This window comes from Carica papaya, chromosome 4 (assembly GCF_054855325.1).
Source record: "Carica papaya isolate Zhongbai chromosome 4, ASM5485532v1, whole genome shotgun sequence".
NCBI lineage: Eukaryota > Viridiplantae > Streptophyta > Magnoliopsida > Brassicales > Caricaceae > Carica > Carica papaya.
The window spans coordinates 15464169-15536257 of NC_142312.1; the positions used below are offsets into that span (position 1 = coordinate 15464169).

General features: G+C 35.1%; 3 protein-coding genes across 4 annotated transcripts in view; 1 reads left to right on the plus strand and 2 right to left on the minus strand.

Annotated features, from left to right (window-relative positions):
- The first annotated feature begins 24203 nt into the window (after positions 1-24203).
- LOC110820084 (Prolyl oligopeptidase family protein) lies at positions 24204-41404 on the plus strand. Of its 2 annotated transcripts, XM_088217949.1 has the most exons (11): positions 24204-24621; positions 24718-24896; positions 25057-25279; positions 25387-25528; positions 25612-25812; positions 26108-26239; positions 26368-26496; positions 31812-32230; positions 32408-32624; positions 32752-32942; positions 40890-41404. In XM_088217949.1, exons 1-11 carry the CDS (start codon positions 24248-24250, stop codon positions 41065-41067), a joined length of 2385 nt encoding a protein of 794 aa, XP_088074075.1. In that variant the 5' UTR covers positions 24204-24247; the 3' UTR covers positions 41068-41404. The 2 variants fall into 2 exon arrangements, with proteins under 2 accessions (XP_088074075.1, XP_088074076.1); XM_088217950.1 differs by lacking the exons at positions 26108-26239; positions 26368-26496 and having other exon boundaries at positions 24207-24621.
- A 1559-nt stretch (positions 41405-42963) lies between these two features.
- Positions 42964-47030, minus strand: LOC110820031 (uncharacterized). The gene is made up of 2 exons (XM_022049399.2): positions 44417-47030; positions 42964-44335 (listed from the first exon to the last, which is right to left on the minus strand). The coding sequence occupies exons 1-2, from the start codon at positions 46299-46301 to the stop codon at positions 43470-43472; spliced, it is 2751 nt and encodes a 916-aa protein (XP_021905091.2). The 5' UTR covers positions 46302-47030; the 3' UTR covers positions 42964-43469.
- Positions 47031-62041: 15011 nt separating this feature from the next.
- LOC110820058 (uncharacterized) overlaps positions 62042-72089 on the minus strand; it is a 12225-nt gene continuing 2177 nt past the window's right edge. Inside the window, exons 3-5 of the mRNA XM_088217951.1 lie at positions 64303-64386; positions 63579-63708; positions 62042-63469 (exon numbers count right to left, since the gene is read on the minus strand). Coding sequence (XP_088074077.1) covers positions 62783-63469; positions 63579-63708; positions 64303-64386 — 901 coding nt within the window. The 3' untranslated portion in view covers positions 62042-62782. The remainder of the gene's footprint in view (positions 63470-63578; positions 63709-64302; positions 64387-72089) is intronic.

The window sequence follows — 72089 nt, forward strand, 5'->3', positions numbered from 1 at the left end:
TTTTCAAGCATATTATATGATTTATAGACACTTGATAATTTGGATGTAATAAAAATAATATGAAGTCGGTATTGTTAGTTAGAAAAATAAAAAAATATATAAAAAAAGTAGAATGAAGCATAATGGTCCAAAGTATGTATCTGTATTGACATGCATAATGCATCAAGTGGCTCGTTAGGTGTTTTATCTTTGATGGATATTTGTTCCCCTAACCCCATTCGGGATATCTATTTTCTCCCCCCATCTGGTCTGGAAAGACGTAAAAGGACCGCTCCCTATAGATGACAGTGTACTCTCTACGAGAGTGGTGATGCGAATATCTTTTAGGGGTCACTTTTGGCTAAGTACTATTTTGACTATAGATATTTGATAGGACCACTATGGTTGGTACAGTCATGGTCATAGATATGCTTTGGCCAGCCAGAATTGTGCCTAAGCAAATTGTTGTCATCTGTATCTGATCTAGTCATTCCACATTGGTAGTTAGAAATCTATATCTGCCTTCAAAGATGGAAGTCGTAATGACTTTGCGAAGCATGATACAAAAACTAGAGCATTTCATGATTTATTTGATTTTTTCTATTATCTGACATGATATATGTTTGTTTGATTATATTAGCATATTGTTTTCCTGATAAATAAATTGTTTTCATAATGTAAGATATGCCTACGAAGTAGCCAAATGGTAAGTACTTATGTTAGCATAATGCACCTTTAGAACCTGAAGATGTTATTTAAATATTGTTTTCCTTACTGAGTATATAGAACTCACTTTTTTCATGCCCCCCCTCCCAAATGAGGAAGAAAATGAGGAATCGTAAACAACCCATTGAAATCTATTAGGATCCTGTAGCTCCACAAAACTTGAGTGCATAATTTTTCCCACACTCTGATGAGTCCAATAGCATAGTGAAAGAAGTGGCCTCTTTTGTATTTTGACCTTGTAATTTGTAGCCATTTCTGGCCTCAATTTTATGTATGTAATTGGAACTCATATATATTTGTAAAGGATTTGTATTAATTTGTTCTGCTGTATAAAATTTTATCATGCACTCGTTATTCTGTTTATGTATCTAACAACCATTTGCCTTAATTAGAATTTAGGATGTCACAGTAAGTATTCCCATTATTCTTATACTCTCTCCAGACAACATGCAGACACACATACATGTAATAAATGCAATAATAAAAATTTTGATTTTATAATTCTTTATAAAATTTTATGATGTTTCTGTCTAAACATCTTTACATTTAATGGTTTGTGTAATTCTCTTAATTCTTATCTTATAACATCACATTGATTTTTATATTCATAAATCATAAACATATACATTCGTACACAATTTTTCACAGATAAGTTTCATCTCGAATGTGACACCCCAAAATTTATGTACTTTCCATCACTGCACTTAAACTCACTCGAATTTTCTATTTTTATTCAACTTAAAATTAATGCATGTGTGTATTTACAAAATCTATTTTATTTGCATTTGAAAATAATTTAAAATTTATAAAATGTAAAAAAATAAAGAAAGAAAAAGCTCACGAGATTCAAAATCCCATAGGGCAAGTGTGCGGACAAGCTGTGGGAATGCCTCGCGGGCACGCATGCCTCGCAGGCAAAAGTCCCACTCATGCGCCCACATGACTCTTGTGGAGAAAAGGCTTACCTCAACTATTTCACTTGACCTTTCCTACCACTTGGCGCGTATGCGGCTCCTCCACCAGCGCTGGGCGGCCACTCAAGTCAATCAACGACTCTCCCTCATTGCATGTGATCTGATGGATCACATTTCCTCTTGTTTTGGTATTTCAATCCTCATTTCTTCATTTCCTTCATTTTTCTCTAATGCAACTCACAAATAAGAAAAAAGTTGAAGTGAAATAGTGAGCCTGAGAGTGAGGGAGAACCACAACAAACCACCACCTCCTCCTCCGCTATTGAAAGTTTGCCACCGAGCCTTTTTTTCTTTCCTTGAGTGGTAAGCATCATCGTTTCCCAATTTTTTTTCCTTACAGTACTAATTTAGCTCACATGCAAGCTTTTCCTTTCTTCCATGATTGCAGAATAGGTTCTGTAACTCCTCGGATGACCACTGCGGCTGTCTTCTTCCCTCGAACCTGTGAAGCTTCTCCATTTCTTTTTGGAACCCGAAAATTAAACAGTGATAGGTAAGGAAAGGGGTAATTACACTCACATTTTTACTGAGTCTTTTACTACTTTGAAATGTTAAACATCTGGACCTGAAATGCATGCATAAAAGTTGATCAGTGTGTGGGTGTGTCGAATGTTTGATTTTTTGATATTTATGGTCAATTCTTACTTTTTTTTAGGTCGTTTGGATGCTTGAAAAATTGCTCATATGCATGTATGAAACTATAATTTAAATTATAATAGCAACTGGGAAAGAAAAGGGAAAGGAATATGGATTTTCGAGCTAATGCAGTGAGAACACCAAGGTGTAGCATCAATCTGTAGCACGCAACTGTACAGTGTCTACGTGCTCAAGGGACATTATCCCAGCACACCTAAGTGTCAGAGCAGTGCATTCGACTTTGCTATATATGTAAAGTAGTTGTGCGCGGGTACATAGGCCCTGTGAGGCATGCCATCATGCTGAGAAGACCTGTTATACAAGCGATGTGTGTGTGTGTACATGTGTGCGCGCATGCACATGCGGCCTACAAGGCATGTCTGCATACCAAGAGGGCCACATTTCGAGGGCACATCGTGGAGTGGGCATGTGCAGTACGCCCATGTCGTGCTACCTTACCAAGTGAGTGCGCGCGAATTACGAGCATGAGGGCTTGTCTCAACACACCTTAATGTTGAGTCAACTTGCCTAGGGTACGCCACTTGTGCAGTATATCGTGCTTGAGGCTTCACGAGGCAATGTCGTGTGCTGAGTAGGCCTTGCGAATGGGCCTCTACCCTACCCCATGAGCGAAGACAGAGAGGGCTTACCCACTTGGGCCTCAGCCTTGAACGGGCCCTAATGGCCCAAGTTTGGCTAATGGGCTCCTATTGGGCCCGAGTTTGTTAATGGGCACTATTGGGCCTAGGTTTTGTTAGTGGGCCCTTATTAGGCATTTTGTTAATTGGCCTTTATTGGGTCATGTTGTTAAATGGGCCTAATGGGCCGAGGAACTTTAAAAAGGATTCGATGGACCCGATGGATCGAACTGAAATCTGTAGATTGAAATTTTACATTTTTATATTTTGTTTAAATAACAAAAAAGATTTGAAATCTGTTTAACCATTATCACTAGTGGGTAACTGAATGTGGTTGTTATTAACTGTTGGTGAACCACTCATTGTGAATAGAACTAGCTTTCCCACTGACGAGAGTGGATCATAACTGATTGTAGGGATCGTAGTGGCGAAGTAATGTCGTGATCATAATATCTTATCAAACTATTGTATACTGAATTAAATTGTTTCCCATTCACAGTTATAGTCAAGAATCCTTTCTGCCTTCTATGATATAGGTCTAAACAGCATTACTCAAAGGTCTATAAATAGTGAAACTAAACTGAGTTAGATAAATGGTAGAAGTTAAGACTGTCTGTTTGCTATACTTATAGTTTTTAGATAGATTTTTATGCTAACTGTGTTCTTTCTGTGGTTGTTCTGTTACTTATGAACTGAGATGTGTATTTCAAAAAGATAAATTTCATATAAATAAAAATATAAAATTTTCAGTATTTTTTAAAAATAAAAGCATATTTACAATAAAATTTCAGCAGTTTTTGACAGTAAGTGTCCCTAATGGGAAAGGTAACAACACTTCTTTATAAATTTAATGTAACATTTGAAACTTCATTAGTATAATTTAAATATTTTTTTCCTTACTGAGTTTCATGAAATCCATCATAAATCCTTCCCCCCAAATCACGTGGGAAATGAAGACTTTGCCCCTCGATCTACCTCTTGATGCTTGCTTGGATCCATTCTTGGACCCGTAGTTGAGGAGTGTATTGTTGTGTTTATTTTGTATTTTATAGGATTAGCTTAACAATTATTTTGTAAATTTGTAGCTAATTCTTTTGCCTCAGTGATACACACTCATTGTATTTTCTAAGAGAGAAACTTATCTTTCGTAGTATTTAATATTTTAAATGCACTCGTATATGTTCGTTATCGGACATAGTTATCCTCCGGGTACCGGGACCTCACATTGAAATTCACATATACAAATTTTCACTTAAATATCAATCAAAATTCACATATACACTTTTTTAGTCGAATATCATCTAGAATTTCATCATGTGATGCTATTTATATCGTCATTAAGGAGAGTCGATAAAAATTCCCTCACTACATGGATAACACTCACACATATCACATATTGGTCACAGCATTATATTCGCTAGGTGACTAGGAACATATCACACATACCCATCCACGTTTGGATTAGGTTCCATATGTTTATCCATGAGTTGGTTCACCATACTTCCTATTGAATTTCAGCTACACAAATATCCTCCCCTCCTCGATATACGACTAAACAAGTTTGGCTTCAGGGGCTTATACTTTGCACTCTTACAAAATTTCCTTTATTTTTAATTCACTCATCCAATTATTTTATCCAACTCTCATTTTAATTGATTTATATCTTCTTAATTCTTTTCTTTTTTTTAATTCTATTTATTATAATTCAATTCACTCTTTTAATCTCTTTTCTTATTTACTAAATTTTTACTATAAATTTTATTTTCATTTCTCTTACTTGATTCCTTAATTAATACTCTTCCTTTTCCTCTCACCAATTCCATTTGGTTATTCCTTTAATTTTATTAAGTTTGTTATTTAACGAGTTTAATTATTCTTTTTTATCAATACCCTTAATTCTCATTACCTTTTATTTCATGTTTTACGTCTTGCTCAAACTGTTTTCATGCCAAGAAAAGTAATTACACAATTATATAATTACATAAATTTAATAGAAGCTAGAAAATCTAAAGCAATGCAACGAAATGCCAAAAATTCAAGTGTCACGAACTCTGTTCCTGGCAGTCCACACTACTCAGAAAGTGTCCAAATTCTATTCTTCATCAGTACATAACGACAGTAAGTGTTCTATTCTCAAGCAAACTAAATCAGCAACTATCATATGTAACACCTCGCTCACCACTGTGCTTAATTTGTATTTGAAAAATCCTATTTATTCAGGCCTCATGGCCGCACTAAACTTATTCTATTTCATAATTTATTTTCGTGATTCGTAAATTTTATTGATTTTTATTTTATTTTATTTTATCTAAATTTAATTTGATTTAATTATTTAATTTTCATTTAAAAAATAAACGATTTTCAGAAAAACAAAAAAGGGGAGAAAAATCCTGCGAGAACGTGTGCATAGAGTGTACGTCCCATCTGCACATGCAGTGTGAAGTTAATTCTGCATGCGTCTTGTCACGCGTTGGCGGGCCATCCGCTCCTCACTTCGCGCGCAGACAGATACTACACACTATACATGCATCGTCTGCGCTGCAAGCCTGCATAGATAGATCCCTGTGCGTGCGGTGTCCAGAGCTCCTAGGCCCTACGCACGCGGCGCCTAACACGCCTAGGCACTGCGCACGCGACACCCAGTGCGTGTTCTATTCTCAAACAAACCAAATCAGCAACTATCATATATAACACCTAGCTCACCACTGTGCTTAATTTGTATTTGAAAAATTCTATTTATTCAGGTCTCATGGCCGCACTGAACTTATTCTATTTCATAATTTATTTTCATGATTTGTAAATTTTATTGATTTTTATTTCATTTTATTTTATTTTATCTAAATTTATTTTGATTTAATTATTTAATTGTCATTTAAAAAAATAAAAAATTTTCAGAAAAACAAAAAAGGGGAGAAAAATCCCGCGAGAACATGCGCACAGAGTGCACGTCCCATTTACGCACACGGTGTGAGGTCAATCCTGCGTGTGTCTTGTCACGCGCTGGCGGGCCATCCGTTCCTCACTTCGCGCGCAGATAGATACTGCACACTATACATGCACCGTCTACGCTGCAAGCCAGCGCAGATAGATCCCTGCGCGTGCAGCATCCAGAGCTCCTAGGCCCTGCGCACGTGGCGCCCAGAGCGACACCCAGTGTGCGTAGGCCCTACGCGTGCGATAGAGTAGCCCTGCGCTTGCAAGCTAACCCTACAGCACACTGGGCGGGTGAGGCCATTGCACCTTTTCGTACTGAGTATATGAAACTAACTCCTTTCCATGCTCCCCCATATCAGGAAAATAATGAGGAACCGATCGCTGACCTACCACTTGAAGCCCTTAAGAATCCTGTGGATCCTTGAACTTTTATGAGTGCAAAATTGTCTCGCACTCTGATAAGTCCATCTTTTATAGAAGCTTGTAATTACTTTTATATCTGCCTCTATTGTGTATGGAACTCTATTATTATTTTATACGGGATTTTAATTATTTGTTCCACTGCATACAATTATCTATTATGCACTTGTAATATGTTTGTGTATCTAGCACCCTTATGCTTTAATTTGTATTTGGGATGTCACAAAAACTATATATCAAATGATCATGATTTAAGGAGACTAAATCAAATGGCCCAGATTTATTCAAGTATTTGAAAGGACCAAAATACCATAAAATGATCTAACAACCCAGATTTGTGAGAGGAGATCAGATGACTAGTAAAGGGTAGATATGAGGAAACCTTGATTAGGGTTTCCTCTCATTGGATAGGGAGCTAAATTCAAATAGAGATGAGGAGGGCATCGATCTAGAGAGAAATAGAGAAAAAAGAAAGAGTAGCAGTCCGAGGGAGAACGAGAGAAAGAGAGAGAGAGAAAAGAACAACGATCTGAGGGAGAGTGAGAGAGAAAAGAAAGAGCAACAATTTGATGAGAGCAAGAGAGAAGGAAGAAAGGGAGCAAGAAAGAGAGAGAGAAAAGGAGAAAGAGCATCGGGAGGGGAATGCCACTATGGGAAGACCGTAGATTAGAGGAGAAGAGAAAGGGAAGAGAAAAAGTTGTCATGGTGAAACCCATTGGGTCACAAAGGTACTAGACTTCATGATATTCAACTTTCAAAACTCATATACAAGCGTGAGAAAAACCCATTTCCAGTGGTGAGTTTCTAAAAGCCATGATTCCAAACATTCTTTTTTAGTTTTAGTTACGTTCTTAAATTCACATATAATGCATTAACATGTGTATGATGATCGTTAGGGCATTTAGGTGAACTCTAGTGAAGGAGATACGCAGAGAAACTCTGTAAGTATCCTGATATTTTAAGCCTAAGTTGGATTTTAAATTCCATGTATGAATTTCATGTGTGATGTGACATCCCAAATGCTAATTAAGGCATATGGATGTTAGATACAGAAACAGAATTACGAGTGCATAATAAAATTATATACAGCGGAGCAAATTAATACAAATCCCTTACAAATATATGAGTTCCATTACACATATATATAGCTGAGGCCAGAAGTAACTGCAAAATATAAAAGATGGTAACTTCTTTCACTATGTTAATGGACTCATCAGAGTGTGGGAATGATCATGCACTCAAGTTTTGTGGATCCACAGAATCCTCATAAACATCAATGAGTAGGTCAGCTGGCGGTTCCTCATTTTCTTCCTCATATGGGGGAGGTATGGAAAGAGTGAGTTTCATATGTTCAGTAAGGAAAAAAATATTTAAATAACATCGTAAGGTTTTAAAAGTAAATTATTTTAACATAAACACTTACCATTTGATTACTCTGTAGACCTATCTTACCTTATGAAAATAATTTATTTATTAGAAAAAATATCACGTTAATATAATCAAGACAAACACACAACATACCAGATAATAGAGAAAATCAAATAAATCATGAAATGTTCATATTTTTAACTACCCACGTGGAATGACCAGATCAGATAGAGATAAGGGCAATTTGCTGAGGCACATTTTTGGTTTGCCAAATAATGGTACGATCTATAACCACAATCGTACCAACCATAGTGGTTCTATCAAATATTCTATAGTCATGACAGTACTTAGGCAAAGGTGATCCCTAACAGATATTCGCATCACTACTCTCGTCAGATGGTACGTCGTCCTCCACAGGGAGCGGTCCTCTTATGTCTTTCCAGACCAGATGGGGGAGGGAAAAAACAGATAACCCAGATGGCAATAGGGGAACAAATACCCCTCAGAGATAAAAATTTTAACGAGACACTTGATGCATTATGCATGTCAATACAGATACATACTTCAGACCATTCATGCTTTATTCCATTTTTCTTTTTTCAAATACCCTTACCGGTTTCATATTATTATAATTACATGTAAATCATCAAGTGTCTATCACTCACATAGCATGCTTGAAATCAAGAACAATTCAACTTATGAAGCTTACAAACATTTTTTGTTCTTTTTATTTTTCAAATACCCTTATCGGTTTCATATTATTATAATTACATGTAAATCATCAAGTGTCTATCACTCACATAGCATGCTTGAAATCAAGAACAATTCAACTTATGAAGCTTACAAACACAAAGCATGTCAGAACAGACAAAATCACAAAATTATCAATTTAATATTTTCTTTTTCTCTAAAAATAACCCTTAAGACATTTAAAGAAATACTAAATTTCCTATTGAAACCTTGATAATTTCTTCTATACAGTCCTTTTCTAATTCTTGAAAGGTGGAAAAATGGAAGTGTGAAGAAAATGGGAAGAAATGGCCCCTATTTATAGAAAATAGGAGTCGATGGATTTGCACAAATTGGCAAAATCTGGTGAAAAGAGAGAAAAAGATGCTTAGTACGAAAATTAGAGGAGGAAGACCTCCTCTACCGGTGGCGGTGCCAGGAGTGACAGCACACCGCTTGAGGTTGGCAGCAACGCACTGCTCAAGGCGGCAATGCCCTCACCCACCTAGCGCACTACAGGGCTAGTTTGTAAGCGCAAGGCTACTCTGCCGCACACTCAAGGCCTATACGCGCAAAGCACCGCACATACAGGAGCTACCCTGCACGCGCGTAGGTCCTTGGCATGCTGGACCCTACGCGCGCAAGCCTACTATGCGTGGGCCCCAGGCGCACAAATCTATTACGTGGACAGCGAGCGTACAGTGTGCGATGCTTATCCACGTGCGAGATAATGCGTGAATGGCCCCTCTGTGCACGACAAGACGCGTGTAGGATTAACCCCATGTTGCGCACGTGAATGGGACCTGTGCACTCTGTGCATATCCTGCCTCTATTACGCGCACGTGTGCGCGCACAATCCACGAGCGCCTGCACGGGCAACGCATTCTCCCAAGATTTTCCTACGAGATTTTTCTCCCATTTTTCATTTTTCTAAAAATTGTTTATTTTTTAAAAAAAAATGACGATTAAATAATTAAATCAAAATAAATTTAGATAAAATAAAATAAAATAAAAATTGGTAAAACTTACAAATCATGAAAATAAATTATGAAATAGAATAAGTTCAGTGTGGCCGTAGGGCCTGAGTAAATAGGATTTTTCAAATATAAAGTAAGCGCAGTGGTTAGTGTGGTGTTACATTGCCCCACTTTAAAAAAATTTAGTCCCCAAATTTATCTCGAACAAGTCTAGAAACGTTTTTCTCATCTTGCTTTCTAACTCCCACGTCTCATCTTCTAGCGTATGATGCTGCTACTATACTTTCATAATGGGAATTGTCTTGTTGCGAAAGACTTTATTGGTCCACCCAAGAATCTCCACGAGGATTTCTTCATACATGATATCAGCTTATATCAGTGTTTCATCATGAGGAATGATATGAGAAGGGTCAAAGTGGTACCTTTTGAGCATCAAGATGAGAAAAATAGCATGTAAACTCTTGGGATAGAGTAAGATGATACGCCACAGGTCTAATATGTTCAATAATCCCAAAAGGTCCTACATAACGTGGGCTCAACTTCCCTCTTTTCTAAAATTGCATCTTTCCCTTGTATGGAAAAATTTTAAGGAAAATCTGGTCTCCAACAGCGAATTCCAAGGGTCACCTACGTTTGGCGTAACTCTTTTGCTGGCTCTGGTCAGTAACTAAGTTCTTACGAATGATCGCGACCTTCTCAAAAGTCAAGAACGCAAGCATGTAACATGTCTTCTAATGTTTGGATCGTACATTCTGATTGACCATCTATTTAGGTATGATAAGTGGTGCTGAAGCATAATCCAGACCCCAAAGCTTCCTGAAAGCTGTCTCAAAAATAGGAGGTAAACTGAGGATCTCGATCAGACACAATGGGTGAGGGAACACCATAAAGTTGAACAATCTCATTAATATAAAGATGGGTCAATCTACTAGTGGAGTCAGCGATTTGGATGGGCAAGAAATGAGTGGTCTTGGTTAGTCTGTCAATGATGACCCAAATAGCATTTCATCCAGAACATGTCCTGGGCAGTTTAGTGGTAAAATCTATGGCTACATGCTCCCACTTTCATTCAAGAATCAGAAGACCTTGCAATAAATCGTCGGGTCTCTGATGTTCTGCCTTAATCCTTTGGCATGTAAGGCATCAGGAGACGTAGTCAACTATATTCTTCTTCATTCCTAGCTACTAGTATTGATGCTTTAAATCTCGATACATCTTGGTACTTTTGAGGTGGATAGATAGCTTAGAAGCATTGGCAATTTTGAGTACATCTGCCCTTACAGCGACGGGAACCCAAATTAGGTTCCAAAATCTAAACAACCCATCATCTAAAATCCTGAAATCAAGAAATTTTTCAAAAGAGAACTAACCCAGATTCTTGATGAGTTCCTGGTCCGTAGACTGAGCTTCCCAAATTTTCGTGTAGAGATCTGGTAGGGCTCGGATCTGAGCGAGATAAGTACCTTTGTCATAGTAGTTGAGGTGGAGCGACTATATAGTATCCATTAATTTCCAACTAAAGGCCATGGTTTGGGCCAACACTGTGAACTCCTTCCGGCTTAGTGCATCAGCGACTACATTTCCTCTACTGAAGTAATAGATAATCTTGTAGTCATAGTCCTTTAAGAGATCCATCTAGCATCTCTGTCTCATATTTAACTCCCTCTACGAGAACATGTACTTCAAACTCTTATGATCAATATAAATATTAAAAGTCTGACCAAACAGGTAATGGTGCCATATTTTCAGGGCAAAAATAATGGCCATCAATTCCAGGTCGTGGGTCAGGTAGTTTCTCTCATGAAGTTTCAACTGTCGAGATCTATAAGCGATTACTCTACCATACTGTATCAAAACATATCCCAAGCCAATATGAGATGCATCGTAGTAGACCTGAAATCTTCCAGTGTTGTTAGGGAGGATCAACACCGAAGCAAAAGTAAGAAGATGTTTTAATTCTGTGAAACTTTCATTGTGTTCGTAATTCCAGATAAATGGTAAGCCATTTCAGGTGAGTCGAGTCAATGGAGTAACAATTCTAGAAAATCCATCAATGAATCCCCTATAGTAACCTGTCAAGCCAAGTAAACTACGTACCTCGGCCATATTGGTGGGCGAATTCCAGTTGATTACTGTTTCAACCTTAGGCGAATCTGTAGAAACTCCTTCACTTGAAATTATATGACCGAAGAAGGAGTTTGATCAAACCAGAAGGAGCATTTGCTAAGTTTAGAATACAGTTGGTTCTGGTGAGGGGCCTCCAACACTTCAGACAAGTGATAACATATTCTTCTAGGCTCTTTGAGTACACTAAAATGTCATCAATAAATACGATGACGTACTAATCTAGTGCGTGCTAGAAAACTCTGTTCATGAGATCCATGAAAGCTGCAGGGGCATTAGTTAACCCGAAAAACATTACCTGAACTCGTATAAACTGTACCTGTACGTGGGTGTTAGGGATATCTTCTTTTTTAACTCTCAACTAGTGATATCCTGTCCTAAGGTCAATCTTAGAGAAGACCGTGCCTCCTTACAATTGGTCAAAGAGGTCGTAAATCCGAGGTAAACGATACTTGCTTTTAACCGTTACTCAATTAAGTTCCCAGTAATCCACGCAGAGTCTGAGGGAACCATCCTTCTTTTTCATGAACAATACTGGAGCGCCCTAAGAAGAATGACTAGGGTTGATAAACTTTCGAGTTATCAATTCAAAAAGCTGATTTCCTAGATCTGTTAACTAAGCACGGCTCATACGATAGGTGGGCTTCGAGATTGGTTGGGTTTCAGGTAGCAATTTAATTAAAAATCTACCTCTCACGAGAAAGACAGACTAGGAAGTTCGATGGGAAAGACATCCAAAAAGTTACAAATAATCGGTGTTGAACACATAGCAGGATTAGCACCCATATTCTTGTTTATTCAGTTGTTAGAAAAATAATGATAATAGATTTTATTTCTTTTCTGGGGTTCACAAGGTTACAATTTTACTTTCACAATTAACTATTACTTTATATTTTTCTAATCAGTCCATTTCTTATATCACATTAAATCTTGAAAAATCTAACAATATTATATTCACAAATACTTTTATTCCTAAAATCTTTATCTTAAAATCTTTATGTATACAGCGAGCTTTTAATAATCCCCTAGTGGGAGTTTCTACCTTTAATATTTCTACTAAAGATTATGGCCTAATATCAAGCTTACAATCAAATGCACAGGAAATAAAAGAGTGATTACCACCTATATAAATCAAAGCCTTGATAGAAATATCATGAATAGAAAGCATACCTTGAATAAGAATAGGAGTAGGGAGAGCATCGGATTCATCTAGGTGGACACACGACCCTGTGCTACAAGCTTAGCCCATCCTTCGGTCGCTGAGGGTAGTCCTTTATAAGATGTTGGGTGTTTTTGCACCAGTAGCAAGCATGATTGAAATACTGATAAGGTAGTTTACTATGTGAGCGACCACAATGCTGACAGGGTTGGGTAGGTTACGCAGGCTGACCCGTAAGTGGAGGCAAGGCAGGGGGAAGGGCAACTCTCATTCATTTATCGAGGTGGCTACTTACTGGGTCAGGCAATCTCTTTTTAAACTATTGGGGTTATTGTTATTGGGCACGGACTTGGACAATGCATTAGTGTCTGGCCGAGATGAAGTCTTCAGCCAACTGGCAAGTTTTAGCACCTCTGCATATGAGCTAGGTCTCAATATTATAACCTGATCATAGATGTCGACACGAAGCCTTTTAGAAAGTTCCTACCTTTACGACTTTCAGGGGTGAACCTAAACAGTTGGACAAAACGAGCTGCATAGTGGGCAACTATCAGATTACCTTGGCAGAGATCCTGAATTTCTCCTCCTTCTTTTCTCGAACATAGCCAAAGAAAAAGTTTTCAAAGAATGCATCCATGAATACTTCTAAGGTGGTGGGGTAGCTAAGACTTCCTTCTTAAGTCGCCACCAGTGTTCTGCTTCACCGTTCAGCATAAAGGCTACTAGGAGAACCTTCTGTTCCTCAATTAGGTCTAGGACAACGAAAAGCCTCTCTATCTGTACGATCCAAGCTTCGACTCCTAAGGGATCAGGGCCACCTTCAAAATGTGGTAGGTGAAGCTTCCTAAACTCTACTATGTTATGAGAAATGGACCTCTCAACTGTTCGGTATTCTGGGGCAGGAAGTGGATAAGAGTTAGCTTAATTTTGTCCTACGACGGCAGTCAATCATTAGATGGCTCAGAAGAGTTTGGCAAATTTAGCCTTTATTGGATGATCCGAGGCTTTGGATTGTTAGGTACGTTCTATAGATGGTCTTCCTTGCGTCATTCCTACAAAAAAAAAAGAGGACATAAGTTGGAGGTCTAATTTGGAAAAGATGACTTATTCTTAAGTACTCTAAGGGTCTTTCTACCTAAGGCTTCAGTTGTAAGAGATTTGATCCACGTAATCTGCTTTGATACCATCTGTGACATCTCAAATGCTAATTAAGGCATGTGGGTGTCAGATACAGAAACAAAATTACAAGTGCATGATAAAATTATATGCAAGGAAGCAAATTAATACAAATCTCTTACAAATATATGAGTTCAAATTATATATATATGTATATAACTGAGGCCATATGTTGCTACAAAATATAATGTCAAAATACAAAAAAGGAAAACTTCTTTTACTATATTATTGGACTCATCAGAGTGCGAGAATGATCATGCACTCAAGTTTTACGGATCCATGGGATCCTTAGAAACTTCAATGGGTAGGTTAGCTGGCGGTTCCTCATTCTTTTCCTCATATGGGGGGGCGTCATGGAAAGAGTGAGTTTCATATGCTCAGTAAAGAAAATAATATTTAAACAACATCATAAGGTTTTGAAGGTGAATTATTTTAATATAAACACTTACCATTTGGTTACTTCGTAAACCTATCTTACCTTATAAAAATAATTTATTTATTAGAGAAAACATCACGTTAATATAATCAAGACAAACACACAGTATACTAGATAATAGAAAAAATCAAATAAATCATAAAATGCTTAGATTTTCATGTCATGCTTCACAAAGTCGTTACAACTTCTATCTCGAAATGTAGATACAGATTTTCGACCACCCATGTGGAATGACCAGATCAGATACAGATAACGACAATTTGCTCAGGCACATTTCAGGCTTGTCAAACTACGGTACGATCTATGATCACGATCATACCAACCATAGTGGTCCTATTAGATATTCTATAGTCATGAAAGTATTTAGTTAAATGTGACCCCTAACAGATATTCATGTCACCACTCTTATCAGAGGGTACACCGTCATCCACAAGGAGCGGTCCTCTTATATTTTTCTAGACTAGATGGGAGAGGGGGAAATAGATACCCTGGATGGGGATAGGGGAAAAGATTAAGGCAATTGGCATGTTGTTTGCTTCTTGCATTACAAAAGTAGAGTAACCCCTATTAGATTATCAAAAAACCATGAGGAATAGTAAGTCATCTACTAGGTGCGAGTGAAAAATATTGTTTTCATTCTGTTTGCATCATTCATATTACATTGCACAATCCACTTGTGTTTGCACAATCCACTTGTGCTTGCACAATGTGGGAATCTAGAGTCTGTTAGGAACTTTTCCTTGTAACATTTTTTAACTTGCAGGGACTCGACTAAGGGGATCCCAACTCCGATGTTCAACTTAATCAAGAAAGTGAGTGTGGTAGTAGACACAAGTGTACTAGGACAACATGAATTTTGGCACCGAGACTTTAGCACAATTTCACACACACATGAATTCCACATAACCTCGATACCATCCTAACACATTCTATTACTTTTTACCTTTTTTCTTGTATTTAGGATCGCTATATAACAATGAGATGGATTTGAGGATGAACTTTTTTGAAGAAGTGAGGATGACATGACCGTAGGGAGGCATTCCGATTACCCAGTAAGCAACAATTAGAATTCACGCCAACCCAGAGATAAAACCCGAAAGAAGCCTGTGTCAAGGAAATGAACTCAAGATTCGATGATAAGGCCGAATCCCATAAAGCCTAAGAATCTAGTTTGTGTAAGCTTAAATTAGGTAAGGTGGATCATCGATGCTATCAAGACTGGAAAATCTTATGGGCTGTCAAGACAACTGGCCCAAGGAAGCATCAAAGACAATGAGTTATGGGCTTTCGGATTGATCCAGAAAGAAGAGGAAATCGAGTCGCGCATGGAGGGGAAGCACCCACGGGTGGGCAACCCAAGTCACCCAACCCTTCCCATAACCCGCTAGGCACAACCTGTGGACTAGCAGGCTGCGCGCCCAAGAAGAACGAGTGACCCACGACGCACATCCCTGCAGGTAGGCCAACAAGGGCACATCGAAAAGACCCGAGGGACGACCCTCATCCTAAGACCTAACCCAGCGGGTCCGCACCTAAAGAAAAAGAAGACTTCGGGTCAATCACACAACCCAACAAGCCGACTGTGACAACTAGCCTAGCAGCTGCCACGGGCCCAGTCGAGGAGAAAGTCAGGCAGACCGCAGAGCCATAAGGCCTAGAGGCCGCGTGCTTTGGGCCCAACCCAAACTGCACACATGCGTGCGGGCTTCCCTAGCCCGAATGGGTGGAGTGTGTGATGTGTGTGGGAAAGGGAAGAGGTGGAAAGCTTTTTGGACTTCTTTTCAACACATTCTACATGTGACCTTTAATCCCAAATTCAGCAAATTCACATGGTAATTATCCTTTATTATTTAATTATTATTATTAATATATTTATATTTCAAGTATATCCAATGATTAAATTATATAATATTTTAATCTTAGGGATATCCTAGGCTATTATTTTATTATATAAATTTAATTCCAACACTTTATCTTATCATTATTTTATTGTAAATTATATCCCTAGGATTATTCAATTAATTATTTTGTATTTAGATGGGATCGAATAAATATTTTATTATATAATTATTCTAGATTTAGATAGAATTTTATTAAGGACATTTTTTTATTTATTTCTTCAATAGATTGTAATCATCTAGAAGTACCCCAGGGAAGGATATAAATAGATTTTTGCCTAGAGGTTGTAGGCACACTAATTACAAATATTTGAGAGAAATTGTTGAAAGGTTAGGCTTTTCAATTCTTGAAAGGTTAAGATTTTCTTCTATTAATATTTTTGCTAATTTTTAGTTTTTTCAAGTTCTTCAAGAAGTAGGAATCTTCAGAAATCTTATTAAGCCAAGGAGTGGGGGATTAACTTATTGGTAAGTCCTTGACGTTTTTTCTTTTCTTATTTTATTTTTTTTAATCTTTATTTTTGCATTTCTTTTAAGATTGTAGGTTCAATTATAGGGAGGAGTTTTCTAAGCGGTTAAGTTTCAGTATTACATAACGTTGAGTAAGCTATAAGAGTTGATTCGATCCTCTTCATACCCTCCCACGTCACATTCTTTCACTCAATGTAATTAAGCAGGTACCTCGATATGTCAAGTTTTTAAAGGAGCTGTGCACCAACAAAAAAAGTTGAGATGCAATTAAAGGGTAAGTGTGGAATAAAATGTTTCAGCTATAATTTAGATGAAACTATGTGACATCCCAAATGTTAATTAATGCAAATGAGTGTCCGATACAAATACAGGATTATAAGTGCATGATAAAATTTTATGCAGCGGAACAAATTAATACAAATCCCTTACAAATGTATATGAGTTCTAATTACATATAAATAACTGAGGCCAGAAGTGATTACAAAATACAAAGTCAAACTACAAAAGATGACCACTTTTTTCACTATGTTATTAGACTCATCAGAGTGCAGTAACGATCATGCACTTAAGTTTTGTGGATCCATGGATCCCCATAAACCTCAATAGGTAGGTCAGCTTGCGATTCCTCATTTTCTTCCTCATTTAGAGGGAGCATGGAAAGAGTGAGTTCCATATACTCAGTAAGAAAAATAGTATTTAAATAACATCGCAAGGTATTAAAAGTGAATTATTCTAACATAAATGCTTACCATTTGGCTACTTTGTTGACTTATCTTATATTATGAAAATAATATATTTATTAGATAAAGGATCACGTTAATAGAAGCAAAACAAATACACATCATACCAAATAATAGAGAAAATTAAATAAATCATGAAATGCTCATATTTTCTTATCATGTTTCGCGAAGTCGTTACAACTTCCATCTCTAAAGGTAGTTACAGATTTTTAACTACCCATGTAGAATGACCATATCAGATACAGATAACAGTAATTTGCTCAGATACATTTTTTGCTTGTAAACCATGGTACGATCTATGACCACCGTCGTACTGACCATAGTGGTCCTATCAGATATTTTATAGTTACAATAGTACTTAGCCAGAGGTGACCCCTAATAGATATTTGTATCACTACTCTTGTCAAAGAGTACGCCATCATCCACAAGGAGCAGTTCTTTTACGTCTTTCAAGACCAGATGGGATTAGAAGAAAAGATACCCTAGATGGGGTTAGAAGAAAAGATACCCCGGATGGGGTTAGGAAAAAATATACTCCTCATAGATAAAAAGTCTAACGAGATACTTGGCGCATTATGTATATCAATGCAGATACATACTTCATACCATTCATGCTTCATTCCACATTTCTATTTTTTTTTTTTGTTTCTTTTATTTTTCAGGTAACAACACTGACTTCATACTATTTTTATTGTATGCAAATCATCAAGTGTTTATAAATCGCATAGCATGCTTGAAATTAAGAACAGTTCAACTTATTAGATTTACAAACACTAAAAGCATGCAAAATAGGCGAAATCACAATTATCGTATTTAATAATTTTTTTTAGCTCAAAATACCCCTTAAGACGTTTAAAGAAATATTAAATTCCTTACTTAAACCTTGATAATTTCTTCTACACCATTCTTTTTTTCTTTCTCTCCTTCTCTCTCTAGATCACTCTTCTATCTAATTCTTAAGAAATGGAAGAACGAAAGTGTATGGAAGAATGGGAAGGGAAGGCCCTATTTATAGAAATTATGAACTGTAAGATTTGTACCAAGTGGTAAAATATGGTGAAGAGAGAGAAAAAAAAGATATTCAGCATGAAAAACGAGGGAGGAGAGTCTCCTCTGTTGGTGGCAGCGGCGTGTCGTCTAAGGTGTCGACAAGCACTACCCGAGGCAACACTGGCTCACCTGGCACGTTGCAGGCTAGCCTGCAGGTGTACGATCCTTTTGTCGCATGCACAGACATACTGCGCACAGGCCCCAAACACATAGGGGCCTATCCATGCAGGCCTGTTGTGCGGACAACATGCGCACAGTGTGTGATTCCTGTCCGTGCATGAGGTGAAGCGCGAACAGCCACCTACGCGCGACAGGACGCATGCACGTTGTGCGCAGTCCTGCACCTGCTGTGTGCATGTCCTGCACCTGCTGTGTGCATGTCCTGCGCCTGCTGTGCACGTATGTGCGCTATGCACACGTCTTGTGCTTGTTGTACGCGTGTGCGCATGCATAGGGCACAGGCGCCCACGAGGGCAGCTACTTTCCCCAGGGGATTTTTCCACGAGATCTTTTCCATTTCACTATTTTTATGAAATTTCATTTTTTTTGTACGGAATTAAAATAAAATAAATTCAATTAAATTAAAATAGAATTAACTAAAATCAAATTAAATAAAATCAAATTAAAATCAGCAAAATTCACGAATTATGATAATAATTTGCAAAGTAAATTAAATGAGTTCAATGCAGCCTAAAGGTTCGATAAATTGTGTTTTTCAAATTAATTAAGCACAGCGATGGGTAGGGTATTACAAACTACCCCCAAATACAGGGATTAAGGTATGTTTGTTATTTCTTATAAAATAGTCACTTTAGGCATAAAAGAACATGTGTGATTTAAGAGCATCAATGAACGTTATGCCACTGTCTATCTACTCAAAATTGAATGCTGGTCCACTAAAAGAAATGAGTGTTATAATTCAGTTAGCCGATAGATCAATTGTTTATCCTAAAGGAGGTCTAGAGGATGTGCTTGTCAAAGCTGATAATCTCATTTTTTTCTACTGATTTTTATGTGTTGGGTATGGAAGATAATAAATTATTTAATACTTTTGATATTTTGCTAGGAAGACCTTTCCGTAGTACGATCAAAACGAAGATAGATGTACAGGATGGTACACTCACTACGGAATTTGATGGATAAATTGTAAAATTTCATATTTATGATGACATGAAGTATCCTAGTGATGTGTCTTGTGTGTATGGTGTTGATATTGTAGAAATCTAAGTCAAATTATTCTGATTCAAGCCATGATGATAAGCTGAACATTGTGCTCTCTGATGATTTTGGTGTGGACAACTTAAAAATTTCAAAAGAGGATCATGTTGTTGAAGAGAATCCATAAGATATGGTGTTCAAATTTGAGGAACTTAAACCTCAAAGGAGCAACGCATCATGTGTTGACCTTCATATTTCTGACACAAAACTTCTACCTTTTATTTTGCATGCACCAAAACTAGAGTCTAACCTGTCGCCTGAACATTTGGAATATGTGTTTTTATAAGGATCGGAAACCCTTCCGATGATAAGTTCTAATGAACTAAGTAGACTAGAAGAAAACAAATTGATTAGAGTGCTTAAGAATTAACAATGTCTAGCCTATGACGCTAAATAAGGGCGCTCAATGGGAGGCAACCCATTTATTTTTCTCTTTTCTTCTTTTCTTTTGAATTTATTAGCATTAGTGATTTCAATTTATTTACAACATTTTTCTATGAGTTAACATGAGTTCTGTGTGATTAGAATACAGGAACAGGGAATTCAGGTGATGGAACCTAAAAAGAAGGCAACTCTGAAATGGCCAAATAAGCCTTGCCCAAGGCTAGTGTTAAGCTCATAAAGCATAACCGTGTGCTATCAATCGACCGCTTCTGTGCAGGAGATAAGGTCGTGTGCTCTCCCGACACGGTCGCGTGATGCCAATACACATACCTTACCAATAAGGCACTGTTATGCAGTATCATTATAATGTTTTTGCAAGGGAAGCACAGTCATGTGCATGGGAGGCATGGTCGTGTGTCATTCTCCACATAAGCCTTGCCCAAGGCTTATATGACATAGCGCCCATTTTAACCTTCTAAAACCAAAATCCAAAACCCAAAACCTTAACACCCCCACTCATCACTTTTAGCGGCGCCACCCTTCTTTCCTTGACGTAGCTGCTCACCCAAATCGGGTGCACATAAGCACGCCCACACAACCAATGACCACCAAAAGAGTCTTCTTTCCCTTCTCTTTTTACTTTTATTTTCCTTTTTTTTATTGTTGTTTTTTTTTTTTTATAGACTACATATTATTTATCTTGCATCACATTGAGGACAATGTCTAGTTTAAGTGTGGGGGAGAGGCATTCTGCATTTTAGGTTGCTAGTTTTTCTTTTTAGCATTTCATCCTTGTAATTTTTACCACACCACACTTGCACTTCCAAATAGTTTTTGACTCCAAGTTTCATAACTCTCCCTATTATTTTTAAACCACTCAAATGGGGCATTTCAAAAATCAATTTGTACTTATAACCATTGTCGAGGAACTGTAATTTATTTTTTATTTTTTTTACACCTATATTAGTTATCTTTGGTTATGTATTTTAAGCATGACATGTTTGAGGATTGCTTATTCAAAATTGAATTGTTCTTATCTTTGAGTAAATACCAATGTCTATAAAAGAACTATATTGTAACTTATCTAGATTTGCATGTTTAGAATTCTATGGTTCATGCCTAGTACTTGAAAAAAAAAAGGAAGAGAAAAATAAAAGAAAAAAAAACATGCATAATAATTTACTCCTCTAGTCACTTGAAATGGACACTAACTGAGTAACCGGGGTCATTCATCACAAATATTTGTACTCACATCAAAAGGTTAGTGACATCTCAAAGTACTATGAGTAGCGTTAGTAGTCACTTGAAATTGTGACCAACTGAGTAACCATGGCCATTCATCACAAATATTTGTACTCGTGTCAAAGGTTGGTGATATTTCAAGTAAGCAATAAGTACTCAAGTTAGTTACAAATAGGCTTTATATTTTCCACATGAACTAATTCTATGAAACCTCTATATTTAGACATGTTTGATAGTTGTTCTACTATGTATTGGTTATTCTTTTTGACTTATTTTTATAATAAAAAATTACAAAACTCTCTCAAGTTGTGGTTGGGTATTAGTCAAATTAACTGTTCATTGGTGTGGGTCCGTGAAGCTCAAACCTATAAATTACTAGTGATGGTTATTTTTGCAATTTGAAGGTTGAGATATAACATACAAGTTGTGGCAAAATGATTGGGATTGATTAGAGGTAAGGAGATGAGAATTGGTGGTGTGTATTGTGTGGTGCTTGAGGCAAGCACAAGATAAGTGTGAGAGAGTTTGATAATGCCTTAAAACGACATCATTATTACCCACCTTGGGTTGTTAAACTTGATGGTATGTTATCTAATACGAGCTATTTTATATGTTTTATTATAGGACATGATATAAAGACGAAATAAAAAAAAATAACATGAAAAGAGGAAAAGTTCATGAAAAGAGTCATCAACCAAAAAACAAGCCTTGGGCAAGCTTGGGTCCAGCAGACAAACAACTTAGACTTGAGTGAGGCTAAGAGTCGCGCACAGCAACATATTTAATTTGAAATATGCATTTTTCAAATATGAAAAATGATATCATTTCAGCCAAGATCTGAGACTGAAAATCAAGAAGAAAATATTTTGGAAAGCTTGGAATAAACAAAAAAAAATCAAGGAAAAGGATCTTAATCAACAAAAGAAAAAAACTTTAACCCTTTTTCTATAAAGAGGGTGGCTACCAAGCAGGTTGATATCTCTCTTCTTCCCGATGCCGCACACAGTAGCTTCTGTTGTTTCTGTAATTTTTTCTTCTTCATATTTTTTCTTCTCTTTACTCTCCAAGAACTCATTTATGTTAAAAAGTCCACCATGAGTGGTTGATTTATTTTCTTTTTCTAGTTGAGATTTGGTAAACTCTAGTGATGTATTAGTGAGATCGAATTGATTTAATTCATGTTTTATTTAAACTTTAGTATTTATTTACTTCATATACGTATATATATTTGTTGTTTTAAATCCGTTTGAATAGGGCCCGTTGAACACGTGTAGAAGCTACAAGCAGCTATTCGAACCTCTCAAATCCGTAATTATTTGAGCAATTCTAGCACCTAGCAGCGATCAGTGTCGCATTTAGGGGGTAAGTAATCTGGTTAACTGGTTCACGCTGATGAATTCGATAACTTGAATCAGGTTCTTCTTGTTTCTAAGGGCCTTGGCAATTAAAATCATGTGGACGTTCTCAGGATTGTTGGGCAGCAAAGAACCAACTAATAAACGTTTCTTAGATGGTTTAAAAATAGGAAAAAATTGGTTGTCGGAATGTTTCTGACAACTACAACTACTTTAATATAATTTAAATAAAATAAATCTTTGCATCTATAATCAATTATGTTACTAGAGTTTGTTATTTCATCAACTAGAAAACTTTTTTATAATTGCTTTAGATTTTAATTTGTAGCCAAGAGTTTGTTTAAAATTTTTCTACTATTTGTTTATTTTATATTTTGTGTATTGAGTTCTACAAAACTCCTTTTTTTTTTTTACTTTTCATTCATCAGGTAAGGAAAAAAATTAGTTTCTAATTCCCTGTGGATTCGACCTTACTTACCACTACTATAATTTTGTTTTATTGGTCAAATAGTAATTTATTTTTAGTAGATTTGACACTCACCAATGTTTAATTTGAAATAGAAATATGCAAATGTAAAATAATTAAGTTGGAATTGAAGGAAAAATTAAGTAAGAATTATAAAAGAAATTATAATATAAATAAAAGATTGAATTTTAATAAAATAAATTAAAATATTTAAATTAAAAAGATAAAAAAATAATAAAACCCAAGTAACTAAAACATTAAAATAACCTTAATAAAAATTATGAGAAAATTATGCCTAAGAGTATAATTATTTAATATATAATTATTATTTAGAGGAATTATTAATTACACTTGAGGTATATTTTTAGCTTGATTTGAGATTTATTTTAGGTTTTGCACATTTGTGAAATTTTTCTACAAATTTGACATAAAAAGATACTCAATTTTAGGTTTAGATCATTGAGTATGAATGATATAATTAAATACATGAGAAAATTAAGAAAAATAATATTGTTTATTGTGTGAATATAATTTTTTATAGGTCTTAAAAAGGTGTGGAACATATAAAAATTGTTGAATGGAGATGAAAAATATATGTAACTTCATTTCCTTCGAAAATGAGAAGATTTTTTTTTTGCACAAGAAGGAGTTGATCCATACAATCTTGACTTGATTATTATTTTTTAATTTTTTTTTAAAAGAATACGACTTTCCTTACTCGTATCAAATAGATAATGTTGAACTAAATTTTATTTATATAAACTCGACTTGATTTAGATAAAAAAAATCACACAGTTTTATGAAACCATGTACTATGTCTCGAATTCAATAGTTAATTCTATTTTAGTTAGAGAAATTAATAAATTGAATCCAACTTTTTCCATTGGATTCATTTCACCATAACATTGTTTTATGTATGATATGACTTGTTTGCTAATATATATGCTTTATATTATTTGCATGATTTCTAGTTTCAATTTTATGTTTATCCAACCTAATATAAAATGTAAAAGGTACTATAGTCATAGTACGGTAGTTATTTGAATTCCGGGAAACGTGATTAACTAGTTAGTAGTATTTTATAACCAAACATCTTAGGCAAGCCTCCACTTAAAAGTACTCCCTCAGTTAAAGAGGTACGTCTAAAATGCTGCTCGCGAACTCCTTGAGGTTCTTCCGCCATAGCCCACATGCCACGCTCATCCGCCGCTTCTTTCAAAATCGCCAGTACAAGCCGCCTAGAACCCCAACATCATCGGTCCCACCCACGCCGCCAAAGCCCCCAAAGAAGCCACAGACCTTCTCAGTCCACGATACGACATGGGAAGATCCCTACAGTTGGATGTCAAGCCTCAATGATAAGGTGGCCATGCGACACATGGATATCTATATGGAGCAAGAGGAGAAGTACACTGAGGCTGTTTTCTCTGATACCGTTCGCCTCCAGAGCAAGCTTCAATCGGAGATGGCTTGCCGTCTTTCCTTCGACCTTTCTACTCCTCCCCTCCGTTGGGGCCCTTGGTCGGTTCCTTTCTATCCACCTGAACATTATTGTTACCTTTTCTTTTTTCTCTTCTTTTTTTTTTCTCCTTAAATTGTTGAAGGTGCTGGTTGCAGGTTGTATTATAGGAGGGTAGAGGAGGGGAAGCAGTACTCCGTTCTGTGCAGAAGATTAGCCAGTTTGAATGAGGAGTTCGTTTCACATAAATCTCCTGGTGCTGGATTTGATTTCACCTCTGGGAAGAAAATTGAGCAAAAGCTGCTTGATTACAATCAAGAAGCTGAAAGATTTGGTGGTAATTCTTTTGTTTGGTTATAAAGGATTGAGCTTCTTTCTCTTTTTCTTCTGTTTGATTATTAGACAAATGAAAATTACGTACAAGAGAAAATTTTAGTTTAGTAAGCTCAAGAGATGTTAAAGAATGGTTGATTATGGTTAGTTTTGACTTATTGTAGGTTATGCATGTGAAGAATTCTCAGAGATATCACCAGATCATAAGTTTCTTGCTTACACTATGTATGATAAAGACAATGATTACTTTAAGTTGTCTGTCAGAAATTTGAATTCGGGTGCATTATGTAGTAAGCCTCAAGCAGATCGTGTTTCGAACATAGCTTGGGCCAAGGACGGGCAGGCACTGCTTTATGTTGTAACTGATCAAAATAAGAGGCCGTGTAGGTGGGTATTTATGTGGTATTCACTAAACTTCCGTGTGCTTTTTAATTTTCAGTTGCCGATTATATATGATAAAATTGGTTTGGAAACTTTTTTCTCTTTGGTATTAGGATATACTGTAGCATGATTGGATCCACGGATGAGGATGCTTTACTTCTGGGAGAATTAGATGACAATATTCATGTTAGCATAAGACACACAAAGGATTTCCATTTTGTCACTGTAAATACATTTTCTCCTACATCTTCAAAGGTATTGTGAAGAAACAAAGCCATTTACAGTTGATTTAAGTTTAGTTAACTGCAGTTAGAGTGATATTCTTGACCATTTCTTAGGTCTTTCTGATAAATGCAGCTGACCCATTATCTGGCTTGACATTAGTTTGGGAATGTGAAGGTCAAGCACACTGCATCCTCGAGCACCATCAAGGGTACCTCTATGCATTTACTGATGCTGCCAAGGACGGCCAAATGGCTGACTATCATTATCTTCTTCGAAGTCCTGTTGGCACTTCTTTTGGTCCCCATACCTGGGAGGTTGGTGGTTGATAATTTCTTTGTCTTTACAAAATCACTTCTTTTTGTTGCACATCAAATATGATCTGTACTCAAGTGTTTTTGACTATTGTCTTTATGTTCTATAGTTTTCCTCTCTCTTTGTGGTTTTTAGATGTATGTTTATCCTTGTAAGCTTATAATCTGCTTTTAGCTATTTTTGGTAACCATTTGGTTGATAAATTCCTCATTCCAGCTCCAGTTTCTTGCTCTGTTTTTAGTACCTTCAGAATATAAGCTGTAGATAATCCATTGTCTTGACTCTTGTTCACCGCAGAGTGTTTTCTTTGATGATCAAGAGCTGATTATAGAGGACGTTGATTTCTGTAATACACACTTGGTAATGGTTTTGAGAGAAGGTCGGAAATATAGAATTTGTTCAGTTGCTCTACCGTTGTCCACTGGAGTGGTAAGCAGATGAAGATTGGTTGTCTTTCTGTATACGATAGGTTGTCCTCAACAGTTACACTGCAATGAAAATCATCTAATACATTTGACTTAGCTTATTCTCATCTTTTTGCCCTTTTGTTGTGGTAGGGACCAATTGACCTGAAAGAGCTGCAGCCTTGTTTTCTTCCTCTTCCAAATTATGTTTCTCAAATTGCACCTGGTCCAAATTATGACTTCTACTCATCAACCATGCGATTTACAATATTGTCTCCTGTGGTATGTTTGTTCGTCATTATCACTAACTTGATTTGGAGTATATGCACAAGAAACAATTCAGGTTATATTTTGGAAGTAATGACTTTTCCACCAAAATCTTAATTTGGCAATCTAATTCTTAAATGACTGAGCAGAGGTTGTGATCCTTTTGTGTGTTTCATCCTGTTGATTGAATTTGCAACTTACTAATGATTGATTTTTGAAATTAGATTCAGTAAGAATCACCTGAATGCTTCTGCTCTGTAACAACAAAATTTGGTCTACTTTAGTCGCTCAAATGGGGGCATTAAAATTTATATTATCATAAGGACATTAATGAATTGAAATTGTTATGGTTGTTCAAATTTGCTTGAATTGTAGAAAATAAGGGAATAAATTCCAAATTAGTTAGGTTTATTTTTGCAGCTATTTTCATTTTGTTTAAAATAAGTACATTAGCTATATATTTTCTATTTTCTGCTGTAAACGGAAATAGTTACAAAGTTGGTGGAGAATAACTAATTTTATTATTTCCTCCTCCCCATAATTCTGTTAGGAGTTTGTTAGAATTTAGACTGTATATATACACACCTTTGGTGAATGGAAATGATAAGCAGAAGCATTATTTCCTCCATTAAATTTTTAATGGTATCAAAGCTTACCTGATCTAAAAGAAAAGAGATCCCTGCAGAGCCAACGTCTCCAATGGCCACAGGTAAGCTTTCGTCTTCTCCACCAGAGGTTTCTTCTGGTTCCTATCACCACACAGCAACCACCAGAGCTGTGAGTGAGATGTCATCGTCCTGTATCACAGGACACAAACTCGACAGCAGCAACTACTTTCAATGTTCGTCGTCTGTTCGCTTATTCATCTGCAGAAAAGGGCATTATGGGCACCTCACTGGCGAGCTCATGCCTCCTCTAGCGTCCGACTTAAATGCGCAAGTCTGGGAGATTGAAGACAGCATGGTTATGTCTTGGCTTATCACCTCAATGACTCCTGAAATCGGAGAGAATTTCCTTCTCCACGAAACTACCCACGAAATCTGAAAGGCAGCTCAGGGATTCTACTCTAGCAAGGAGAACACCTTGGCTATTTTCGAAATCGAATCGACACTCCATGACCTTCGGCAACGTGAGTTAAGCGTCACTCAGTATTACAATCTCCTAACCCGTAATTAGCAGCAGATGGATGCCTTTGAGGAGCGTCGTTGGAGCTGTCCCGAGTATGCGAAAAACTTCAAAGCTTTCGTTGAAGAGAAACGAGTCTTCAAATTTTTGCTCGGGCTGAACAAGAATCTCGATGAGATTCGGGGACGCGTACTGAGCACCAAGCCATTACCAAGCCTTCGGGAAGTTTTTTCTGAGGTTCGACGCGAGAAGAGCCGTTGGTTGGTCATGATAGGAGAGATTGACCAAGCTCACTTAACTGAAAATGTTTCAGCACTCATGATCCGAGCTGTTGATAGTCGAACGAAGAAGACTAATCCCTGGTGCGATCACTGTCGGAAGCTAGGGCACATTCTGGATCGTTGCTGGAAACTTCACGGCAAACCAAGCAACTGGAAACCATCTTCGGGTGATTGGAAGACGTCGAAGGCAGAGAGCTCTAGCAAGCATCAAGGGAATCACGTTGTTGTTGAGGAAATGCCCCCTAATGCAGTGGAAAAAGACCCATTTACCCCTGAGCAGTTGGAAGCCCTCCAATATATTCTGTCCAAGAAATCGTACCCGGTCAATGCCTCAGTGGAACACAAAGGTAATATTCTTGGCTTGTCTGTTTTTTCAGAAAAATGGCAGGTGTGGGTGGTAGATTCTGGAGCATCTGACCATATGAGTAGAGATGCCTCAATGTTTCAAAATTACAGAAGATGTAAAGAAGATTTTTCAATCAGAATTGCAAATGGTTCTCTCTCAAAAGTGGCTAGAATAGGTTCCGTAAATTTGTCTCAAAATTTGACTCTATTCAGTTCTCCATGTTCCAAATTTAGACTGTAATTTATTATCAGTCAGCAAGCTATGCGAAGATTTGAAATGTGCTGCAAAATTTGTTTTTAATATGTGTAATTTTCAGGACTTGGACTCGAGGAGAACGATTGACAGTGCTAGGATGAGTTCAGGATTATATTTGCTTCAGGTCAATGCTTCTAAAAGATAAGCTCACAATGCAGTATGTGAAAACTCTGTTTTTATTTCCGCAAATAATGACCATGATATTATGTTGTGCTACTATAGATTAAGACATTTAAATTTCATGTACTTGAAAAAAATGTTTCCATTATTATTTAAAGAAAAAGATCTAGTTTCATTACAGTGTGAAGTATGCCAATTTTCTAAACATACTCGAAGTTCATTTCCTACCTTGCCATACAAACCTTTAAAACCATTTGCATTAATTCACAATGATGTATGGGGCCCTTCTAGGGTTTCTAATATTTCCGTAATTAGGTGGTTTGTATCTTTTATTGATGACCATACAAGAATCACCTGAGTATTTCTTATGAAAAAAAAAATCTGAAGTGGGATCTCTGTTTAAAAAATTTTATACAATGATTCGAAGCTAATTTCATGCTACCATCCAAGTGTTGAAATCCGACAATACTTGTGAATATTTGGAAACTACCTTTGAAAAATACTTTATTGAACATGACATTATTCATCAAAACTCCTGTGTCCATACTTTACAGTAAAATGGCATAACCGAAAGGAAAAATAGACATATCCTTGAGGTTGCCAGATCACTCATGTTCACCACCCATGTTCCAAAATTTCTTTGGGGAGAGGATGTTCTTTCAGTTATCTATTTGATTAATTGGATGCTCTCTCGTATTTTACAGTTTCAATCACCCTACACTATCCTCTCAAATGTCTTTCTCGATTCACACATCTTAAACACGCCATTTAAAGTCTTTGATTGTTTAGCATATGTTCATGTTCATAAACATCTTTGTGGAAAATTAGACCCAAGAGTAATAAAGTGTATTTTTGTTGGGTACTCTGCTAATAAAAAAAGATACAAATGTCTAGTTCCAGAATCTCGCCGTTTTTATAATACAATGGACGTTACATTTTTTGAGAACCAACCATTTTATCCCACTACTGATATTTAGGGGGAGACATTCACTCAGGAATATTAGTTGTAGGATGTGAGTGTACCTCCTCTGTATCTGCAAAATCCACCACCAAACAAATCTTCCTTGAAACCTGAACTCGAAACCTCACAAAAGAAACCTGAACCAAAATCAGTTACAGAAAACACATTAACTGCAACGAGTGAGTTACGTGTCTATACAAGAAAAAATAAAGGAAAAACACCTGAATCATCCAAGCACTGCCACGAATCCACTCTTGATCCAGGTAATGTAATCTCTGTACCAACTCTTGATTCTGATATTTTTATTGCTTTGAGGAAGGGTATTCAGACATGCACCAAACATCCTATACAGGATTATGTTTCATTAGACAAATTGTTCTCGGAACATCATGCTTTTGTGCGCAGGATAGACAGCAGCTCACCAGAGCCCAAAACAATACATGAGGCTTTGGAAATTCCAGAATAAAAGATAGTTGTCCTAGATGAGATCAAGGCACTTGAAAAGAATGAGATATGGGAGCTAACTGATCTATTTTTAGGAAAGCGTCAAATGGGGTGCAAATGGGTCTTTACAACCAAATATAACCCAGATGGGAGTGTGAATCGGTTTAAGGCCCACCTGGTAGCCAAAGGCTATACTCAATCATATTGTGCAGACTATCTGGAGACATTTGCACCGATTGCCAAGTACAATACTATTCAGGTACTTCTCTCACTTGCATCTAATATTAACTGGCCACTTTATCAACTAGATGTAAAGAATGCATTCCTTAATGGCGATTTAGAAGAAGAAGTGTATATGTAAACAATCTCTAAGGGCAAGGTTTGATAAATTCACAACAGCCGTAAAGCATGAAGGATATGAATAATGTCAATCCGATCATATACTGTTTGTCAAACACTGCATCTCAGGTAAGAAAACTATTTTGATTGTATACGTTGATGATATCATTCTTACAGGAGATCACCTTGAGGAGATTTAGAAATTTAAAGAATTCCTGGTCATAGAATTTGAAATAAAAGATCTTGGGGTACTGAAATACTTCCTAGGTGTGGAAGTGGCTAGATCCAAAAAGGAGATTTCAGTATCTCAACGAAAGTACGTTCTGGATCTCCTGAAGGAGACTGGGATGCTAGAAAGTAAGCCCACTGACACCCCGATGGATTCAGTTATCAAACTTGGATCCAGAGTCAGTGATAAAATGGTTGACAAAGGAAGATACCAGAGACTTGTTGGGAAACTTATCTACTTAGCACATACAAGACCAAACATCAGTTTTGCAGTGCGTACAGTAAGTCGGTTCATGAATCAGCCAACTGAACATCACATGAGAGCTGTGTATTGAATTCTAAGGTATTTCAAGATGACTCCAAGATAAAGATTGTTCTTTCGGAAGACAAAAAAAAGAGGTGTTGAAATTTACACTGATATAGATTGGACAGGTTCTACAAATAACAGAAGATCTACATCAGGATATTGCACCTCTGTTTGGGGTAACCTGGTTACGTGAAAAAGCAAGAAACAGTCGGTTGTGTCTCCCAGCAATGCAGAATCTGAATTTAGGGCGCTTGCTCATGGTATTTGTGAAGGTGTATGGTTGAAAAGGATAATTGAAGAATTAAAAGCATTTAACAATATACTTTTAAAAGTATGGTGCGACAACCAATCAACTATCAGTATGGCCAAAAACTCAGTACACTATGACAGAACTAAATATGTGGAGATCGACCGCCATTTTATCAAAGAAAAATTAGAAGATGGAACTATTAGTCTGATGCACATTCCAACGAATCAACAGATTACAGATATTCTAACAAAAGCTCTACCTAAAGAAATTTTGATGACATAATATTCAATCTAGGTTTACTAAACATATATATAAACTAGATTGAAGGGGAGAGTAGAAAATAAGGGAATAAATTCCAAATTAGTTAGGTTTATTTTTTCAGGTATTTTCATTTTGTTTAAAATAAGTATATTAGTTATACATTTTCTGTTTCCTGCTGTAAACGGAGGTAGTCACAAAGTTGGTGGAGAATAACCAATTTTGTTATTTCCTCCTCCCCATAATTCTGTTAGGAGTTTGTTAGAATTTAGGTTGTATATATACACACCTTTGGTGAATGGAAATGATAAGCAGAAACATTATTTCCTCCATTAAATTCTTTATGAACTTTGTCCATTGCTCCTCAATCCTTTTTTCTGAGGAAAAGCATCAAGTGACTTAATTTTTTCTTGCAGATGCCTGATGCTGTTATTGATTATGACTTAGCAAATAACAAGTGGAGTATAATTCAACAGCAAAACATGCTCCATGAAAGAACACGAGTTTTGTATGGAACAATCTCTTTTGCCAGCATAGCTGAAAAGGCCTCAAATACCAAAAGTTACAGTTTTGTTAACGATGTCAAATCTGAAGATGATAACTTGTGGAATGATCTCTCTGAATTTTATGCCTGTGAAAATCATGACGTCTGTTCTCATGATGGAGCCATGGTTCCTTTAACTATCGTATATTCACGAAAAACCGCAGAAGAGAACCAAAAACCTGGACTGCTTCATGGTCATGGAGCTTATGGTGAAATCCTTGATAAGCGGTGGCGCAGTGAACTGAAAAGCCTCCTTGACCGTGGTTGGGTTGTTGCATATGCTGATGTTAGGTCTGTTTCAGAATGATTCTTGGCTACTGTGTGAATTCATTCCTCCCAGTTGCCATTTTTATACATTGTCCCTGTGAAATGGTTCAATTTGTTGTGTCTTAAATGAATACCAAATTCTTGGTTAGAGTTTTGACTGCCCACAACTTAACTATAAGTGTTTAAGTGTTTTGTTTCCAGGGGTGGAGGTGGTGGGGGCAGGAAGTGGCATCATGATGGCAGAGGTATAAGGAAGCACAAATCCATTGAAGATTATATCTCCTGTGCCAAATTTCTTATTGAGAAAGAGATTGTACAAGAAAACAAGCTTGCTAGTTGGGGATACAGTGCTGGTGGACTTCTTGTTGCTTCAGCTATCAACTGTTGCCCCAATTTATTTCGCGCCGCAGTTTTGAAGGTATGTATAGATGTCTGCTAGGAATTATGAGGTTTTTCATAGTCCCCTTCTATGGTTATATCTGTCTGCTTTCAATTGCATGTCAGTGCTTTTACATTGTAAATAATTTTATCTTTTTCATGTTCAGGTTCCATTTCTTGATCCAACAAGCACTCTTCTCTATCCTGTTTTACCACTTACAGCCATTGACTATGAAGAGTTTGGGTACCCAGGGTATATAGACAATTTTCATGCTATACAGAAATATTCTCCCTATCACAATATCCCGACAGATGTCCATTACCCTGCTGTGCTTGTTACCTCATCATTCAACACAAGGTATGTTCCTGTGTTCTTTTCTTTCTTTTTTATTGATTCTTAGCCATTGTATGGTTGGGCATGATCTTTAAGTTCAAAATGCCTGTACGTTAAGAAAAGTGCGCCACCAGAAAAAAAAGGGGATGTGCAAAGGTCAATGCATTTAAGTTTTTGCATGGAAGTTTCCTAATTTTTAGGATTGATATAAAGCTGTGTGGATATTTTTGGGCCCATGGGAAATGATGTGAAAAACAAAATAAGTTGGAATACTTTTAGCATTAGGGAACACTTTTCTAATTGTTATCACTGTTAAAGAATAAGCATGTTTTCTATATAACTTATTAGAAGATACTAAGGTTTTTCTACATAATCTTTTCCTGTATAGTTCATCTGCTGTATCTGTTTTATTATACCCAATGTCCTATTTAGTTAGTGATGTAGTACAAATTATGGCTAATTTGCCTGCTTAGAGATTCAGAGATAAAAATCTAGAAATTAAACCAAATTTATTAGGTATTATGTTTAAAAATTCTTGAGCATCATGCTTAAAAATTTAATTGTATCACACAACTAGAAAATTAAGAAAAGTCTCAAAAGTATTTTATTTAGTAACTGAACTGTCTTGAAAAGTGGGTATGTATCAGTATTTATTATAATTTTAAGTAACTTTTTCCAAATAGGATTAAGCTCAAAATCATTATTCTAGTAAGAATAGGAAAATTAGGTACTTAAAAAGAATAGGACCTTAAACTCACTAAAATTATGATAATAGATCATAAATAGTACAATAGCTTTATATTGGAAAGAATTATAGTTTTAATCAATTTTTAGGCTATCTAAACCAAATCCATTATGCGTCATTCTTCTTTGGATTGGAGAAAACTCATCTAGAATGATGACTAACATAAAATCTTGATCTTCAGCTTCCTAATGAAAATTTAGCGAACTCTTCACTCAATTTATTCAATGGCAAAAATATAGAAAAACAAGTTCGTTAGTAGAGTAAAATTTTGGTGGGAGGATGAAATGAACCATTGGCAAATTTGTGTGCAAGTTTCTCCTTGCACTAAACTTCCATTTGTTGTCTTTTGGGTAAAGATCTTGAGCAATAAAAAAACATGCTGGTTCTTTTTACTTCTCCACTTCAAGGTTTGTTAATTTTCATCTTGATACAGACGAAGGAGAGGTATTTACTTATTCACCAATGGCTAAATAATCATCCTCATAGGACATAAGGATAGTCTCTTTGCATCTCCTTTTGTTTCATTCAGACATGCTAGCTGATCTTCTTTGAGCAATTGGTAACCCCTATGTCCACTCTGCCAACACCTAAACAAACAATTTCTATGTTTGAAAGAGTTTTAAAATTAATGCTGATCCATTATTTCAAAAAAAAATTAAGGCTGATCCATTCTTTATCTCATCTTTTGATTCAAAATCCTTAGAAGTTGATTCCATAACTGGAAACTCAATATACTTTGGAACATATCAAATATTATTTCACGTCAGAATCAGCTTGCTAAGTTTGGTCTATGGTTAAGGGTATCAATATCGAAACCAAAAGGCGACAGGCCAAGCCAATTCTGTGGGATGTGAAGTTTTGGAGTGATCTTTTATTTATCTTCATATTCCTTTTCTTTTTGGGACCCTTAAGGTTGCCTCCTTCTAAGACCCCGTAGTATTGCAAGCTTTCTGAGCTCTTGGAGACGTGGAAGGTTGCCCTATTTTCCCTTGGGTGGAGGTTCACTCTTATTCAATATTTCCTGTCAACTATTCCCTTTTATTATTTATCTGTCTTTATGATCCCTAGGGGTGTGGCTGGGTGATGAAAGCATTCGTCTTGTCAGATTTAGGTGCGCCTAAGAGAGATCACTTACTAAGGTGCAAAAAGTCCAAGTAAAGAGGAGGTGGTCTTGGCATTGGGAATATATATATTTTTTTTTAAATTAAGTAGTGTGAAGTATGTATTAACAAGGTGTCAAGGGGTACTAACCATATACAAAAAATTTACAAGTGTATTAGGATGTCAATGACATTTCTAAAATTCTCATCCCTAATAATGTTATGCGCAATACAAAAGATCCAAAATAATTCTACCATCTATCTCTCAATATATAGGCCTCAACCTCTTTATCCTCAAAAGCTCTTAAATTGTTTTCTTTGCATATGACCCATAAAATGGTCAATGGTATTAATTTTACAAGTTCTCTCTCTGTACCTAGTCCTCCCCAAGCCCAAATCTCATCTTTTACAGTTCAGACCATCACCTAATTGACTCCAATTAAACCATAAATCATACACTACAAGTCAAAGACAGCAGAGCACCAAAGGAGAAATATGATTGCATGAGTCCGCCACTTTCTTTCACAAATAATACCTATTAACCAAGATATGGCCTGTAGCCATCAGTTTGTCAATAGTGAAAATGCTTTCTCTATTGGCCTCCCACGCGAAAAAAGCAATTCTTGGTGGCACCTTCAATTTCCAGATCTGGATAAATGGGAACTTACGTGTAATAGCAGGATCCTCCCTCACAATGTGCTTATAAAATGATTTGACAGAGAATTCCCCCGTCTGGTTTAGCTTCTATAGGTGGTCTTGGCATTGGGAAATTTTTTAAAAAAAGTATTTTTTGACTAAATGATTATGGAGGTTTCTTCTAAAACTGAATTTTTCTTACCTTCACTTCATTTGAGAGTTGGTGATGATTCCCATTTCCTTTTATGGAAGGACCATTAAATTGATACTGTTTCACTTGCTTTCCAGTTCCCTACTTTATTTTCTCTCTAGAAATTAATTTTTTAAAAAAAAAAAAAAATAGGATGACACAGTATTTCACAAGCACTAAGGTGCCAACTCATGTAAAAAAAAGTATGCACATGTCAATCAGAATATCAATGAGATCCTCAAACTCCTCCATTGTATAAAGAGGATGACCTGTAAAAAAAAAATCTAGAGTTTAGAACCATCTATCTTTAACTCCATCAAATTCATCTTCCATCCATTCAAAAGCGCTCCTGTTCTTCTCTTTCCGCGCCATCCAAAAGGTAGCAAGAGAAATGTGATTAACTTTTTTCCTCCACTAATACCCTCCTAGCCCAAGTCTCTTCCCTTACTGACCCAACCATCGCCTAACTGATCCTCAGTAACCTGTAAGTCATGTTCCATAACTTATACGCGAGTAGGCATTAAAGAAGGTTAAGACTATAAGATTTCGCCTCTCTCTTGCATAGAAAATAACAGTTAATCAAAATCTTTTCCCTTATAATCCACTTATCAATAGTAAGGATATGTCGACATCTACTTATCCCACAAAGAAAGCAACTCTGTGGAGCATCTGGTTGGTCATTACTCTCATTAATTGATGTGGAGGAGAGTGTACTAAGGAGAGTCTCACAATCATTAATTTCTCAATTATTGACGTTTCTCATAATTTCCACATGTCATTCACTTTCGCCTCCATTATCTCTGAATGACTCAAAAAACAATTTTCTTATGTCGTGCAATAGCATAGCTATGAGGAAACTGATTTCTCAGTGATTCCTCTCCAAACCTAACGTTTTGCTAAAAGTTGATCTTGTCTCCATTGCCAACTCTCCACTTGATATAATTCTGAAATTTAATCATACTCGTGCCCCATCCCATGTGGTTTAGTTAACACTTGAAGGTACCACCATCTATCCACAGTACCGAACTTCACCATTATCGCCCTCCACCATAGGGTACCATCGTTTTTCATGAATCTTTGTAGTTACTTACCCTCTAAAGGTAGATTCATCTCCACTAAAGATCTCAATCCCAAATCTCTCTTGGATATTGGCTTTTAGATTTTATCCTACTCCATCAGGTGATATCTTTTCCTATCCTAGGAGTCACCCGAAACGAATTTACACTGAATTGATTCTAATCTTTTGACAACACTCATCAGGATTGTCAAAAGGGACATGTAATGAATGGGTAGGTTGACCAGCGTACTTTTAGTAAGAGGTAGTATTCCCCGTTTGAATGAAAAGTTTCTCTTCCATCCGCCAATGTCCTCTGAAACCTTGCCACTACAGGATCCCACATCCTTACATCTTTAATTTGGCCCCTAAAGGGGAGCACAAGTACTTAATCAACAACTCCATATTTTTACACCCCATGACTCTTGCCAACCTTGGAGCATCCCTCCCATCACCTACCAACTTAGACTTAGCTAAGTTGATATTGAGACTAGGGACTGCTTAGAAACTCAGTAAAATGTATATCAGGTTAAGCATTATCCTTTCATCCAGTTTGCAAAACACTAAAGTGTTATCAGCAAAATTAAGTGAATTACCTCCTTCATATGCTCATCCTGAACCACCTTTAAACCTTTAACCAGCTCCAGCTCTCTGCCTCTCAGTAACATTTTGTTCAAGACTTTCATGACAATGATAAAAAGTAGGGGAGACAATGGATCACCTTGTCTAAGACCTATAGAGACCTTGAAAAACGAGGATGGACTCACATTCACTAGGACTACAAAAGAAGTTGTAGTGATACAAGAGTTAATCCAACTACATCGTTTGTCCCTGAAACCCAATCTCCCTAGAGTATGTCCAACTTGCGTAGGACACTATCTCTACTTTGGATAATAGCTGATCCACAATCTCATTAGCCACAATAGCTAGGTCATCTACTATCTCATCAGCCACAAGAGCCACATTTGAAATATGCATTCCTTCCACAAAAGTATGTTGACACTCACCAACTACTTTCTCCATCACCTTGACCATCCTTCTAATCAATACTTTCGCAATGAGTTTGCCAACTATTTTGTCCATCACCTTAGGCTTCCTTTTAGCCAATACTTTCGCAATGAGTTTATAGACACTCCTAGGTATGAAATCTTTAATATTTTGCTGCCCCTCCACCTTAGAAATGAGAATCAAGAAAGAAGTGTTTAAGGATTTAACAAAGGATCCAGATGCAGTTCCTTAAAAAGCTCAAGAACCTTCTTCTTTACATGCCAAAATTTTTGTAGGAAACCCATGTTGAGACCATAGGGACCAAGTGCTTTATCCCTCTACATTGCATGAGTCCCTCAAGGATCCCTTTTTTTTTGGGATAATGAGTCCATCAAAGAGTGGCTCAGAAAGAGCATTAACTTTCAACCATTTATCTTCAAACTTGAATGAACAAGAACTCCACTTGATTCCATCTGAGACAAGCCAAATTGGGAAATTATCAGAAATGGTCCATTTCTGAAGTTTTTGGCATAAACTCGTTAGTTATAGTTGGTAGAAAACTAACACAAAAAATCTGTCAATTATTGAACAAGGCGGATGGCGTCTCTGATTGGACCAAGTCCATTTGCCTCCCATAAGAGATAAATCCAGTAATTCAAATCTATCAAGAGTTTCCTTAAATTCTTCTGTGCAAACCCTCGAGAAGTGTTCTCCGGACCTTTTATATCTGTTCAAGAACATATTGAAATTCACTCTAGTCCTCCAAGTCCTTCCATAATGAAATCCTCTCTTTTAGCCTCTGCTCTAAACCTCACTGCACACCCATTTTCACCCATTTTCACCCATTTTTATGATCTTCAAACCGGCATTAAATAGAGAATTCTCCCGTCATCATCTCCTAACATTTGAAAACTTTCTCCTTTCATAGAACTAATATCCCTCAAGATGCTCCCCTTTACGGGTAGATCGTTCCAACTTATTGTCCTAGTCTTCCTGAGCCTTTAGATAATCCTGTTGGAAATGTTTTCCATCTTAGATTTCTGAAGGCAAATCATGTCAGGTTTCCATTTATTCATATAACCTTTAGTAACATATCTCCTCTTGTGGTCATTTATTCCCTTAACATTCTAAAAAATGATGTGACCAAATATGAATTAAGCATTTTCAGATATGCTCTCTCCATTCTTTTTCCTTTTCCTCGGATTGTCATAATTAATGATAGATTTCAGCCTTCTCAATCCTTTAGAACTCTGCACCCTCTGTCTATTTTTTGCTTTGCTTTCACCCTCTTCTCTCTAACTTTCTCCTTTTTTCTTTTCTCTATCTCCTTAAAAAGCTCGATAGTTTGCTTCTCTAATTCCATCAAAAGTAATCCGAAGCATACTACTAATTTGTTGAATTTTCTGAAGGACCCATCTTGAATTTTCTTCCTCAATCAAGTCTCTAATCTTCTCTCCCACTTCCTTCTCCATCATTGCATCCCCTCTTTGCACCACAACCATTTTATCCTAGCTTGGTGTCACTATTGTTGCCTCACTCTCCGCCAGAACCACCGCCAGAATTTGGGCGGAATTTTCCTCTTTGATCTCGGTCGTGTCACAGTCAACTCCCTAAGCATCGGCTTCTCTCCCCTTCTCCCTACCTGATCCTTCCTCCTTCTGATCAATTCTAGTCTCTCTCACTCTACTGTTATCCTTCGCCATCAGAATCAAAGCTAGCATCTACCTTTGCTGCCGATCGAGAAAGTTTTTATTCACCCTTGAAACCCATTGCAGGTTTGAGCTTTTTTTTTCGGGATCACGGGTCTCCAAATCCATTTTTGCTCGAGACCAGTCTTTTAAACCATCTCCCAAGCTCAGCTCACTCAACCCATTTTCCTTTCTTGGCTCATGAGAAACTTTTATAAAACCCATCATTCCTCTTATACATGGGCTCACTCCTTTGGAGCCCATTCCAATTGAAAATATCCCCAAAATGACGTGTCCCCTGCGTTTTGAACTGCTCGAAGATGCCACACCTCCCCTGCATTTTGATTATTAGAATTTTGAAATTTGAAATTGACCCAATCCATCTTGGAAATGGGTCTTGTTTTCCCTACTCAGTTCCCTTGTCGCAAACTCATTCACAAACTCGACGAAGCTTTTCTCTCTCCTCACCTTCAATCTCACCAACAGCTCCTTTTTGTAGTTTGGGCAGCACAGGATGACCGGCAATATTTCATGGCTTTCTTATGAACTATGCGCTTGCTTCTGACTGTCTATCTCAAACTCCTTTGGCTTCTTCAGTGCCTCAAATATTTTCCTTGCTGAGGCGCTGTTCGTGCGTGCGCTCGGTCCTTCCGTGCATGTTTGGCGTGCCTTCTTGTGCAGGTGTCTTCCCCGCATGGGGGGTCGGCCCTGTTTGCCCGTGGGTCAGTCAATGGGTGTGGGCCCGATGGGCACCCAAGCCCAAATAACTTTTTGGGCTGGTTCTGGGCTCGAAACTCTGGGCCTGAGTCGTTCCTTGCCTTTGAGGCCTGTCACCTTCCTGGTTTCAATCCTTCCTTGGTGCCTTCTTCTTTTGGACTTTTGTTTTTGTTGGCCCGTCTCTTATCGGGGATTGGTCTGACTCTCATCGGACTCTAAATTCTGGATAGGCTTTTCTTCATCGATCCCGTTTCGAATGTATTTTTGAACATGTCCTGGCAGGATGTCAGGGCATGGTCGTTTTCTTTCTTCTGTTGTCACACGGATTTCCGGGTTGTAATTACATGTTCCTTCACTTATTATCGCATCAATCTTGCTAGTATCTTTAGCTGATCTTGAATTATTTGGAAAGAAATAGAAGAGTTTTCGAGGATTTTCCTTGGTAAGGGATGATGGTGGTAATGGACATTCCTCTTCTTTGTATTCAACAAAATATTACTGCCTTTTGGATTACTTGGATTATTAGATATGTTTTTCTTGTATCTTTAGCTGTTCTTGGGTTATTTAGAAAGAAAGAGAAGAGTTCTTCGGGACATTGATTAGAAAATTTTTATTTTGGATTTAGTGTATAGTTGAAATGTCCTATATATATGATTTAGTGCTTTTGTGATATTTTGACTATCTTTCTCTATCTCTTTGCCGACTCTCTTTTAGTGCCTATGGAGGGTGTCTTTTCCCTCCTAAAAGCGAAAAAGAAAAAAGAAGAAAATGCTGCTTTGAGCTTTGTAAATATAGGTAAAAAATAGATGAATAATATTTCATTAGTCATGATCTCTATGCTGAACGTTTACCAGATTTGGGGTTTGGGAAGCTGCGAAATGGGTAGCGAGAGTACGTGAACGCACAATCTATGACCCGAAACGTCCGGTACTGCTCAATTTAACAACAGACATAGTGGAAGAAAACAGATACCTGCAGTGCAAGGAGTCAACCTTGGAGATTGCATTTCTTATAAGGATGATGGAGTCATGATTTAGCTCTCTATCTTTGAAGTTGGCTGAGAATGGAAAAAGTTGAGGTTGCCAAATTGCCAATCATAAGGTTGGTTAATGGAGTTCTGAAAAATCCATTACAATCGGAATCTGCTTTTTGTATGTGATGAAGTTTCACTTGCTGAAGCTGCCAATGAATGAAGACAACAACTACCTTATACGCGGCATGTATCACACTTCAATTCCTGCAAGTTGGTTAGTGTTCTAACGATTCATTATGGCTATGGGAGCATGTTCTTGTATAAGATTTGAAGTGTGAATGGAAAATTTATTTTTCTTAATCAGTAAAAGTAAGATACAGAAGTTATTGATCAAAATGTTTTGTCATATTATATACATAGAAGGCAGTCGGAGGTTAAATGTTTCAAAACTTAATTTTTTCAAAAGAAATTTTTATAGTTTATCAATAAAATAATATATATGTACATTAATAATAACATAACAAATATAAATTTAAAATTATCGGACATAAGAGTATAATTTAATTCGAAACCGTAAGTTTTTATAAAAGTTATATAATAACTATTCAAAGTAAGTAATGAATAATAATATCAAAAAGTTTATTTACTTTTAAAAATTTTTAAAAAATTGTTACTGTTGAAATTGTAATTTGTAATTTGTAATTTAAATGAGTCAAATGAATTGAATCGAATCAAATCATGTGATTCATAGGATTAATAGATAGTAATTTATCTTCTCAGTTTGCTGTTGAGGTGAATTAAATTATATAATTGGAATTGAGAATCATGCAATTCTTTGGTAAAAAAGAAAGGTGGTTTGAGAGTTATAGACTTTAGTGGTAGCCAACAATGTTAGAGGCTTCACTTGTACTTTTGTTTTTTTTTTTATCCAAGTTTTATTGGATGGAATGCAAGGTGAAGACTCTACATATATGCATATGTAAAGTGTTTCCGATTAATAAGAGTGTACATATATCCTATGAAAAATCTGAGTCGAGTGGCCAACTGCATATTCTATGGATGATAATTGATGCAGTATCATCACCACATGGCGGACAATTTTCTCTTTTAGTTAAAAGCCTGAAGGCTCCCTTATGAATCTTTTCAAAGCTTGTATGTGGTGAATTCTAGGGATATTTTGTCTAATTTTTAAGAAATATTTTATGTATCTTTTTCTGGATATTTTGAACAAAAACACTGGTAATTTTTTCATACAAAAACTTATATGATGCACTCTAAACTCTCAGTCTTACCCGTGAGTAACATAAGCATATTTGTTGAACCATATTAAATTGTTTTTTTTTTTTTTTTTTTTGTTTTACTCTTTGTGTTCCAACAAATAAATAAATGAGCAAAAACGAAGTAAACCAAAATTTTTACCGGGCATCTATAGAATTGACTGGTTAAAATTAAAATTCAAACTGGAATGAGTAGTTGATGTGATGCTTTTGCCTAACATAATTAGCATAACCAGACAAAGTAGAATAGAATTTTGTGTTTTCCGCTTGGTAATGAACGTGCTAGAAAATGACCAAATAAAATATGTTTAATAAAAACTGAATTCAAGGAAAAAGGATAAGAACAAATGAAGGAAAAGCAACTCTTGTACGCTTCTTCTGCATTGACTACATTTCCATCATATGAAAGATTAGCCACTAGCTAGTCTGGTAATGGAATTTTTAAATGGGTTTGCTTAATTAAATGTTTCCCTATATTCAATTAGTACATGTCTGGAGAAACCAATTATATACATGTAGGATATATATTACGTCTTCAGAGAAAAATAAAACAATTTTTAATACGTAAGAAGCTCTCTAGGGAGAGAATCTTGAACCAAATACAAGAGAAATCCACAAAGCTCTCTCCCCTGTTCATTTGCAAGCCAGAGTAAGGTAAAAGGGGGTGAAAAAAATTCCTAATACATAGAAGACACCAGCAAAATCCATAGCTGGACATGCTACCCTTCAATTTTGAAAACTTGACATTGAAAGTTGATCTTTTCTCTTTTTACAGAATCACCATATTCAATATTGGATTGAACAAAGAAATCTGGTGTCAAGTGGAGAAATTTTGCCTATGAAATCCTGCTTGGTGGACACCAGATTTTCTCAAGATGATACATACTTCTAAAGCCAACTCTACAAGATGCAAATATGGGGGAGAAAAGGAAGGAGGGGAAAAAAAATCAAGCAGCAAACATGATAAACAAATTGACCTGTTTGCATCCAAGAGTCTGGAAGAAGAAGAGCTAGAGACTCGTACCACATAGTCATTAGGATCTATCTCTTAGTCCTGCTGGAGTCTCCTATCTTCCACTCGGACTCCCGGATTCTACCCTCAATGATCTACCACCAAGCAAAATGTAACCCAACCCTTGTCAAACTGGAACAAAATATTGAATACACTTTTTTATTTTTGAAAACTATGTCTCTGACTCTTCTTCCTCAACAGTTGGAAGTGCACCCTCCTTTATGAAAGATGGGTTAAGGAACTTTGCGATGAATGCCCACAACTTATAAACATCCTCAAAATTAGTGAGGAAGCCAAGTGAAGCTGTGACAACCTCCATTCGAACAAATACACTTTTCCCATTATGTCGCCCATTTTCCATTGGTCTGCACAGTGTAGCATCCTCGGGGCTCAGAGCACCATGCTGAAGTCTTGGGCTGTCCAAAATCCGTATGTGACTGAGAAAACCAATGCCAAGAGATATACCTTCTCTTTCAGCCAGCTTTTGGACCACTTCGGGATTGATCAGAACCCTGTTTCTGTCTCTCACATTGAATGCTATGGCTGCCCCTCTTTCATATTTTATCTTTGGACCATAGATCTGAACAAGATGCACCTTGCTATCTACGTTTGAACCAGGTATTCTAAGTTGCAGCAATGAGGTCACAAGCCAATTAATTAAAAACCGGAGTCTGATGGTAGTTTTATTGAGACCCAACATATTCACATGATCAAGATGCCGACAGATAATCTCAGGTTCTCTCCTGTCCCAATCTTGTCCATCAACATACTCTCCATCGCTGCTGTACTCTTCATCATCAAGGCTGGTTGCTGATATTTCTCCAGCTTCTATGGTATGGCTCACGCGTTCCTTGCGGCTCTCTTCCATGCTAAAGGACACCCTTCTTCCCCTGCTGGGATGTTCATCTTCCAATCCGAAAAATCTACCACCGGCATACCTGTTTCCTTCCCTTCTTCCCAACAGCCTAAACTCACCTTCCGTTTCTCTTCTTATAGCACTCTCTTTAACTTCTGGGAAAATTTCAGAGGTTGAACCATCTGCAAGGTTATGATGCTGAGAGTCAGAATTTAAATTGTTAGGAAAAGATCCATTTATGGCAGAGTTTGTCAGAGACCTACCAGGAGGTGGTTTGCTAGTCCCAGGTTCTTCCTCAATCTCCGGAATATGTGAATAATCTGCATCCTTGTTTCGTACATCTCCGTTTGTTCCCACCAATTTTTCTTCTCCTGTAACCTCCTTGACACGGTCCAATTCTTGGGATACCGATAGAACAGCAGCATCAAACGATAAAACATGATGGTCATCGTTTGGCCCTAGGTTTACCTCTTTGTCATCATATAATGGACTGCCATATATCTTTGCTGTTGGTTTTGGTGAGACTCGTTTATGGTTCTTCTGGCTGCTAAACCAGAAGGGTGGAAGTGGAGAGGCAGTTCTTTGTTTGTTTAATTGGTTCACACTATCAGATCCCAGCGGACTCTGACCCAAATCAATCCAGAATGAGTTATCTGACGATTCATCTTCACTAAAGACTGGGCTTTTCATCACTTCCCCAACTGAAATACTCTCAGTTTCTTCAAAAATGGTGCTTGTTCCATCTCTGTCATAGCAATTTTCTTGATCCATTTCTGTCTCAAATACATCCCTCACCTGAGCAGATGTGAAAGCACCAGAGAAAGCAGGCAATTGCGACCCTGGGCGAATTTCAGAGGCTTTATCACCATTTACAGCATCGTTGTCATCTTCAATACCAGCCAATCTGTCCAGACCATCTACAGAATCACTGAGATACATAGGATATTCTGGGGTAATCTTCACCATTCCAGTACCTGTTTTCCCGTTCTGATTCTGAAGGCTTCCCATGACTGATTTCTTGATAAGGAGGCAGCCAAAGCCAGTTGGGTCATAGCCAAATACTCTATAAAATGAAGTTATAATGAAATCTGGCCGGAATAAGGACAACCCAAGTGAATCCATATCTTTGGGACCCAATGATCCGGCATCAAGCAGGACATGCCAATTATTCTGCTGTGCAAGGGCCATCCATTGATATGAATACTTAGCCCCAGTCACTCTAGATTGCACAGGGAACACAAATAACCCAGTAGCAGAATCCTTCTTCCGCCTCTTCTTGTTTGAAATTTGCTTTCTCAGATCTGTAGAGCAAAGTTTAAGGGTAGGCCACTTAAACCAAGCACTATAAACTTTTGCACCCTTCTCTTTAGCACTCTGAGCCATCCAATTCACAGACTGACTCTCGTGATCAAACATCGTCAACAATTTCTTATTGGTGTGGAAAGGATAAGATTCGGCCAGCAATTTGAAGGCAGACCCTCTACTCACAGTAAACACAAGGCCATATTCATTCTCAGGTATGTTCAGATAATCCATTATCCTGGCCTTTATATCATGTTCCACAGTGCCTTTCTCAGCACCACCATAAAGGGCATGATTACTCAGATTAGCAGTTATCTCAGACAGGCTAAATGTGGAGGACTCCCAATAATGCAGTGTTTGGACATAAGAAAATAGCCCAAATCCACAGTAATCAAGGCATACCTTTGGCGACAAATGAGCATACTCATCAGACCTCAACTGATCAATCTTCTCAGAAGACTGATATTTGGGATACATAGTGATGAACTTGTTGAAGGCATCGCGGAGATCAGGTATGGAATCTTCTGTCTCGAATGTGCGCTCTGCAGCTAAAGCAGTGGCACGCAGGAATTCCTTCTGGGCATGGAGCCTGGCGAGCGATCTTGACCTCCCCAGGCTCTCATCTTGGTTGCCAAGCGGCTCGGATTCCATGTCCTGGGACTTGGAAAGAGACCCATCTTCTGATGCTTCTTCAAGAGCTTCCCTCAGTTTATTCTCCTGCAGTTTGCGGAGAATTGATGGGTTCTTGACTTCGATTGTCGAATCCGACCCATCTCTCTTCCTGCTCTTCTTATCCAAGATCAGAGCAGCACAATGAGATATGGGTTTCCACAGTGACAGATGCATGAAAGCGTGACCCTACTCGAGACAACGAGCCCCGAAAGAAGAAACGCACCACACCCAGAAAAAGAAACGACCTATCCCCAAAGTAGGTACAGTTCTAAAACCCCAAAGCGAAGGCCTTGAGTCAGATCAAGAAAACCCTAATTTAGAAACTTCTCTTTTTTACCCAGAGACAAAAATGCAATCATAAGAGAATATGAAAGCTATCAGCAAATATGTGGCTCCAATCTGATTACATGCGAGACCAAGGGGATTAAGACTTAAAAAAATGGAAATAAAGAAGCCAAAACAAAGATAAAGTTGGAGAAAGTCAAAACTCCACTTCAAGAGAAAGTACGAGAGCTTAAACAAATTGAAGGAAGCCAAGAAAAGAGAGAATGAAACCCTAAGATCAGCTCAAAACCAAGATCCAAAAGATTTACACGAGACCCACTGATCCTTCCAAAGAAAAACAAAACAAAATGCAGAAGAGAAATTAAAGAGAATCAAGAATCAAGAAGTGAATCATATCTGAGACTGAAACAGAAACTGAAAAAGCAAAGGTGGAAACTTTCACATCGAATGCTCATCTCCTTGAGTTGAAAGTAATCGTAGAACAAAGCAATGCCGATAACCCGCTCCTTCTCTCTCATATTGACTCTCTCTCTCTCTCTCTCTCGCTCTCTCTCTAAAATCTTCCGCAATAACCTCCCCTAACAAAAACAGCGAGAAAGGACATTGACTTTCACAAACGTAAGTGGTGCTGCTGTTTTCTTTTCAATTAATTAACTTCTTTTCTTTCTAATTTAATTAATTATTAATTTACTATTATAATAATTTTCCAGATTGGCTGAGTGTGGGTCCCACTTAAATCCTTTTTCCTCCCTGCGGTTTTAGCTAAAAGTCAAACAATCAGCTGATTTGTAAAAGCTGATTTCTGTCCACCTGGGTAAAAAAACTTAGCTTTCCCCCACTAACAAGTTTAATTCTTAGATTAACACTAATATCTTAATTAACAACATGTTTTAATTTAATTCTTAGATTATAACTAAAATCTCGCTACCCCGGTCTGCTTCTCTCTCTTCTATCTCTGTTTTTGTCCATAGAATCTCCCTTCTTCCCCTTTTCCTTCTCTACTCTTAATCTTCACCATAATCACTTAAGGAACTCAGAGGCTTTGTCTTTCATCTCTCTTTCCTCCATCGAACACACAGTTCTGATTTCAGGTTGTGCCCACAACAGACTATATCCAATTCCATCTCATTTCATTTCAATCAATTCGACCCAAGTGGTAAAAGCATCCTTCCACTGTTTCTATGATTTTCTCTCATTGGGTTTGGTTGTTTACTTGATTCTTAGCTTCAGACAAATTACTGAACTCTCTTAGGGATCTGACCTGATCATGGAATCTCTTCTTGATTCCAACTCTTCCCCAATACTTCTATTAAAGAACCTCTTCTTTATGCTCTTTCGTTGAGGAACTTTCAATTCTTTTATTAAGGAAGATTGTTTTCACATTCATCTCCAAAACTTTCTACTCGTAGTAGGCCAAACTTGCAAGTAAAATTTGAATAAGTTTTCTAAGTTGTAAACTTTTGGTAACTAACATTTTCTTGTAGGCTTCAATGCTTCCATTTTGTGCCTCAACTTCTTTTTTTTTTTTTTTGCCACTTGCACCTTTGGATTGAATATTTTCAATTGGGTTTACTTAGATATAGACTTATAGAATGCATTAATTCTATTTTAGATTTTATGACTTCTTGATTTTTGTTTTTTTTTTCAAAAAAGTAGGCATTAGTTATCTCTTTAATGTAGATTTTATTATTTATATTTTATAAATGTCTTAATATTATTATTTACACTGAATCTGTAATAACTTTTAAATAGTCTGAACTTCTTTAATAAAAGTCATAAAATTTAAAATAGAAATATTACTTTCTAACAAGTTTAGACCTAAATGAATTTATTAAAAAAATTTCAAATCAAAGGTGTAAGTAAATCTAAAAAAAAGTTAAGTCTTATCTTTTATGAATGTTTTAATATTATTATGTTGGTGACATAAAGTAAAATTTCATAAAAATAATGAAATTAAATTTTTTGGAGTCTTGACTGATCCTATTAGAAGCATGCTCAATTACTAAAAATTCATTGATAATAAGGTGTAAGACACATTAACTCGAGATATAATTTAATTAATTATCATTAACATGCATAATTTTTTATAGCATTTTAATTAATTAATTAATTTTTTGTTTATTTTATTATCATCATATTCATTAACATTCTCATACTGATGTATATGATGTGATGCATTTATTCATCCTCAATTTATTTTATATTTCAAAGTTAACAAAAGAACTGAGGATTTAAAATACACCGAAATCAAAGTAAACTAAAACCTAAAGGGGAAGAAAGAAACAAATGCAATCTAATAGGTTGATGTCTTCAAATGCTCATCCCCTTCAAAAATCTCCATCACTCTAAAACCTCAATGTGGTAATTGCATCAAAGCGTACAAAAGTCTCTTTTGTTGTCCATGATATCTCTTTCTTTAATTATTATTGTTATTATTATTTTATTATTATTATTATTATTTATCCTATTCATTTATTTATTTTTACTTAATTGACTTTGAATAAAGCATATAATTAACAAAGTTTTGGTCCAACATAAATTACAAATTCCATTTAAAAATATGGCCTAAAAATTTTCTAACTACCAGAAATCATTCATGTAGATAGATTAATTAAAGTATAGAGCAAAATAAAAAAGTCCAACATATACTACAACAAAATAATCTATGTTTTATTAGAGCAAACAATATCTTCATGTTTCTAAGTCATAGACAAAATATGCTTTATGCTAAAAACATTCATAACACAACAACATTAATTGGAGAAGCAATCTCATCTATCAAAAACATTAATTCAGACAAACTATACTAAGATTAAACTATGTCTAAAGAAATAACACCTAAAAAATTATATTTGTATCCGAATTAATGTAACACATGCCCTATGCACTTACTAGTTTAACCAAATCAATAACATGCTTTTTTTGTATTATTCGTTTGAACTAATTTAAGCAAACTTGGTGAGAAAACATACCTCAAAAGCGTCCATTTAATCCTTTAAAGAACATACTAAGCACCATAATTTTTTTAAATAAGCTTAAATACACTTTGTTTCAATAATTTTTGTTATATAACATGCAAGCAAACATTTCATTATGAATTTAACACATACTACTATATGTCTTTGATTAATCATGTTGTTTTAACTATTTGGTTTAGGTTGATAAATCCTTAATTATATAGATAAATATTGATGCACTTAGTGTGATCAAGATTCTAGAACGTTAAACTAACTAGGTGTTTCATAAGTAGGTAACAATTACGAGTTACATTTTATGCATCCTTTATTTAAGTTTTCCTTTCGGTTCCAAAGACATGTTAGTAGGACATAAAAGTTACTAATTCACAAGTAAAGTTACATTCATCCCTCTTATGAGTGTATATAAAGATACACCATATATGGGTAACACATAAAATAGTAGCATCATAAAACTAAATCATAAAAGATCTCATATTTAATAAAAAGATATTCGTTCATTTGATATCAAAAGACATGGTAATATGTAAAATTTCAAGCGCTTAGATAATTCTTGTTACCCTACTATAATAGAAGTTAATAGTCACCATGTGTCTTTACCATTTGATTATTAAGATTATGTTTCATTATTTTAGAATTATGACACTAACTTAAGTTCTTATAGGATATCATAAAATCTCATGGGTTGTTGATTACCGGGGCTAAAAGGTCTCTTATAGTGGTACAAAATATAAAGTAAGAGAATAAAAGCATTTTGTTTTGAAGATTATTAAGAAATCTTATATAAGACCCCTTTGGATCATCTTCATGTTTAACCAATATCCTAACACCTCTATAAGGCTAACTATCAACATGTTTAATGGTGCAACTTTCCAAATCTACATGTAAACCAAAAAATCATTCTTTTCTTTACTTTCATTTATAAACACTTTCACCCTTTCATAATTTTGAAAACCTTCTAAAGTCTTTTCACATTTTTCATGATTAAAATGATTGATAAAAATAGTGAAGGCCTCTGTATATTATTAAAATGATCAATAACAATTGAAAAGATCATGTTCACATAAGTGTTCTTAATCACTTGGTTTTTTTTTTCTTTTTTCTCATAGGTAAATTTTTTATGATTTTGAAACTCCTCTAATTGGAATTTTTTTTTACATCCTCAAGCTAATGATATATATTGCTCCTTTTGTTATTTTTATATTATACCTAAAAGGTTTATTCCCTTGGACCTTTCTAGAGATTATTTTGCCTTTTGATGTAGGTATTAGGTATTCATACATTTTCATCCCTATCTTCCTCTTAAATGTTGAAGTTTTCCATGATCTCATTTAGATTTAACAATTGTTGCTAGGCTAAGAGCTTCACATATCTATTCATTTCCTCCAATTAATCTTGGTGATGACTCCACAGTTAAGGTCCTTTCATGCACATCCCTAGCAAGTATCTCGTAATCCTCCTCGAAAATCATTTAATCTTCCTCCAGCTCAAGAGATTGGCCTCACTAGTGAAACTAATGTAGTTTTGTTTTCTACTTCTTCATTTTTGGTAGTCTTTCTTTATGTAACTATAATCAACTAATAAACTTTTCATTCCTGTGGATAACAAATAAGTTATGCAGATAACTTACTATTAATAACTTGATAGTAGGAAGTTGACCAAACATTCAAGATATATTTAAAATCATGAGTAGAGCTTGCCTCAAAAAAATTATTCTAAAAGAGAGACTTTAATACTTAAGTTGACACTTAGATTATCAATAGAAAAATAAGAAAATTACAGTGAGTTTTAGATAATAAACAATTAAGAGAATTAGGAACTTTTACTATAATAGGACATGAATGATGTGGAATCCAGGACCAACAATGTGATAAAAAAAACTTCACATATGCTCTAGTACTCATAATCGTAACAACTCTCAACAAACTCTTCCTACTTGACCTATATTCAACTTGTGAATGTCAACCAAGATAATTAAGATAAAGAGTGAATTGACCAAACGCCGCAAGAATTGTTTGTTGATAAGTAAAAATCAATTCAAGATAGATTAAAAAAATGTCACAAAGAATACTTTGATAAGTGGAATCAATCCTTCACTCAAAAAAAAGTTGAAGACACCCTCTTAAAGAGCACTCAAAATTAACAATGAGCTAAAAAGTAATAAACTTGAATATTATTGATTACATGAATTATTTTGAATGCAGTTGAAGGAGTGGTCTCTTTATATAGGCATCCACCATGTTTATTCTATGAGAAAACAAAATTGAAAATCCTAATCAAATTCTTAATTTTACCTTATTTAGGAAAGCATTAAAATATTAATTAAAAGATAAAAATTTAATTAAAACATAAACTTTTTTTTTCTTGAAGAATAAGTAGCGTTGTGGTCGAATTTTCTCTATTTGTTGTAGTCAAATAGGCTTTTAAATATTTAATTAATTTGTTGTAAGAGTCGGTGTTGAAGATGTTCAAAGAATCCTTCATTCCTTAAGTAGAAATCAAAGTTCTTCAATTAGAAGTCAAATTTATTCTTTAGTAGAAATCAAACTCCTTTAAGTAGAATTCCAATTAGGACTTTTGGATAGGAGAATAAATTCTTTTCCCTTGATGTTTCCTTTTTCTTCTTTAATTCTTGTGCCATAAAATCTAAAGAGGAATCCGTTTAAAACTCCCACTCTTCCTCTGAGGCTTCTTTCTCTTCATGTCGTAATCTGAATGCCATTTGGATAAGGAATTCAGTTTCCTCATAAATTTGTCCCCTCTTTCTGTTGGCCGCATATCATTATTAAATCTTGAATCTTGATTCTTAAATATTGAATCTTGATTCTTGATTCTTGAATTGTGAATTTGGTTGCCTTTTTTGGTTTTTCCACATAAGCTCGCGGAGTCCTTGAGGGGATGATGGGAATCTTTCATCCCATAGGCATGAGTGTGAGAACTCTTCTCCGTGGGGCTATAGTGTGCGTGAAAGCTTACGTGGTGGTCTGCGTGCGTGTGGTGTCCTAGTTGCATCTGGGCAACAATCCCACGTGTTGCCATGTACTCGCGACTTCTTGAGACTTTGCAGGATTCTTCTAATTTGCAGGCTTTCTTCTTCCCCCATGTGGGCATTACTTCTCGGGATTCTGCTTGGACTTTAGAGTGTGTTTTTAGCCTAGTTAGGATGATATCAATGAGTAAGACATGGAAACTAACAGTTATCCCATGTTAATTATGACATTTAGGTAAGAGAACAAGGATATTTTCTTAGTATAGGAATACATGCTTTATTTACATAATTGAGATTATCATTTATTGTAGTCAACACATAATTTTGAAATGTTACCATCATTAGCATTATCCTTTGTTTTAGTCAAAATATGATTTTGAAATGTTATCTCAAGTAAGGTTTCAATCCTATGTAGCCTATTAACAATAACTATTGCCTAGTAGATAACTAGTATTATGTATTACATAAGGAAGCCTAGAGGTACTATCTAGGTGGCCAAACAATATGTGGTTCCTACTTGTTAACTTAGTTATTAAGTTTTCTCTAATTAGTTGAAAAATTTTAGCTACATAAATAAGAACTAAACAATATTAATTGATATTCTGAATAATTAGATTATAAAAAGTATGCATTTAGATATTTAGCTAGCCTTTAACTTGACTAGAACAACAAATAAATGTCAATTTTGATTTAGTTGCTAATAGGAGTTTATAAGATATAACTTAGAAGGTCAACAATATAATATAAGTTGATACAAATCTTTTAATAAATAAGTTGTAGAAATATTTGTCACGCCCTGATACTCGATATGGGACGCAATTCTTGCTCAAACCATTTCATGCAGTGGGCCCATAAAATATATACATGCGTGGATAAAAAATATAATACAACCTACCATCCCATGTAATATATACAGTAACTATATATACAAAACATGATATCAGAATTTAGAGTCTAACAGAACAAAATAAAATTTTTCGAATATACACAAAATATATAAAAACAAGAACCCTTTTACAAGTTCTACTTATCTGGCAGTGGTGCTACCTCTTCATTCTCCTTGGAAAAATATCATGGTGAAATTTAATGAGTTTTACCAACTCAATAAGTATTCCCGTTCTCTTAACCCAAATAAAATTTCTTACAAAATATACAGTAAGAAACAAAAGTAATAAAAATATTTCAGTACAAATTCATATTCTTGTTTTTACTATTTCACATGTTCCTGATCAATTAGATGAATTCTCTCAAATATCATATACAAATATCAAATATATATTCTCATATTCTCGAAAGTCATAAATGCACTCGAATATCAATCGTCATTTTGAAACATAATCACATAGACAAAAGATCACAAATACACTCGAATCTTGTTCATAATCTCGAAACATAATCACACACACACAAAAGATCATAGATACACTCAAATGGTCATTTTTATAGTTTCATCGCGCGATGTCGTTTATATCATCATCGAGGAAATGCAAAATGGATCTCTCCATCACATGGATGTCACACACACAAATTACACAATGGCCACAGCAGGTACATTTGCTAGCTGGTCGACACTCACACGAATGTCTATCCATGTCTGAATTAGATTTTAGACTCTATCCATATACAGGTTCATCATGTCCGCTGAACTTCAGCCACACACACACATTCCTCTCCTCGATTCAGACTAAACGAGAAGGTATTTAGGGTCCCTACCCTATTCACTTCTACCCTCTCATTCTAAAATTCTTAATTTGTTTAAATGATCATTTCTCAACCTCAATTATTTTTTTTCTTTCTATTTATACATTTTTATTTTATTTCTTTTTCTTTTTCAATTTTTCTTAAATGGAAATTTTCCTTTTCAATTTCAGATTTCATTGGTCCAAATAATTCTCAGTCCATTAGGTCTGTTTTTTGGTTTCATCTCCTCGTAGGATTCAAATTACTTTGGTTTACTGATCATAATTTGGATTTTGTTTTTCCATTGAAATTGGGTCAATGTCAATTCAAATTTCAAAATTTATAATTTAATGAAATGAATGCACTCTTTAAAATTCGAACCCGGTTGAGATTTAAAAATACTTACTCTCCTACACGTCTTCCTCGATACGCCTAAATGTCCAAATTTTCCTGTACACACGATATAATTAATTAAAATACTTCGAAATATTAAAAATTAATTTAATTAATTTACGAGTTGCAACGACCACCCAACGGAATACTCGATCTATCGGGATTCGTACCTGAAAAACCTTTCGGCTTCCCATTTGGTGAATCGAATTCACGTTTTTCAGAAAAGACTTTTCAACTTTCCAGTCGGTAAATCGGATTCCCATTTCCAAAAGAAAACTTTTCAACTTCCCAAATGATAAACCAAATTCTCGTTCCCTAAGTAAGACTTTTCAGCTTCGCGAACAATGAATCAGAACTCAAAATGGTAGATTGGGTTCCCACACTCGGGGAAGACCCTTCAGCTTCCCGAATGGGTCAACTTTTCCCATTTCTGAGGAAGCCTCCTTAGTTCCCGTGCAGGTGGGTGGCCTGGCTGAGTCCGCGTGGCTAGCCCGACATCGTCCCCACTCCACCGCTGCTCAACAACCACAAAAAAAAACACAAAAAAGCTTTACCTTTCTGGCGTGGGGCGATTCGACCTCGGCTTGGCCCCTGGTCGCCTCTTCTCGGTCATCCCGTGGCTCCCTAGCTCCCAAATCTGCACACACACACACACATGAACACCCGTTTGGTTAAAAACACAAATCGAAAGAAGAAAAAGAACGCACCAAGCTTGAGTGTGGTGCTCGAAAACCCGAACAGCCTCGGTCTCCACCGTCACACAGTGTCTCGGGCTGTTTCCTCTTCCTCCTTCTTTCTTTCGGCTCGATTTACACCGTTCTCCCACCTCCGCTTCTCTCTTCTTCCCTTCCTCCCTCGCGGTGGCCGCTCTTTAGGTCCCCTTCTCTTTCCCGCTCGACCCCTTCTCTCTTTTCATCCCCTTCCTCATTTTTCTCTCATTTCCCTTCCTCTTTCCAGCTTCCCTCTTCTTTCCCTCTCTTTCTTTCTTCCTCTCAGCTTCCCCGCACGACCTTCTCTTATTCCTTCCCTTCCCGATCGCTCCTCTTTCTTTTCCCTCTCTCTTTTTCGACTACTCTTCAAAATGAAGAGAAGACCCTAATCTCTTCTTTTTTATACCCATTTTCCCAACCGTCTGATCTTCCTGATTCAATCTGGGTCGTCAATTCTCTTTTAAATTTCATCAATCCAATAACCTCAAGCGGTTCGATCTGGGCCGTCCATTCTCTTGATTTCCTTTGCCCCCTCCCACTTCTTTGTATTTATGTTTTTACCCCCTTTTTTTCTTACCTACTGTCATTTAGGTCATTGAAATTAATTAAAAGCTCCCTAAATTTGAAAGATCCTTTCATTTACATCCTAACTCCAATTTTATTTTTTATTTACATTTCTTCTCTTTTTTTTTTTTTTTTACTTTAGATGGATGTTAAAATATTTCATTGGTACAAACATATAATATATAGTTTATCTCTTGTAAAGTAAATCTAAAATAGTGTTACTAATTTATTCAAATTCTTATTTATATTTTATACTATATATTTTATTCTCATATTTGATTGTAAGTTGGCTTCATAATAATTTAAGCAATCTACATCTTTGGACATGATAAAATTACTTTAAACAATTAAAATTATAGTATGTATAAGTAAATTGCTTAAATTGATTTAAAATTAGAAAAACACAAAGAGAGAACAAGATCACGCTTAAAAAAATAATAATAATAATAAAATTGCTATATGTACACATAAGGTATCAAGATTAGAATTTTAAAAATTGTTAAGAGATATTTATATTCTAATTTGTTCAACAAAGTGGCTTGTAGATAATTTTTTAAAGAAAAAAAAAAAGTTATACAAAAACATAATTTTACAAAAAAGATACTGAGTTGTTGGAGTTTAAAAGGTGGTAGAATTTGTCAAATGCGCGAATGCTTTAAAAGAATTTTAAAACCTCTATTAATGATTATTATTAAGGATAAGCCAAATAGGGTGTGGTGAATTTTAGAAATGAAAACATTGATTTGTATAGAATCAGTTTTTATTTATTTATTTATTTATTTTTAATTGACTTGGTAAGAATTGAGTTAATTAAATAAATGAGAATACAAATTTGATTAATACAACTGTCCTTTTGTTTTTTCCTAGAGAGACACACACAGTTATTTATGAAAAGGAAGAGTCATTGCATTTCCCATTTTAAAGAGGTTTAGGTGCTGTGAGGGTTTTGCCGTCACATCCGCCGACGAGAATAATCTTTCATTCACCACATAAAAATATAATATCTAATAAACTAAAATACAATTTCAGGTCTTTAATTGAAATATATATATATATATATATATATATAAAATTACTAGGAGGCTTCTCTAATTATATCTATAATGCATATATTTTTTAAGTAAAGATATAAGATAAAATTTGAGTTTAAATCCTCAATTCCAGTGTTTGTCTATATCTATATACGCAGACACACATGTACGTATACTACCTAAGAGACCAACTTGACATCTTCGTTGCTCCTAAAAGCTATTGGAAAAGAGCCAAAGCAGAAAAGTTGCAAACACATAGATAACAAACAGCCTTTGGATTCCTCTCATGGAGACCCGACCACCGCACAAACCCCCGTAAAGAAAAATAGGTTTTCTAGGACAGCTCAATTGACTAAAAGTTTTAAGTCAAAGGAAATATTTATTTAGGTTTTGTCACCTTATGGCTTCAAGTTTTTCAGTATTAAATTTAATTTACTTGTTGTCATGAATCTTCTTTACTTCTTATGTAATTGGAGATGATGAGAGAAAGAGAATGTGTGCTGAGCTAGGAGAGGAGTGACGGAAAGGAAACGAGTCATGAGATATATATGCCCAATAAAAAGAGGCAAATTTTGGACACATAAGAAGCAAGAATAGATAAAGTAAAACTTATGTTTTACATATAGAGAGAATAATAATTAAAAGTCGGTGCAGTTAGAAACTATGAACTCTTTATATGTTTGGGAATATGAGATGCATTCAGTTAGATTCTATAGATTATGTCAAAGAGATTCATTGTAATTTGTTATCATGATGAGTTATGAAGGTAGCTTAAATAGATTATTCACGTATTATAATTTTTTTTGCATTTTTGTCCTTTAATTTCCTTATTTGTGAATTGTTCCTCTAATATTAGATAGTACAAGTTTTTCTAACAAAATATAATAAATGATTAATAAAATTTAGATTGTCAAACCTCTTAATCCTGAAACCTCCAAGTCACAACCTCGAATCTTGGAACCTTTAGTGTTTTCTCTTATTACAAAAAACATGAGTTGTTTAGTCATTTTTTATTAGAGCAGAAAGAATTGCCAACTCATTTTCTTTTATCACGAACTAACTTTAGGTATAGATTACCCAACTTGACCTCTAGTGCTATCGCTAAGAGAATAAATATCAAGCTCTTGAAAGAAAAATATAATAATACAGCCTAAAAAGACTTATGTTATCTTTTTTATCTTAGTATCTATATTTCTTTAAGGTTTTTAGGATCACACAATCCATTTCATAAAGGAGTATATAACAGATTTAAAGTTATGTATATATATCTAACACCCAATCTTTGTTTAATAGACGTCATAAAATGACTTGTCGAGAAATCTAAAGAAGGTTCAATTATCTACAGATATTCTGGCTTCTACTTCTTTATAGGTAAAAGAAGAACAATTAGATGGAAGAACTTATTTTTTTACCTCATAAATCAGTTGGGTTTGACTAAAGGAACCACATATATGGATCTAAATTTATGTAAACTAGAAAGTAAGTCCTTTAAATATATATGTCATATACCCCTAATTAGGATTTTATTTGAGTTTAGGATACGAACGACAATAGATAGGCCAGGTTAATGGGCTTACTTATTATATATTACTAATGTTGACATTAAGTTGGAACTTGATATATATTTAAATACTTAAATCAACTCAACTAATTACTTTTTATAGAAAGAAATTACAACATCAAAACCAAATGATTAAACAAAAATATGAATAGAGCATTTATAATGGGGCAGCAAAGAATGTTAAAGACAAATAATTCATGCGAAATACAATGTTGAAAGATATATTTCACGAAGGAGATACTCTAGGAAAAAAAATAAACAAACAAACCAACAAACATAAATAATTATTATCGCAAATAATATAAGAACAAAACTAGAACTTCATGTTTTATTTATTAATAACAATATCTAATAATATTTAAAGACTATATTAAGTTTATTTTTAAGTAGTGCATGCATTATTAAGTTCCATATATAACACTTGTGTAACATGGATCAGTTTTCTCCTATGATTCAATGTAGAAACAAAAAAAATATGCATAAAATGTATGTAGAACCTTAAACCAAGTGTCATATGGCTCTTTACAAATTGGTTAATTTCAATCACATTTTAACAATTACGAGAAATCTGAATAAGATTCGCACATTATTTTAAAAATTACTTCAAACACAATTATCGAAAATAGATTACCAATACCTACTAGATAATTTATTGGTGAAACTAAAGCAAACACAAATTGAAGTAGATGTAGATGCACAACGAAAACAAATACAAAGATAATGCATAATAGAAGTAAAACGAAACAAATGTAAAAATAAGTACAACAAGACAATAACTAATAGAGATGAGCAAGGCAACACTATAGGAGTCAACAAGGTATATTCTCTTTGTAATGTGAGACTCAAATAAAAAATTAAGAGTTAGGAATATTGGCTCTAGTTTAGTTTAATATAGGTAGATATTGGTAAAGGTTTGTGACTTTTTGTTTTCTAACTAAACCAGTGATATTAATTCGTTAAAATCAAATCTAACACAAGTTTAACTTTTATGAAGAAAAGCCTTTTTGGTGTAGGTAAAACAATTTGAATATCCTTGGTCATGGATTCATTTACTACCTCTAGTTTAGGCTCATCAACCACCCACACAATTTTTAGTTTTTCTAATTGATTAGTTAAAATATAATGGAGTTGAGGCTTATTCTTAGGTCCTTTTTGGTTGATTTGGTTTTTTATTTCAGTTGAAATGTTTTATTTTAGTATTTTTAATTCTTATAGTTTTGATTTTAGTTTTCAAAAAAAGCATTTAATCCAAATAAAAATTGAGTAAGGGCAAAAGTGAAATGTTTAAAGTATTTGGAGTATATGTATGAAAGTTATAAAGTATGTGTTAAAATATTTATATTAATTTTAATAATATTAAATACTTATTTTGTGTAAATTAATACTTTATGAGTTATTACAAAATTAAATGTACAATATTGATAAAGGAAACTTAGATTGAAGAACTTTAAGAAGAGGAAAGAATAAAGAGGAACAAGAGATGAATCACAAGTTGGTAACAACTTCACTTTTAGATCTTGTAGAAAGAAATTCAAATATATGATTTTTAAAAAATCCAAATACTTTTTAAAAATCTTTAAAATGATCTTTAAAAAGCGTTTTTAAGAGAAAATCATCAAATATATTTTAAAAGAATTCGTAAATTAAATCTTAAAAGTTTTAACTACTGTAAATGTGAACATACAGGTGCAACATAATATGTCAATAATGTCTGAACACATATGAGACTAGAAAAATTTAAAAAGATAAAAAAATTGAACATATTAAGTTATAAGTACTTTGACCTACCAAGGCATATTTCTAATAGGTAATTTTATATAAATACTTTTTACTATCATTCTCCACTTCATTTAATAAAATTTCTTTAAAATTTAAAATTTAAAAATATAAAGGCTCCATCTTCTACTTTTTTTGAACCTATATTTAAAATCTAAAATTTAAATTTGTAGATCTATCCTTGGGGGAGAGAAAGTATCAAGTTTTATTCTTCTAATCATACTTGGATATTATAAGAAAGTAGTGAAAAATCTTTTAACAAAAATATTTTAAGAGAAACACTTAAAGAGAGTGTAGTTTGTCGACCTTGAATAAAACAAGTATTGTAAGAGATGTAGTTTGTCAACTTCGAAAAAAATAAGCATTATGAGAGGTATAACTTGTCAATTGTCGGAAAAAAAATGTGTTTATAATTAATGAAATTCTTAAGTAGTGACTTGAGAAGAGAACTTAAGTACCTATTAAATTGAATCACTATAAATTATACATATATATTCTTTCTATTTCTTTTACTATAATTATTTGCATTGATTGTTCTTGAGTTGTACTGATTATTCTTAGATTGCATAATCAAAGTTGAAAACAAAATTTGATAAAATCCACACTTTATTATCGAGGCTAATCGGAAATTAACTTAGAAACTTAAAGTTTTAAGATAATTGGGGTTAACATTTGAAATTAACAAAAATATAAAAAACACAATTCATCCCTCCTCTTGGGTTGCATTGATTGGAAACAACAATATATAATTTGGGTTATAATTTAGAAAAAAAAAATTAAAATATGATGTTTAATATCAAATTTTGGATAAGTTAGTTGTATACTATTTGGGTTGGATTATGATGTTGTGACTATTAGGATTTTGTATTAGTAAGATTTTGTGTTGTATAAGTTCTATGTTGATTAAATTTACTAATTTAGTAAATAGTAGGTTGACATATTTATCTTGTATCCTTTTCAAACAAGCTTTATTTGAAAAAAGATTTTGAAATTTCATTATTTTTTTGTGAAGTTATATTTTTAATCGATGGAATTAATATGGATTTCAATTCCGAATTCCTACCTACCTCAATCTTAATCTTTTAATTTGGTTTTTAACTGATTTACATTGCTAAATGTTATCTTCTTTGCAACATCAGTTAATTAGGTTCTCTCGTATCCTTGAAATTTCAACTCTAATTTAACAAGGGGTTATGAAAACATTAAAATTAACAGATATTTTTAAGTAAAAATTTTATACGACGACTAATAAATCATATATAAATACTAATCATAATATAGTACAAAATAATATCTATATAAAAATATATTACGTATTTCAAACCTACAGTAAATTGGTATTGAACTTAGTGGAGCATACTTAAAATAGTAGTAAAAATTTTTAATGGATTGGAACGTCTAATCCTTGAGAATCTTAATTTTAATAATAAACTATTACTTTGGAAATAATGAAAGCTATTAACACCATCAATTAGATTAAAGATCCATACACCAGTAGTATGCAAGGGTAGCTAAATCTCCAAATAAAAATAGAGAAACTTCGACTACTTAAAGAGTATATTTGCTGGAAACTATTCCAATTCAAAGACAAAGAAGCTCTCATGGCGTTGGACTATGGATAGGGGCTCTGAGAATGAATAGAAAGATTTACGATAGAGGCAATATATATATATATATATATATATATATAAGGTTAATCTATTCTAAATTTTATTATATGCTGTTGCATGATTACTTAATATAATTAAATCAAGATGTACACACTGAAAACTCCCTCTTTTTTTTTTTTTTTTTATTGATTTAAAACCCTTATATTCCATTTCTTTCCTCATGGTCAGTTCATTACATAAAACTGAGTGGCCTTTTAGTACAGTACTAGATACATTCACCTCTAAGCCAAAAGCAACTGTAAAAGCTTATTTAGTTTCGGCTTAAAACAAAACAGTAATATGCCACAATAAGTTATTTCAAGTTCACATGATTTATTTTTCTCTCGAAATTAATTGGTTAAAAGAAAAAACACCAATCTAAACAGCAAAAATTAGCAGGGGAAGGGATTGAAGCAATGTAGATGCGCCAAACAGGTCCGTAGTAGTTCTAAAATGCAACACGATCCTTAAAGAATTGATGCCACACTAAGGTTTGAAGAAAATGCAAGAATAAGCTTTAACTACACTGGCTTGGTTTCTTCATGGGTATTTGATTACACCGTTCACCACTGCATTTTCTCATATCAACCCAAACTTAAGCTTCTTCCTTCCTCTTTGTAAGCAAAACTATACAAATAATTCCCTGAATGCCAGCTTTTAGATCTTAACAAGAGCCTGATGAGAAAGTTTACAGTAGCAAACCAGCATTGCTCACACTATAAATAAATTTCGAAAATCCAAAATGTACCTGTATCAGAAAGTTGACTGTTGCAAATAGCACTAGCAAGGTTCGCAAGATGATCTTCTACCAAATTACCAAAAAGATATGACAGTTCCACGCATCCCGATCTAGAGCGGCAATGCTCTCGATGCCCATGCTTATTGAACAGTGTTATTCTTTCCCAATGAGATATCCTGTGATAAATGTGATATCTTTTTTTTTTTTTGCAGCCATTTCATTATTATCGTCTTTATGACTTAACCTTCTACAACTAATGTCTGGGCCCGAGTCAGCAGCAAAAGTAGATTTTCCATCCTCACCTCAGTCATCTGTAAAATGCACATTCTTCTCTTTCTCTGATTCCTCGTCTGAGTGAATGTTCTTTATAGCCTGCCTAACATCCAAGACATTCTTATTCACCTCTCCCACCTTCTCATCACTATTAGCACTAACTTTTCTAAGTCGCAGCCTTCCAGCTATAGTATCTGGATTTGGCTCAGTAATGAGCCTTTGCCTCTTCCTCATAGATTTTGAGCTACTTTCCATTGCTATGCTGTTGCTAGACTGCTCTTTATCTGTCATTGTCAATTCCTTATCTTTTTCATTTTTCATTGCATCGTTGCTCTTATCTTCAACTTGAGAGTCTGACAGCTTGAGGTGGTCATCATGGACCTCAGTAACAACGTCAGTAGCTTCCTTGTTTTCAGCCTGTGATTCAGTAAAAGAGAAGGACAATGATCTCCTAAAAGAATTCTCGTTGTTGGTAGGTATGTTGCTTACAGCTTCAATCTCTTTCTCATCCTTCCAGTCATTATCTTGGACATCCTCAGCCTGAGGACCTGATGTTTTATGGGGATTATCATTTACATCAAGAGGTCCCTCTATAGCTGAAAAGGACAGTGACCTCTTTACTTGATTTGTAGTATCTTGATTTTTTTCTAAATTTGTTTGCAAGCGTCCGGTTTGAATGAGATAATGTGCAACAGATCTGAAACCAAGACTTGACACCTAGGATGGAGACAATAAAGCTCAGCCCTGATGTTTTAAATAGACCTGTGAGACAATTTTTTTTTTTTTTTTTAATAAGTGAGGCAAAATATTGTCTAAAATATTTTACCTTCCTGTAAATTTGGCCAGTGGGAAGCCATCCCTTTGCTGTCCGACATAAACTGCAGTTGCAGATCCCACGACAAACAGGGCAAACCCAATTTGGATTTTCCATGGCTTCAAGTACATGCTCCCCATACCTGGCCATTCAAAAGTGAAGAAAATACTTGGAAAGAATTGATTCACAGTTTAAAGACTGATATCTACTGATCAGCTGGCTTATATCTTTAAAGAATTAGATTAAATGTCTCGGATAACTACCTATACAAGAATCAGGGGTTAAGAAAACAAGCCTCCAAAAGGTAAAGATCTGAGGAGTTAAGAGGGGGAAAATAACCAGAATTTTCATTAAGATATTTGTCTAGTCATTCTTCAATAGTTTTCAAATTAGATTTTTCAAGAAACAAAACTTGATAGCATGGTTTGCCCATGTTTGGGAAACATTGGAAAGTAAACAGACATTTAAACAGCTTACATACACACCTATTATGGCAACTGGATTGGCTTTTAGCTATGTTTAATATAGAATCCTCAAGAAACATTACTTAATAAGCTGCATATTTTTAGGCAAAAGAAAAACAACATATCTTCAATTTTCACGGGATTTTAAGAGTTCATGGTTATTGTGGTAACTGGCTTATTGACTACTAAATCATTTATATGCTAGTGAAAAATGCTTCATCAAAAGGAGGATAGATGGCAAGCAAGTTAAGAATGTTGCGAAAAAATTATACCTCATGTATAAACAATCTCCACAGAACTGTCCTTGCACCATGTTGCATTTACTGCAGTGAGTACGGTTGCCCAGAGTTTTCTGCCTGTAAATAGCATGTCCAAGTTTTTTTTCAAGAAAAAGAGAAAAAATTATATTAATAATCGGCATCAAAGGGGTACCAACCCATACACATCATATTTATGTAACTACCAAAACATCAAAAGTAAAGGTTTGAAACCATCTACTTTTTATTGACTCAAAATCGTTAGCATGATGTAAGCCGTCAAATGCTCTTTTGTTCCTCTCATTCCTCCAAGCCGACAGCCCATCTCTAACCGAGCCCACCATAACCCTATTACCTAAAAGCCCATACACCATAGCCCACAACTTATACACCACCGGGCACCAAAGAAGCACATGATTGCAAGTCTTGGTAGCTCTTTTACACAGATAACAAGTACTCATCATAATATTGTCCCATCTCATTAGTTTATTAATAGTCAAAATACACTTTCTACCGACGTCCCAAGCAAAAAGAGCTACCCGAGGCAGGACTTTGACCTTCCAAATATAAGGGAATCTGGTTTCTATATCTTCGATATTGGACAGATGTTTGTAGTAAGGTTTAACAGAGAAAGAACTGCTAGAATTGAGATGCGACCGGCTTATCATTGCTACCATCTGTGGTCACAAGAAACAAATTGCACAGAAGATTTTCACATTCCAGAATCTCCCATTCATTGAGGTTTCTCTTCACAATAACCTACCAAACATTTTACCCACCTGCACCTTCCTGAAGGAATTGCAAATCAGAATATCCTGATGTTGAGCAATGACAAAATCTGAGGATATTGATCTCGGAATAATCCATGACCCAACCACTGATTCGACCAAAACCTGACACTGTCACCTTTGTTGACATTCCACTTAATGCATGCTTGGAATTTAGCTGGACCCATGCCAATTTTCTTCCGTAAACCTTTCCCATGTGGTCTTGATGTATCTCTCGTAATTATTTTGTGTACACAATAATGGTTTGACAACAATATGCGCAACAATATAGACTTTAATCAAGCTTTGGTTACAGTTGGAAGATTGTAGTTGACTTATTCTTCAGTTTCTCAACAAGGTGTATGTCTCAGTAGTTAGAAGGCTGATGTTCCTGTTCAATCTAATGAAAAGAAATCCACTTTCCAACTTTGATACGTTCAAAATTATTACTTGCTAATTGTCATGCCCCTTTGATTTAGAGAACAAAGAACTTGTATACATGTAATCATTAAGTGAAAGGAACTGTCTGAAGTAAGCTATCCTATTGAGAAAATAGTCATGATAGGAGTCAAACATAATCTTCAAAAATTAATTGAACCTCAGTTCTTATGCCACGCTTAACAAAAGCTTTTCTATGTTACTTAATCAAGCTATGTTTAAATTTGATTCCTTAAAATAATCCAGCTCAAGTCTTGACTACTCTCCTTGCCAACCCATATCTGCTCCTAGTACTGCATCACTAATAGCAATAGGAGTCAAAAAATACAAGCTCATTTATTATGTCACATACAACAAGTTCAATTATGTTACCTCACTCCAGATTTTGCTTAAATCTAATCCCTAAAAAGTATGTTATCAGGTCAAGTGCTAACCCCTCTCCTTCTCAAACCATTAATGTTTTTACCACCATGCATCCATTGCAATTTAAATCAAACATAAATTGATAGAAACTCATTTGTGATGCCATACTTATTGTATGTTACCTCAATCAAGGTGTTGCTTAAGTTCAATTCCTTGCAAGTATTCTACCAACTCAAGTGTTGACGTTTCCTTATCAAAACATTTCTGATTCTGCTACTATGCCAGACATTGCACCACCCAAATATGGTCTGTTCTCTAACTTCTACATGATTAACCAAATATGCTTAGCACTGAATCCATTTTCCATACCCTTTCTGCACCAGTTCCACCTACTCTCCGACCATAATCACAAACATTACTGCACTGCTTCGCCAGCCTACTTTACCACCGTGAGACCTCTTACACATTTATCTGTGGAATCTGGAAAGGATAGTTAATTCGCGTATATACTGGAAGATATTCATTTTTGGAAACAACAATATTTTACTTCAAACCTCTATGGTATACATCGGCATAGATAAAAGATTCCATAGTCAGTACCCCTAGGAATCAGGTAAATTATGACACATTCACCAATCCCCATCTATCAAGTATAGAAGCTTAAAACTGCACATATACCCACACCACATTTAAATTATGTATTGGGAAAAAGAAGCTTGTTTAACTTATGTTTACATAAAAGAAATTGAAGATTTGAGGGCTTGATTGGGGTTGTGGGCTACTTCTATGAAGTTATTCTCTTCTAATTCTCTGGATGGGATATTATTGTGTGGTATTGAAGTAGTTAAGGTCATCCAATGAAGATTCGAGGGTGAATCATGTTAGAGGTGCTCCCGCTCTACACAATAATTAAATTTCTTTGAAAGACTATTAATGAAGCAAACAAGGCTAAAAAACATTCATAATACTCAAAGAACATCAAAAGGTGACTTGGAGTAAATTTCAAATGATGTAAACACAAATAAAGTTCCAAACCTAAAAAATTTTAGCAGACTAGTAACAAGATTAAAGGAAAATAAGTTTAAAGAGTTACTCCAAGTTTTCACTCAAAAACATGTGGATGATAAGCTGGTCAATTGTGGAAAGTTCAAATATGAGCTTTTTGAATAGCTCAAATTCGTAATTTTAATTGGATTTAAATAATTTTGGATAATTTGGGCTTGTTTGAGACTTATTGGTAATGGGTAAATAAGCTCTGTGTATGAGCTGAATTAGTTGAGTTATTCTAAGTATTTTGCGTTGTTTTATTTTATCTTGAGTTAATTAAACCCATATAGTCAAGTGTAACTCATTTTGGGTTTAAGTCTTATCTCAGTGTTATTACAAAAATGAGCCCATAACTATATGATGCCACAAACAATTAGTGGTATTAATTAAGAAAATTGGAGTTATAAGAAGTTACATAACCATTACATGCCTATAATTAGCCTAGTTATTGTTGGATTTTAATTGTAATTATCACATAATTAACCTAATTATTGTGCGAGTTACAATTGTAATCATTGTATTGTAACTTATCATTGATTTTTTTGACTATAAATATCAAATGAACTCTTCTTTGTGGACATCAAGAGTTGTAATCAAATATTTCAGAATTGAGTTGAGAGCGTTTTAACTTTTTTTTCACTTTATGCACAAGGTGTTGATTTGTAATACAATTGTTATCACTTGTATTTCAATTTTGATTTTCTATTTCAATTGTTCTTAATGCTTGTTTGGATTGGGTTCAAGAGATATCATTTATCTTTTTTGGGTTCTATTTAACTTCTACTATTTGGGTGATTGAACAAATTTAATTCATTTTTACTTGTGATCTAAATTCTGTTCTAAACTGATTGAAGAGTTCTAAGATTCAAGCAAGGGTCTTGTACTTCTGTATCATTTGGTATCAGAGCATTGATTCACCAAGTAAATTAGTCTATCCTTATTGTATTGTCTTTATTTTCATTATTTCTTGCAAAAAAAAAGGAGACAAATTTGCATTCAGCAAAAAAAAAAAAATCAGATTAGCCTAATTTACTTAATTGTGCAAAACACACTTCAACTAATTCTACTTTGTGTAATTGAAATACTTGCTGTTATTTCCCTTTTATTTATCTCATATAACATTCAAATACATTTAAAATTTAAAAAGAAAACTCGTTAGCCTAATTTGCTTAATTGTGCAAAATACACAACTAATTCTACCTTGTGTAATTGAAACACCTGCTATTATTTCCCTTTTATTTATCTCATATAACATTTAAATAAATTTAAAATTTAAAAGAGAAACTCGTTTCAAGGCTATTTATTTGGTTGAGATTATTTGTGTAATTTTTGGGGCTCTTTGGAAACAACTCACCTCATTGAGTTTGTTTTCATCCAAAACTGTTTGTTTCACTTAATTTGAGTATTTTGGGTAATAATTTATGGTTCTATTAGAAAATTACAAGTTTCGTGCATTAAATTTCAGATTCACCATTTTTTTTTCTTGCATCTTTAGTTTTCATTTAATATTTCTGCCAATTTGCTTCTTATTACATCTTGAGATAATAATATTGATTTATTGTTGCCTAATTAACAAAAGAATTATCATACACTTATTTTTATATCAAGTGTGTGCTCTTTATTGTTTAAATTGTTTTAGTTTGCTTCTAGAGTTGAATTCGTGTATCTTGTTTCTTTAGAAATTCTTTATTATCTCTAATTAAAATTGAGTACATAGTGATAATTAATTGCTATTTGAATTGGTCCTTTTGTATAAAGTTATAAAAGATTGTTTGAGTGGTAAAAAGCAAGAGAGTTTGAGCTCAAAAGAGGGTAAAAGACAAAATTGAGTGAAACACGAATGCCCATACTACGAGAGTAAACACGTGAGGGAGTGATTTGTGAGATTGCAATCTATTTTGTTTATCATTAAAATTTCAGATTTGAAAATGGAGCCACAAGGGAGTGAAAGAACATCAAAAGATCAAGAATCCATCCTTAAAGCAATGCAACAACAATTTGAGAGGATTCAACTAGCTATTAGCAACATGATTGAGAAACTAGAGAAACAACAACGTGAGTTAAATTCTATGAGAGGGAAAGCTTCCCAAACCAATCCAAGGGCAAGAAGACTTCCAACACTACCTTTTGATGAGGAAGTAGATGAAGAATTTGATGACCAAGCTACTTTGGTCAATCAAGGTCGAAATTATGGTAGGGGTCGAAATGATCCTGATAAAAATATTGGGAGCATCAAAATGAAAATCCCATCGTTTCTAGGTAAGAATGATCCGAATGCTTCTCTTGAATGGGAGCGCAAGGTGGAGCTTATTTTTGAGTGCCACAATTATTCGGAGAAGAAAAAGATAAAGTTTGCGGCTGTGGAGTTGGAGAGTATGCCATTGTTTGGTGGGATCAACTCATCACAAGTAAAAGGAGAAATGGAGAGAGACCTATTTCCACTTGGGACGAAATGAAGACTATTATGAGAAGGAGCTTTGTTCCTATTCACTGCTATAGGGACTTACATCAAAAATTGCAAGGCATTATATAAAGGAACAAGAGTGTAGAAGACTACTACAAAGAGATGGAAATAGCCATGATAAGGGGCTAATATTGAAGAGGATAGGGAAGCTACTATGAAAAGGTTCTTAAATGGCTTTAACAAAGACATAGCCAACATTGTAGAGCTTCAATATTATGTGGAGATTGATGATATGGTGCACATGCCTATAAAGATTGAAAGATAATTAAAGCGAAAGGGGAACACAAGGCAAGCCAACACTTATTCGGCCTAAAATTCTAATTGGAAGCCGAATTGGAGGGGAGATAACAAGGCTGTCCAATTCAAAAGAGATGACAAAACCAAACCAAAAGATGTTAATAAAAACAAAGGTATTTCTAACTCTTAAACTCCTAGGAATAAAGATACCAAGTGTTTTAGATGCTTAGGTTTTGGTCATATTGTATCTCAATGCCTGAATAAAAGAGTAATGGTGATGCGTGGTGATGGTGTTGAAACGGATGATGAGAGTGATGTGGAGGATGAAATGCCTCATTTGGAGGATTGTAGTGATGGAGAAATGCCTATGGAAGGTAGATTGTTGATTTCTAGGCGTGCTTTGAATACGCAAGCAAGGAAAGATGATGAGGGGGTTAAGTTGCAAAGAGAGCATATTTTTCATTCTAAATATCTAGTGAATGGAAAATTATGGAGCATGATTATTGATGGGGGTAGTTGTGTAAATGTGGCTAGTACCTTATTTGTTGATAAATTGGGTTTGGAAACTACAAAACATCCTAAACCTTATAAACTGCAATGGCTTAACGATAGTGTGTAGGTTAGAGTTAATAAGCAAGTAAGGGTGCCTTTTATTATTGGGAAGTATAGTGAAGAGGTGACATGTGATGTAGTTCCTATGCAAGCTAGTCATATTTTGTTGGATAGACCATGGCAATGGGATAGGAGAGTGATGCATGATGGTTATCTCAATAGGTACATGGTAGAAAAAGTGGGTAAAAAGTATACTCTTCTTCCTTTAACCCCTCAACAAGTTTTTGAAGACCAAATGCAACTTGAAAAGTCCCATGATGAATTCGCACAAAAAAAGGCTGAGAGAAAAAGAAAAGACAAAGAAAAAGAGAAAAGAAAAAAGAGTAAGAGAAAATTAGAGTAGAAAAATAAAGATCAAAAGGAAAAAAAAAAAGAGGTGCATTCGACCATAGAAAAGAATGAAGGAAAGAAAATGAGCTTTTATGCTAAAATAAGATATGTGAGAAAAATTTTATTTTCTAACAAGCCAATGATTGTACTCATGTACAAGGAAGCTTATTTCTCAACTAGCGAACTTGACCCTTTTTTGTTAAGTGTTGTGGTTGAAGTTTTGCAGGAATTTAACGATGTCTTTCCCGATGATCTACCTTAAGATTTACTATCTTTGAGAGCAATTGAACATTAAATTGACTTCATTCCCGGGGCTGCTATACCAAATAGACCAGCCTATAGGAACAATCCCAAGAAAACCAAAGAGCTTCAAAGGCAAGTGGAGGAGCTCTTACAAAAGGGATACATTCGAAAAAGTTTAAACCCATACGCAGTGCTCGTCTTATTAGTACCCAAAAAAGATGGTAGTTGGCGTATGTGTGTTGATTGTAGAGCTGTCAACAAAATAACGGTAAAATATCGACACTTAATAACTCGACTTGATATGTTAGATGAGTTGCATGGTGCTTGTGTATTTTCTAAAATTGCTAATAAAAGTGGTTATCACCAAATAAAAATGAAACCAGAAGATGAATGGAAAACTGCTTTTAAAATAAAACAAGGGTTATATGAGTGGTTGGTTATGCCATTTGGCTTAACTTATGTGCCAAATACTTTCATGCGTTTAATGAACTATGTTTTACATGAATTTATTGGAAAGTTTGTGGTTGTCTATTTCGATGACATTCTTGTGTATAGCAAATCTATTGATGAGCATGTCATGCATTTGAGACAAGTGTTTGATACATTGCGCAAATTTCAATTCTATGCTAACCTGAATAAATGTACATTTTGCATTGATCGCATCATTTTCATAGGATATATCATGAGTGCAAAAGGAATCGAGATAGATAGTAAAAAGGTAAAGGCTATTCAAGAGTAACCGACACCTAAAAGCGTAAGTGAGGTACGTAATTTTCACGGTTTGGCAAGTTTCTATAGGAGATTTGTAAAATATTTTAGCACCGCTGCTGCCCCTTTAACTGAAATTATGAAAAAAAATAAGGAGCTTGTTTGGGAAAAAAAACAAGAACATGCATTTTTCTTATTGAAAGAAAAGTTATGTAATGACATTTATTAAAATTGCCTAATTTTGATTCAACTTTTGAAATTGAATATGATGCCTTTGGACTTGGGATAGGTGCTGTTCTTATGCAGGATAAAAGACCCATTGCTTACTTCAGTGAGAAGCTCAATGATGCACAATTGAATTATTCCACCGATGACAGAGTTTTATACTTTGGTAAGAGCATCGGAGACATGACAACATTATTTGTTATCAAAAGAATTTGTGATTCACATCGATCATGAATCTTTGAGGCATTTGAAAGGGCAAGACAAGCTTAATAAACGATATGCAAAATGGGCAGAATTCATAGTCCTTCCCATATGTGATCCAATATAAGTAAGGAAAAGAAAATGTGGTAGCTGATGCGCTTTCAAGA

What these genes read in the sequence shown, in the direction of transcription:
- LOC110820031 (XM_022049399.2), bottom strand. Translation starts at nt 46,301, where the DNA reads ATGCATCTGTCACTGTGGAAACCCATATCTCATTGTGCTGCTCTGATC. An exon ending in GACTAGCAAACCACCTCCTG is followed by an intron (nt 44,336 to 44,416) that starts GTAGGTCTCTGA and finishes ATAACCTTGCAG; the next exon opens with ATGGTTCAACCTCTGAAATT.
- LOC110820084 (XM_088217949.1), top strand. Translation starts at nt 24,248, where the DNA reads ATGCTGCTCGCGAACTCCTTGAGGTTCTTCCGCCATAGCCCACATGCC. An exon ending in TTCGCGCCGCAGTTTTGAAG is followed by an intron (nt 32,625 to 32,751) that starts GTATGTATAGAT and finishes TTTCATGTTCAG; the next exon opens with GTTCCATTTCTTGATCCAAC. An exon ending in ACCTCATCATTCAACACAAG is followed by an intron (nt 32,943 to 40,889) that starts GTATGTTCCTGT and finishes AACGTTTACCAG; the next exon opens with ATTTGGGGTTTGGGAAGCTG.